The sequence below is a fragment of the Lynx canadensis genome, chromosome C1 (genome assembly GCF_007474595.2).
Source record: "Lynx canadensis isolate LIC74 chromosome C1, mLynCan4.pri.v2, whole genome shotgun sequence".
In the NCBI taxonomy this organism is placed as follows: domain Eukaryota; kingdom Metazoa; phylum Chordata; class Mammalia; order Carnivora; family Felidae; genus Lynx; species Lynx canadensis.
In genome coordinates this window covers 106159247-106231335 of record NC_044310.1, presented here as the reverse complement: position 1 = coordinate 106231335, position 72089 = coordinate 106159247, and the positions used below count along the sequence as shown (strand labels likewise).

Sequence of the window (72089 nt, the reverse complement as noted above, 5' to 3'; positions counted from 1 at the left end):
GACAGGTCCACTGACAGCATCCGGGAAGTCTACAAGCAGGGCCTGCTGAGCACCAGGATGAGGACGCTCAGGAGGTAATTGATACGGTAGGGAACGGGGGGGGGGGGGGAGTTAAGAGACCCATGCTCCAATCCTGCTGGTTACTGACAACTTCACCATACATTGATAACAACTACTGCCCATTATCCAATGCCCTGCATTCCTGCTGAGCTTTTAATAGGCTTTATCTCATTCAACCCTCACAAAGACTCTGAGTTGAGTATTGTCAGTGTCTCTATATTACAGATGAAGAAACTGAGCAGGTAGAGAAGAGAAGTAATTTGTCCAAGGTCATACCACGGTAAGTGATAGAGCTGAGATTCATACCCAGGTCTGACTCCAAAGTCTATGCCTCTAGTCAAATCACTAAACTGAGTGAACAGGGAAGAAGTCATAGAATCAGCTTTGAGAACCCAGTGTCGTCATTCTCCTGGTCAGAGAGCAACAGTGCCTCCCTGAGAGGCAACAGCCCAGACTCTGGGTTCTAATCCTAGCTTTGCTACTTACAGGCTATGTGACCTTGAGTAAGCTTGGGCCTCTTTGTGCCTCAGTATCTCCTACATAAAATGGAGACAATAATAGAGCCTACCTCATAGTTTGCTCTGGGATTAACTTACTACACCTACAGCACCTGGAACAATGCTCAGTATGTAGTTGGCACTATATAAATATTGACTAGTATCAGTCCTATAACACTTTCTCAGTTTAAGTTAAACAAGCTGAAAGGAGAAAGTCAAAATCCTGGTAGACAGGTTCTATGCCACGGCATATTACAAAGTCTTATAATTCATCCTCCAACTAGAAAGTCCCTCCCTACCTCTCAAACTACATGAAGCAATACGTTGTTGAAAGAGCAAGAGATTCAGAGTCAGAAAGACTGGGGTTCAAACTCTTGCTTTGCCACCTACTCTGTGGCCTCGGGCAAGCTACTTGACCTCTCTGAGCCTCAGTTTTCTCATCTATAACACAGATCCCATTGTACCCACATGGTGGCAATTCAACATTGGGAAGAATGAAGAAGATAAGCCATGTAAGATATGCATGTTGGTGTTGCTCAGCCACACAAAGAGGCAGAAGCAAGGTTGTTTATTCTAGCAGTCTCGCTCAGAAAGAAAAGTCAGACCTTTGATACGGAGTTGGTCAAACATTAATCAAACATAACCTCTTTAGATCTCTACCAAACGGAATTGCATGTTTGTTGCGGTAAAAGCTCTTTGCATCCTAGCTTATCAAATCGTAAAACAAGGACCCAACTAGATTTCACTCATTTTCAGGGCACTTCCTTATAGGGAACTTAAGCTTTTACACTATCACAGGTAAATGAGTGTTACAGTTCGGGTTCAAAGCAACCTTGGGGTCAGAAGACCTAGGTTCTCCTGTGAGACTCTGGGCAGATTACCTAACTTTTCCAGGCCTTTATTACATCATTTGAAAATTGGGGAAAACAACATCCAGCCCCAGAGAGTTCTGTAAAGATTAAAGGACATAATACATAACCTACAGCAATCTTATGCGCTTTCCTCCTGTTAAAATGGACTAGACATCCCTCTTCTCCTGAAGGGTTAATCCCTCCTCCTGTGTTCTCATTCTCACCACCTCCCTGCCTTCTTTGAGATTTCCTTCCATCCACCACCTACCCTCCTCTGTCTCTTCTTTCCATCACTCCCTCTTCCAGCTCACTGCACTCATTCCCATCAACATTTCTACTAGGAGGAAAAGCACTCCTTCAAATCCATACCTCACAAATTTCTTGAAAAAATTAATCTCACCTGCTCTCTCCATTGCCTCACCTTTTCCTTCTCAATTCTTTCTGATCTGTATTATACCCATACCATGTCGCTCAAAATGCTTTCATCCAAACCACCAGAAAGCTCCCTCCAAGAGACAGTTTTTAGCCCTTGATTTATTTGACCTTTCGGCAGCATTCACTCTCGTTGGCTATTCCCTCTTTTAAAACATTCTTCCCCTAGGTTCCATAAGCTCTCATTCTTCTGATTTTCTTCCTGCCTCTCAGGTTCATCCTTTTTTTAAAGATTTTATTTATTTATGGGAATGAAGGCTGGTGCAGCCACTCTGGAAAACAGTATGGAGTTTCCTCAAAAAACTAAAAATAGAACTACCCTACAACCCAGCAATTGCACTACTAGGTATTTATCCACGGGATACAGGTATGCTGTTTCGAAGGGACATATGCACCCCCATGTTTATAGCAGCACTATCAACAATAGCCAAAGTATGGAAAGAGCCCAAATGTCCATCGATGGATGAATGGATAAAGAAGATGTGGTATATATATACAATGGGGTATTACTCGGCAATCAAAAATAATGAAATCTTGCCACTTGCAATTACGTGGATGGAACTGGAGGGTATTATGCTAAGTGAAATTAGTCAGTCAGAGAAAGACAAAAAAATCATATGACTTCACTCATATGAAGACTTTAAGAAACAAAACAGATGAACATAAAGGAAGGGAAACAAAAATAATATAAAAACAGGGAGGGGGACAAAACATAAAAGACTCTTAAATATGGAGAACAGAGGGTTACTGGAGGGGTTGTGGGAGGGGAGTGGGCTAAATGGGTAAAGGACATTAAGGAACCTACTCCTGAAATCATTGTTTCACTATATGCTAACTAATTTGAGTGTAAATTTTAAAAAATAAAAAATAAAATAAAATAAAAAAGATTTTATTTATTTATTTTTAAGTAGGCTTCATGCCCAGTGTGAAGCCCAACACAGGGCTTGAACTCACAACTCTGAGATCAAGACTTGAGTTGAACACTAACTGACTGAGCCACCCAGGTGCCCCATCTCAGGTTCATTCTTATTCTGCCTTTTTAGCATCTCTTTTCTTTCCTTAAATGTTGGTCATTCTCAAGGACATGGCCTGGGTCCTCTTCTCTTCCCACATGAACCATATCCCTGGCTAATCTCATTTACCCCCTTCCCCATTCAGGCATCATTCATAGAGTAACAACTGCACTTGGATGTTCCACAAGCCTCTCGAACTAAGCGTAAAAACCACAGTCATGGGGTTTGGGTCCAGCAAGTAAGAAGCATGCAAGTCACTGCTTCACCCCAACAACAAGTAAAAAACCGAACAAACTAAAAACCAACAACCCTTCTTCTTTTTTTTTTTTTTAAAGTTGTTTGTTTGTTTTCAGAGCGAGAGAGAGTGAGAGCACAAGCAAGTAAAGCACAGAGCAGAGAGAGAGGGGAGAGAGAATCCCTAAGCTGGCTCCTCACCATCAGTGCAGAGCCCAATGCAGGGCTTGAACTCATGAACCATGAGATCATGACCTGAGCCAAAACCAACAATCAAACACTTAACCGAATGAGCCACCCAGGTGCCCCAACAACCCTTCTTAATGTCCATATCCACCAGCGAAGTGAGGCCACAAGTCAAACTGCTGCCTCCACAACTGGAGAAAATCACCAGGAGGATACAGAGAACCACAACTGGAGCAAAACCCTCATGAGTGCCACAGCAGGGCAACCTCAACTGTAACTGACCAAGTGTTGGAGGCTCAGGGTGGACAAGTCTGAGAGAAAAAGTCCAGGGAGATTCAGTTACTGGGAACCCTCACACTTCTGAGTTTTACCTCCTGAGCTCTTCCAGGTTCTCACAGTGAACACTGTGTTTCCAGCAGTGGGAAGAGAGAGGGAACCGTGTGGAAATACTCCAAGCATTCTGTTCTTAACAAAGTCTGCCCTCAGGAGAAGCTGTTAACCAGAGCCTGGGGTTCTGTCAGGGCCTTACTGACCTCTCTACCAAAGAGAGAAGGGAAATACCCAATTCTAGCCCACTATAGGCATCCCGTCCCACATAAAGGTGGGGGGGGGGGTTGACAGCCTGCAGCAAGTTCAGGAGCCTAGAGGCACAGGCTCACTGAAACTGATCACAGGCCTACAGAACACTCCTCCTCCCCTCTTACCTCACCACTGTTACTAAAAGGCCTACTCACAGTAGTGCCTTTCACCCGATACATCATGTCTGGCTGCCAAAAAGAAATTAAGACACATACTAAAAGGCAAAAAAACACAGTTTAAAGAAACAGAGCAAGCATCAGAACAAGATTCAGACATGGCAGGGACATCAGAATTACCAGACTGGGACTTTAAAACAACTGTGATTAGTATGCTAAGAGCTCTAATGGATAAAATAGACAGCATGCAAGAACAGATGGGCAAAGTAAGCAGAGAGACGGAAATTCTAAGAAAGAACCCAAGAGAAATTCTAGAGATCAAAAACACGGTAGTAACAGAAATGGAAAAACCTCTGACGTGCTTAGTAATAGACTAGACACAGCTGAGAAAGAATCTCTGAGCTTGAGGATAAGAATTACATTCAAATTCTCCTCAGAAACCAGGTAACCAAGAAGAGAGTAGAGCAAAATATTCAGTGTTCAGAGAAAAAAAAATCCCATCCTAAAATTCTGTACCCTGTGAAATTACTCTTCAAAAGTGTAGGAGAGGGACACCTGGGTGACTCAGTCAGTTAAACATCTGACTCTTGATTTTGGCTCAGGTCATGATCTCACAGTCATGAGACTGAGCCCCAGAGTAGAGCTCTTTGCTACCAGCACAGACAAGCCTGCTTGGGATTCTCTCTCTCTCTCCTCTTCATGCACACATGCTCTCTCTCTCAAAAGAAATAAATAAACATTAAAAAAAGTGCAGGAGAAAGAGTTCTCAAACAAAAACTGAGGAAATTTGTTGCCAGTAGACCTGTCTTGCAAGAAATGTTATAAGAAATTCTTCAGAGAGAAGGAAAACTATATAGGTCAGAAATGTGGATCTACATAAAGAAAGGAAGAGTTTCTGAAAAGGAATAAGTAAAGGTAAAATTAAAGCTTTTTTTAAAAAATGTGTATTTATTTTCGAAAGCACAAGCGGGGGAGGCGGGGGGGTGGGGGACAGAGGATCTGAAGCAGGCTCTATGCTGACGGCAGCAAGTCTGATGTGGCACTCAAATTCACCAACTGCAAGATCATGACCTGAGCTGAAGTCCAATGCTCAACCAACTGAGCCATCCAGGTGCCCCAAAATTTTTATTTTTCTTACTTTTGGTTGATCTAACAGATAATAAGTTGCTCAGAATAATAACAGTAATATTGTATTGAATTATGCAACAGAAAGAAAATCAGTAAGGACATAGTTGAACTCAACAGCACCAACAATCAACTGGATATAATTGATATCTACAGACCATTTCATCCCACAACAGCAGAGTACATATTATACTCAAGATCACAGGAAGCATTCACCAAGACAGACCATATAAAAAAACACCTTAACAAATTTAAAAGAATAGGAATCATACAATGTCTGCTCTCAGACCACAGTGGAATTAAACTAGAAACCAAAAACAGAAAGATAACTGGAAAATCTCCAAATACATGGAGATTAAACAACATACTTTTAACTAACACATGGATCAAAGAAGAAATCTGAAGCAAAATCTTGAAGCATTTTCAACTAAATGAAAATAAAACCCCAGTTTATTAAAATTTGTGGGATGCAACAAAAGTAGTGCTTTGAGGGAAATTCATAGCATTAAATGCATATATTTAAAAAGAAAGAAGATCTAAAATCAACCATCTAAGCTTTCCAAACTGAGCCTGGCAGAATGGCTCCCACAAAGAAGGGTGGCCAAATGAAGGGCTATTCTGCCATCAGCGAGGTAGTGACCAGAGAATACACCACCATCAACAGTCACAAGCACATCCATGGCATGGGTTCCAAGAAGCGTGCCCCTCGGGCACTCAGAGATCTGAAAATTTGCCATGAGAGAAAGGGGAACTCCAGATGTGCAGACTAACACCAAGCTCAACAAAGCTGTCTGGGCCAAAGGAATAGGGAATGCTCCATACCATATCTGTGTGCGGTTGTCCAGAAAAACTTAAGAAGGTTGAAGATTCACTAAACAAGCTCTATACACTGGTTACCTATGTACATGTCACCACTTTCAAACATTTATAGTTAATGTGGATGAGAACCAACTGCTCATTGTCAAATAAAGGTATAAAACAGAAAATAAATAAATAGATATAATCAAATCAAATCAATTATCTAAGCTTCCACTTTAGGAAACTAGAAAAAAGAGAAGCAAATTAAATCCAAGGTAAGCAGGAGAAAAGAAATAATAAGAATTAGAGTAGAAAGCAATAAAACTGAAAACAGTATATCAACAGAAAAAGTCAATGAAACCAAAAGTTGGTTCTTTGAAAATATCAATAAAATAAAAAGGAAAATACAAATTACTAATATCAGAAATGAAATGGGAGACATCACTATAGATCCTAAACATCAAAAGGATAATGTAAGAATACTACAAAGAACTCTATGCCCACAAATTTTATAACTTAGATGAAATGGACCAATTCCTTGAAAGATACAATCTGCCAAAACTCACCTAGGCAAAGAGACAGACGATCTGAGTAGGCCTATATCTATGAATGAAACTGAATCAATAACTAATAGGCTTTCAAAACAGAAAGCACTAGGCCAAGATGGGTTCACTGGTAAATTCTACCAAATTAATTTAAGGAGAAATTATACCAAGCTCTATATAATCTCCTTCAGAAGATAGAAGCAGAAGAAATACTTCTCAACTCATTCTATGATCAGTATTACCCTAATACCAAAACCAGACAAAGGCATTACAAGAAAAAGAAAAAACTACAGTTCAATATCTCTTATGAACATAGATGCAAAAATCCTCAACAATACGTTAGCAAATCAAATCCAACAATGTATGAAAAGAATTGTATACCATGACCAAGTGATTTTATCCCACATATGCAAGGCTGATTCAACATTCCAAAATCAATTAATATCATCCATCAAATCATCAGGCTAATGAAGAAAAATCGCATGACCATATCAATAAATGCATAAAAAACATTTGACAAAGTCCAACATTCATTCATGATAAAAATTCTCAGTGAACTAGCAATAGAGGGGAACTTCCTCAACTTGATAAAGAATATCTACCAAAAATCTATAGCTAATATCATAGTTAATTGTAAGAAACTAAAAGCTTTTCCCACTAAGATCAGGAAAAAGGGAAGGATGTCCCCTCTCACCACTGCTTTTCAACATCATACTGGAATAGCTAATGCAATAAGACAAGATAAGGAAATAAACAGGGGCACTTGGGTGGCTCAGTCAGTTAAGCGTCCAACTCTTAATTTCAGCTCAGGTCATGATCTCATGGTTGGTGAATTTGAGCCCCACATGGGCTCTGAGCAGGCAATGCAGAGCCTGCTTGGGATTCTCTCTCTGTCTCTCCCCAACTCGTGCATGTGTGCACGCTCTCTTTCTCTCTCAAAAAATAAATAAACTTTTAAAAAATAAAAAAATAGGGACGCCTGGGTAGCTCAGTCAGTTAAGCGCCAGACGTTAGCTCAAGTCATGATCTCATGGTTCATGGGTTCACGTGGGGCTCTGTGCTGACAGCTCAGAGCCTGGAGCCTGCTTCGGATTCTGTGTCTCCCTCTCTCTCTGCCCCACCCCCACTCGTGCTCTGTCTCTCTCTCTCAAAAATAAATATTAAAAAAAATTTTAATAAAAAATAAAATAAAAAGGAAATAAACAGTATATAGATTGGAAAGGGAAATAAAATTGTATTCACAGATGACATGATCATAAATGTAGAAAATTCTAAAGAATTGACAAAAACTACCTAGAACTAATAAGTGATTATAGTAAGGTTGTCAGATACACTGTTTTATTTGTTTCTATTTTGAGAGAGAGAGAGAGAGAAAGAGAGAGAGAGAGGGAGGGAGAAGCGCATGTGCAAGCAGGGGAGAGGTAAAGAGAAAGGGAGAGAGAGAATTCCAAACAGGCTCTGTGCTGACATGGGGCTCCATCTCATGAACTGTGAGATCATGACCTGGGCTGAAATCAAGAGTCTGATGCTTAACTGACTGAGCCACCCAAGCAACTGTCAGGTACAAGTTTGATATACAAAAGTCAACTGCTTTCATATACCAGCAATAAACAAGAGAAATTTGAAATTAAAAATATAATACCTAGGGGAGCCTGGGTGGCTCAGTCAGTTAAGCGTTCGCCTTCAGCTCAGGTCATGATCTCACACTCCGTGGGTTTGAGCTCCACGTCAGGCTCTGTGCTGACAGTTCAGAGCCTGGAGCCTGCTTCGGATTCTTGTCTCTCTCTATCTCTGCCCCTCCCCTGCTCATGCTCTCTCTCTCTCTGTCTCAAAAATAAATAAAAACATTAAAAAAATTTTAATAAAAAAATAAAAATAAAAAATACATATATAATACCACAATAGCATCCCCCCAAAATGAAATACTTAATTATAAATCTACCAAATATGTATAAGCTGTATACAAGTAAAACTACAAAGCTCTGCTGAAAAATCAAAGAACTAAATAAATAGAGAGATGTTCCATGTTTGTGAATAAGAAGACTGGCTATTGTCAAGATGGCAGTTCCTCCCAACTTGATCTATAGATTCAATGCAATCCCAGTCAAAACCCCAACAAGTTGTTTTGTGGATAGCAACAAACTGATTCTGACGTTTATATGGAGAGACAGACTCAGAATAACAAACATAATATTGAAGGAAAAGAATAAAGTTGGGGGACTGACACTACCCAACTTCAAGACTTTTCTATAAAGCTACAGTAATCAAAAGTAATCAAAATTTCAGGGCACCTGGGTGACTCAGTTGGTTGAGTGTCCAACTTTGGCTCAGGTCACGATCTCATGGTTTGCGAGCTCAAGCCCCACATCAGGCTCTGTGCTGACAGAAATAGACCCATGTAAATAATATAGTCAACTGATCTTGACAAAGGAGCAAAGGCAACAAATGAAGACTGTCTTTTTAACAAACACAGCTGCAACAACTATACATGTATAATGCACAAAATAATCTACACACAGACCCTATGCCCTTTGCAAAAATCAACTCAAGATGGATCGCAGACCTAAATATAAAATGCAAAACTATAAAACTCCTAGAAGATAACATAGAAGAAAATCTAGGTAAACCTTAAGTCTAGCAGTGACTTTTCACAACCCAGAGTACTAACCACTATACGATCACGGCCAGCAGAGACTTTTCAGATACAACACCAAAGTCATGATCCATGAAGGAAAGAATTGATAGGCAACACTTTATTAAAATTAAAATCTTCTGCCTGGCATGGAAACACTGTCAAGGAAAGGAAAAGACAGGGGAGCCTGGCTGGCTCAGTCAGTAGAGCATGTGACTCTTTTTTTTTTTTTTTAAATGCTTATTTATTTTTGAGCAGGGGAAGGGCAGAGAGAGAGAAGAAGAAGACACAGAATCTGAAGCAGGCTCCAGGCTCCAAGCTGTCAGCACAGAGCCTGACACGGGGCTCGAATTCATGAACCATGAGATCATGACCTGAGCTGAAGCTGGACACTCAACTGACTGAGCCAGCCAGGTGCCCTGAGCGTGTGACTCTTAATCTGGAGGTTGTGAGTTCAAGTCCCATGTTGAGTTAGAGATTACTTAAAAATAAAACTCTGGAAAAAAAAAGAAAGAAAGAAAAGGGGGGGACCTGGCTGGCTCAGGCAGTTAAACGTCTGACTTCAGCTCAGGTCATGATCTCACGTTCATGGGTTCGAGCCCCGTGTCCGGCTCCATAATGACAGCTCTAGAGCCTGGAGTCTGCTTTGGATTCTTCGTCTCCCTCTCTCTCTGCCCCTCCCCTGCTCATGCTCTGTCTCTCAAAAATAAATAAACATTTAAAAAAAAAAAAAAAGGGAAAAGACAAGACACACATTGGGGAAAAAATAACTCCAAAAGACATATTTGATAAAGGACTATTATCCAAAATATCTAAAGAACTTTTAAAACTCAACAGTAAGAAAACAAACAACTCATTGAAAAGTGAGCTAATGATATTAACAAGTATCTCACTAAAGAAGATACAGAGACGGTGGGGCACCTGGGTGACTCAGTCAGTTGAACATCTGACTCTTGATTTTGGCTCAGGTCATGATTCCAGGGTCATGGTATCAAGTCCCACATCGGGCTCTGCACTGAGCACAGGGCCTGCTTGAGGTTCTCTCTCTCTCCCCCACCTCTGTCCCTTTCCCCTGCTTGTGCTCTGTCAAAAATAAATAAATAAATAAATAAATAAATAAATAAATAAATAAATAAAATTTAAAAATTAAAAATAAAATAGGTCTTAATTCCTCTGCCTACTTCAGTTTCCCCCCAATCTAATCCACCCTCTCCATTCAGCCAAGATGAGCTTTTCTAAAATGCATTCTTGAAGGGGCACCTGGGTGGCTCAGTTGGTTAAGTGTCCAACTCTTGATTTTGGCCTGGGTCGTGATCTCACTGTTCTTGAGTTCAAGCCCCACACTGGGCTCTGTGCTAACGGTATGGAGCCTGCTTGGGATTCTCTCTCTCAAAATAAATAAATTAAACATCAAAAAGATTATAAAATGCATTCTTGAAAACCCTACAACAGATCCCATGTGTTCTTAGGACGAAGTCTAGACTTCTGGGAGATGCTGTAGGAGCCGTGCCCACATCCCCATGACCCACCCTAGATATCACCTACAGACTGTCCCATACACACAATGGCCTCCAGCAGCTCTGTCTCTCAGCCTGCCGCAGGTCATTCTCTGAGGAACCTGGGACTGGCCAGAAGTGGAAGGCGTTAAGGTTCCCAGGTGCAACCTCCAACCAATGAGGGACGAGAGCGCTGGATAAATGCCTGCCTTCCTGGACCAATGTGACAATTCAGAGGCATGTCCAACAGGCTCTCAGGTGTCTCTGGTGGTGCTGGACTTCAGTTGCCCAGAGCAGTACCCTGCTGGTTAATACAGCCTTTGCGGACTTCCTTCCCTTCCGCTTACTTTCCCATTCCTTCATCATGCTTCCTGGAACCAACCTGCAAATAAACTACTTCTACTTGCCTGTTTTTGCTTTTGGGGTACTCCAACAGAAGACAGTCCCCTTACATGGCTCATCACCCCTTCATCATCAGGTCCCTGCTTCCTTTTTCAACATTAGTCTTTGCCACTTCCCAATTTGTACTCTGTCGTCAACAGGCAAACAACTTCTTTTAGCTCCTCTAGGTCTTGGCACATACTATCTTTCCCCTCTTAGAACACTCTTCATCTAACTCCCATTCAACCCTGCTTTATCTGCTTAAATGTCACTTCCTCCAGGAAGGCTTCCAGAATTTCCAAGTTCAGGTTTTGTATTACTTCCATCTGTTTTCAAGACATCCCATTCTCCCCCTAAACATAGCACTTATCATATCATTTGGAAAAGTTTCCTTAATTCTCTCCTGCCACACGTACTCTATGTTTCAGGAGAGCAGAGACCATGTCTTCCTTGTTCATTGTTGCACCAAAAAAATCTAGCACAGTCCCAGGCACAGAGTAAAACTTTCTGAATAGGTCTGGCACATGACAGGTGCCAAAAAATATTTGTGGAAATGAAAAGGAAAGAAGAACCAAAATAGTGCTCAAAACAAGGTGCAGTGTAACTTGTCTAAACTGACAGGACACAGTCCAGAGAGAGAACGAGTGACCAGGTTTGACATTCTTCAGCTTCCCGCCCGAGCCACCCTGTGGAACACAGAATGGACCCACCTCCAAACTCCAGAAATCATGGAGACAGCTTTCAATAAAAAGAACACAAACTACTATATGGGTAGTGTCACTGTGAAAATAATTCATAACCCACGAACTGACTTAGAGTTATCCTGAATAATTTAGCAGCAAGCCCACCAAGTCTAGTAACAAATTTCTACGATTTGGCTACAGTACAGACAGGCTGTATCAGGACAGGTTAACTGCGGAGTCAAACAGCACAATAAAGTCCAGTCAGGTCTGGCAGCTCTCCTTCAAGTGGTGACTCAGGGACTTCTAGTCATCAGGGGGAGAAGGTATGCAGGGAGGACAGAGAGAATACGGGAGCTCACACCCGATATTTAACCACCTCAGCCCTGAAGTGAACACATCCCTCCCTCTGCTGATAACTCGTCTTGTCACACGAGGCCCACAGGGCTCCAGGGCAGGGGGCTTGCTAATGGAGCTCCCGGCTGGGTATCTGTTTCCCAACCCTGCTCTACACCATGGAAGGGGCCCACGGGTCTTTGGGGGTCAGCTAGCAGCCTCTGCCACACTGCCATAAGGGTTATTTTGTTTTAGGAAACTGAAGTGATCTGACAAGCGTTGGGGATCCTATCAGTACAGCTACAGTACCTTCATCATGTCAAATGGAGATAGAGTCAAAGATGGACATTGCTATCCCTTCTCACAGGCACCTCTACAATATTCTCTGCCCTCGCTGGTTTGCCTTTCTCCAAATTCACCCTGCTCCACCCTTAGCCTTCACTTCCAATTGATCATACTGAGTAACTGCTCTAAATTCAAGCCTGCCCCCTTTAAGGCACCTTAGTGGCCTCTAGCGCCTTTAGGATGAAGTGTAGACTCCTCAGCAGGGCATAAAAGGCCCACCAGGTTCTGGCTTCCGCCTCCCCCCAGCCTCATCTCCCTACATTCCCTTCTCCTTCTCTATGCTCCACACTACCTGCAGCCCCACAAGGCACCAGGCCCCTTCATGCCTATGCTTGGGCCATGACCCTTTCTGGAACACCCTCTCCCCTTCTCCCGGGGAGCACCTGTTCTGTCCTTCCAGATCCAGCTCAAGTGTCTCTTCCTCTGTGAAGACTTCTTTGAATCCACCTCCCCCACAACCACAGTTAGACATTTTGTCCTTTGAGCCACCACCTGTCTTTATATATAGAGTATCACACTTGTCACATGACACTACACTAACTTGCTTCTATGTCTGTCTTACCTATTCTATGAGACCACGAACTCCTTCAGTTCAGGGACCAACTCTTTTCATCACCATTTTCAGAGGCTGACGTGATACCCAACATGTACTAGGAACTCAATATATGTTTGATGAATGAATTACCAGATACATGCAAAGGAATCACAAGTCATGTAGAGTGAATCTTGAGAGGCAACATTCTTTTGTTGCTTATGGAAGCCAACAGATAAAGATAATATTTCCAAGCTAAGAAATATGCCTCTGGGGCCTCTAATTTCAATGCAGCTTGTGACTGGAAAAATTCATGACCAAGTTCATTCGGATTTCAGATTGGGCTTAGGAATCAAAACAGTACTTTCTCATTTATGCTGATCCCTTTTTACATGTTCATAAACTTAAAACCAAGCATGTGGAACTGACTCAGACACCCAAATGGGACAGCAAGCAGGAGCAAGCTCCTGTCCAATGAGAAATCATCCCAGTAGGGCACAGATGCCAAGCTGAACAACTTTTTATGGATGAAGATGAATTCAAATTAAAAAAAAATTTTTAATGTTTACTTATTTTTAAGAGAGACAGAGCATGAACGGGGGAGGGTCAGAGAGAGAGGGGGGGACACAGAATCCGAAGCAGTCTCCAGGCTCTGAGCTGTCAGCACAGAGCCCAACGTGGGGCTCAAACCCAGAAACCATGAGATTATAACCTGAGCCAAAGTCAGACGCTTAACTGACTGAGCCACACAGACACCCCCAATTTTTTTAATTTCCTCTTTATAATAAGAACCAGATAAAAACAGTAAGCTGGTTTTATTAAAGAACTTTTTAGAAAATAAGTTGAATAGTAACACTTTTTCTCAATTAAAAGGTTAATACTTATACCAAAAATAAAAATTTTCTAAGTATCAGAAGATAATGAATTAATATAACTTTTCCTAGCCTGCCTATTAAATCTTTTATCTAAATCCTATGTCAAATTTCAATGCTTGCGTTTAACTATGTATTTGCAGTCTCATCCTTTCATGGCTCAGACCTGGCAATTTTATTAACCAGGAAGATGTAGGAAATACCATTGATTGGGATGTAATAATATGTAGCAGGTACTATATGAGATGCTTTACATACATATCATCTTTTTATTTTATTTTTTTTTTCAACGTTTATTTATTTTGGGACAGAGAGAGACAGAGCATGAACGGGGAGGGGCAGAGAGAGAGGGAGACACAGAATCGGAAACAGGCTCCAGGCTCCGAGCCATCAGCCCAGAGCCCGACGCGGGGCTCGAACTCACGGACCGCGAGATCGTGACCTGGCTGAAGTCGGACGCTTAACCGACTGCGCCACCCAGGCGCCCCTACATACATATCATCTTTTTAAATGTCCCTAACAACCAGATCCCTGAGTGGCTCAGTTGGTTAACCATCTGACTCTGGCTCAGGTCATGGTCTCACGGTTCGTGAGTTTGAGTCCCGTGTTGGGTTCTGTGCTGACAGCTCTGAGCCTGGAGCCTGCTTTGGATTCTGTGTCTCCCTCTCTGTCTGCCCTCCCCTGCTCATGCTCTGTCTCTCTCTCTCTCTCAAAAATAAATCAATGTTAAAAAAAATTTTTTTTAAATAAATAAAAAATGTCCCTAACAGCCTCCTAAGGAAGTGCACTGGACCCTCGATGGGTTTTACCCTGCCCAACATCTGGCCTCCTGTACACATTTGAGGAATTCCCTGTCCAGTGAGTCTCACTGTAGGCACTCTGTCTCCCTCTACAAAGACTGGAAAGCCAGGTACTCACTTTCCAAGACCCCCTTACAACTGGAAGTTAGCAAGAGGCCCTGGGCCAGACTATCAGACAGACTGACCCAGACTTGAGTCAGAAGCTAGTGACCCAGAGAGGCAGGGACTTATAAAGAATCGCTAATTAAATTCTTACCTATGGTCACATGGAATCAGGAACCCCCTGAAGGGAAGATCTGAGGGACAAAGAGCCACAGACCAATAGGAACAGTATACGGAATTCAAGACTGTGGAATGCAGAGGTTTCTTCTAATGTCCCTGCACAGAACAAAGACAAATTCTTACCTTTTACCCCTACAACATGCACTGAAATCCAAGACTTTATATAACTTAAAAAAATAAAGCTCTCTTATGTATATTTTCTCTCTCTCTCTCTCTCTCTCTCTCACACACACACACACACACACACACAAACCCTCAAAAGTTTGATTCTGTGGGTCACCAAATTAACTGTTAAATCCACACCCTCGCAGGATCTTTTGTGTGAAATTTAGGGTACTGAGCAGAAAGAATTTAACCCCGAGTACTGGAACTGGGAAACACGCCAGCATTTGGCTGACTCAGAACACTCAAAACCTCACTGAGTCTTATCAGCCACTCCCTCCTTGTCCCTTGAAATGTTTCAGCATCCCTGACGACCTGCACCTGGAGGGAGGCACAGCAAGGGAAGCCAGTTCATCACCCACTCCACCCACAAACAACACTCCTTGTCTCTGAGACTCTAATGAGGGCAGATCTCAGATGCCCTTAAAGAGCCCATTCTAAGGCCAGTCTCCTGCGCTGCCAGGGAAACTGGCTTTGTCCTTGGTCCAGTGTTGTTTGTGATGATCGGTCCCAAATATCGACAGGAAAGAGGGATGCGGCCACGTAATGAGGCTGGGAACAGGCCGGCTAGATCCCGGAGATCTTGGGGTAACTTCCAGTCCTCCCTGGGGTAGGAGTGAGATCATTTAAAATTATAGAAAGTATGGTTGCATTAGGTTGTGTGGGAGGAATTTATTCCTTCAAAAGGGTAAATACAGGAAAAAGGACTTAGGTGGAAGTTGGACCACCGAAGGCATGGACTCAAGCGGCTGCTTTTGTTTGGCCACCTGGCATCTGAGCCCCCTTCTCATGTTTCGAAATTTCCCATTTCCCAGTCTTAAAAAGAGTTTTGGTGGATGGAAGAACCCACCTCTCACTATAGCAGCTGAAGTACTACACAGACTTTCCCCGACTCCTTCACCCCTAGGGAACAGCAGATGACCTAAGTTCTGTAAGCAGACACACCTTACCCCACTGAATGAGAAACCAGAAACAGACTGTAGAGAATCCACTGTATCAGCAGGCAGGAGGAGCGCTGAGTTCCAGCAGCTAGTGGCGCCAACTAGCGGCCAGCACCCAACCGCCGGACACTGTTACGCCCAGTCCATGGGACCAGCTGTGTGACTCTGGCTGTGCTTCCACTTTGGTCCCAGCAGCTGCCTGACCTGCCTTGTTCATATGTATTTTCCTTTCTTGAGATGAGGTTAGCTCTCCAATACCTTTCTAGCAAATTCTTTTTCTGCTTAAGTGTACAAGTAAATGTGTAGTTGGTTTGTTGTTAGACACTAAGAACTCTGGCTGAGACAAGTGGATGTTATCGCATTATAGAAATCAAAACTTAGAGAGGTTCAGTGACCCACAAAACAAGACATCCAAATAGTGGCAGGATTCTGTCTCTCATCTGTTTTCCATTCTGGCACACAGCAGTACCCAGAACTGGAATGTTTCCCTCTGCAGAGGAACACCATTCCAATCAGAGATGCTGTTATACTAATGTGGAGAAAAGTCATTCACAACATTTTAATGGGACATTAGGAAAAATCATTTTTTTCCAGAAACGTTTCCCAAATTCTGCTTATAAGAATCCACCACAAGAGTGGAACGCATTGAAATGCAACACTTCCACCTTCTTCAAAACAAAATCTGTTTCCTTTCTCTGCCACAGCATGCCAGAAAAGTCCCCAAGAAAGCTAAAAGAAAGTCAAGGGAAAGCATCTTTTTCCTCCTGCTATACAGTGGAAACAATCTTTTGAATAATTAATTGACTAAAGGGACAGAGTTCTGAGAGGCTCAGGTTCCTGTCTATCATTAAACAATTGTGGGCGGGGCACCAGCTCCAAATCAACAGGCCCAGCCCTTTCACAAGAACTTGGAGTTGGCCTGATGATGGTTTTTGAATAAACAGCAGCCTGCCTCTTCCTCCCAGAGATCTCTGGGCAGCTGGTGCCTGGCACAGAGTGGGCACCCAATAAACACCTACTAAATGAATTCATCTTGTCATTCCTATACTAAGAGTTCAAAGCCATCTAACTTGGAGTTCAGACCCTAAGGACATAGAGGATCTGAAAAACAAATTCTTTTTTTGTTTTGTTTTCTGTCTTCCTTCATTTCTTTGCCCAAATTCCATTCCCTGATGTTCGTTAGTGCTGAAGACAAGCTGGGAGCAAATTAAACATGACCAACAGAGCCAGACTTTCTAAAGTATCCCTAGAAAAGCAGAGAATTCCATGGGACAGGGATGAAAAGTTCTGGCCCAGAAGGGAGGGTGTTGTCACCGCTGCTGAGGGCTCTCAGAGAACAGATACTAATAGAATTAAACATGCTCTTTTCTCATCCCTGAAATAAAAGAGAGGCAAGATCCTACATCCTCAGTTCCAGGACTCCCCTCTACCTACTGTGGGGGGTGGTGGTGGTGGTGGTGGTAATAGTTTATATTAGATAAATATTCTCATCCTGTCCAGGATCAATATTTAGTGACTCTGAAGAGAAACCAAAGCACCACTTTGCACCACAAGCTCCCACTTTGGCTTCTTATCTTTTTTTTTTTAAGCTTTTTTTTTTGAGACAGAGAAAGAGACAGAAAAAGACAGAGTGAGAGAGTGGGGGAGAGCAGAGAGAGAGGGAGAGAGAATCCCAAGCAGGCTCCATGCTATGAGCACAGAGCCCAATGTGGGGCTCGAACCCACAAACCATGAGATAATGACCTGAGCCAAGATCAACCGACCAGAGCCACCCAGATGACCCAGTTCAGCTTCTTACCTTTAAAAAACAACAACAACAACAAAAAAAAAAAAAAACTACCTGGAGGCACAGGGTAGGCAGAGTAATCCCTTTCTCTCCTGTGCCCCCAGGTTCTCACCCTAATCCTTGGAACCTGTGAATCCTATGTGGCAAGAGACTTTGCAGATGGGATTAAGGGCCTCAAATTGGGGAGATTATCCTGGATTGTCTGGGTGGGCCCAATCTTATCACGTTAGTCCTTAAAAGCAGAGAAATTGCCCTGGCATTGGAGAAGACTTGTGAGACTACATCCGACTTCTGACCTCCAGAACGGTAAGATCTACAACACCCAAGCCTCCACTTGAGAGTTGTCACTCTCTGCCTGTTCACGTTCATTTTAGGAACAAGTACACAGACAACCCAAGGGAAGTGAGCCTGCTTTTGTTGTTGCTATTTGTTTTCTCATTTGTTTCCCTGACCAACTATAAAAGTCCCTGCCTGACTCTCTGGAGTGACTGCTAGCATCTTCTTTCCTGTGTGAAACTCCTCCGGACTGAGTGGGCCACTGAACTGCGGCGGTGGGCAGGTCAGTATCTGAACTAATAATGAATGGCCCGGCAGTTTCTCCTCCACAAATCACAGAATGTTGGAGCTAGTTGGAGCCTTGAGATCATCTATTCCAGTCTTATTTTACAGTAGGAAACAGATGCCCAGAGAATTAAAAAGACTTCCCGAGAAAACAAAAAAACACTGATGCCCGGCCCCTGCCCCCAGAGATGCTGATTCGATTGTTCTGTGGTAGGGCCTAAGTGTCCATTATTTTTCAAAGCCCTCCTTTCTCATGGGACTTTGAAATTTGGCCTACTCTCAACACATACTGAATTCTACTTAAAGGTCCAAACTAACGATAATTAATTTCCAGTATCACAGAGACCAATACCTGTTTTATTCCTGGTCACTATAAGCTTTCATTCAATGCAAAGCAAAAACATTTCTGCATGTTCTTCCCTGAAAGTTCTCATTTTCCCTGTCCTTGTTTAGCTTCTGAGAGAGAACCTTATGTGACTCCATTTCCTTCCCTGGATCCTACGCTGTCAGTGTTTCTTTTTCCTCTCCATGCCTTGGGAACCGAAGTCTCCCCCCAGACCTCAATCCCAACAATCGACAGACCTCTCCATGGTGCTCCCCACATGCCTTCATGAACCACCTTGGGCCTGGCGTGTGGACAGCCCCCTTGCCTCCATGCTGTGCTCAGGCCAACAGGAAGTTGCTGGTTCCTCCAAATCAGCAGTCGTGCACGGAAAAAATGCTATTTGCAGATGCTTTGATTTTTAAGATTAATACTTCTTTTATTAAAGTTCAATTTAAGGGCTACCTGGGTGGCTCAGTCAGTTAGGTGTCTGACTTTGGTTCAGGTCATGATCTCACAGTTCATGGGTTCAAGCCCCACATCGGGCTCTGTGCTGACAGCTCGGAGCCTGGAGCCTGCTTCAGATTCTGTGTCTCCCTCTCTATGCCCCTCCCTGGCTCACACTCTCTCCACCTCTCTCTCAAAAATAAATGAACATTAAAAAAAATTTTTTTACGTTAAATTTAAAAATCCAGTATTTCCACTGTAAATCTAGTTATTAACCAAGTGCAATTCAACAATCACTTTTCGAAGTGCCTTCACAAATTAATTTAATGCTATTAAATATTTAAACACTGACTTTGAAGATTTAGTATATTATAATTCTCTTTTTAATTCTTTTTCTGATTAAGACCTTCCATTTGGGTCTCAAGTCACATTCTTGATGGTATCATGATGCCAATTCATCAGATCCTGCTCACAATATGGAATCACACTGTAAACTTTTATACTATTGCATGATTTGGGTTGACCGAATTCTGTATCTCTCTCATCGTTTCCTTCCTTGGCAGGGCCGTAACTCACATTTTTAAATAGCACCCTTTGTATTTTACATGGTTCTCCTGTTTTTTTGTTTTTTGTTTTTTTGGCTCCACAGTTTTCAGGCCCTGTGCTAATAACCCCCCACCATATACTAATAGCACCCCACACCAATGCCTTATCTCTTCCCCAGTTTCTGACCTCCTTGGCCTGTCCTTACATCCCTACATGGACCAAATTCCAGTGCTGAGACCCGACCTCTGCACTGTTGCTCTTGTCTTCTCCCCTTCCTGAATGTTCTCTCCCCTTCTCCACCCATCCTTCAAGGCTCAAATCAAATCCCATCTTCCTTCACCACAGCTCCTCAGGATTTCTCTCTTCTCCACACATGTACTGCCCATTGCTGCTGCCTCATGTTATTGCCTGTTAGTTTTTCCTGCTTTTTGTTTTCCCTCATCTATATCAGAAACTCTTAGAAGACAAGATATGTGTTTTAGAGGGTTTGTATCCCTGTTTATAGCCTAGCATAGGCATGATAGCATGGGCATGACAGCAACTCAGTAAATGATTGCAAGGGTAGGTGACTTTCATTAGCATGTGATTTCCAGGTGTCAATTGTGCTCCTGCCCAGTGTGCTATGGGTAGTCAGTGATGACTGAGCAGTAGTAATCCAGGCTAACCACTTGAGGCTATGGCACATTCTATCAGCATGTAATTGTGCTTCTCAGCTTGCTTGATGCAGAATTACTGACTTCAACCAGCTAGTAAAGTCCAGAGAAGTCATATCTGGTTCAGATTTTCCATCCTGAAATTATGATGCCTATAGTTATCCGAACACTTCTATCTGAAAAATATACCCCTGTGTGTTTAACTCTTGCTAAAAAGAAAATGCTGCATAATATGCTTCAGCAAACCTTACTTATGGACAATGAGTATGTGGAAACAGGGAACAGGAGAAGCAGCTCATAAAAACCCTTTTGCTAGCTTTAGTTGTATCAAAACATACAGGAAGACAGACCTTATTTTTACAAGAACTAAGTTTGCGGTTTCTTGATATATAGAGATAGATAGATAGATATGCAAAGGGGTATCCATAGCTCCTTGTATCCAGAGGAAGGAAATCAGAAAAAATGTCCACATGACAAATGAACCAAGTACAACCAAACCGCAGACCCGAGATGTCTCTGATTTATTGCAGGAACCAGGGGAGTCTCCCAACCCAACTATTGGTCTGACAGTTTCAATTGAAAGCAGTTGCCCTCTCCCCACCCAGCCAAGAGTATGACTCATCCCGGGTTCCCTGGGCCAAGTGTTTGACAAAATACTCTACATCGCCATGGGAACAGCCCAGTATCTGCTTTCACGTGGGTGTGGTTAGACTAAGTACCGCTGCCCTCCCCCTCTTTTTTGTATCTCTTTGACCAGTTATAAATTTGAAACATTAATCACAGGAAAAGGCCATTTGACACATGCCAGAAGAGAGCTGTCACACAGCAGTGCAAAAAGCAAAGAGGAAAAGAGAGATCCAAAATGACACAATTAACTTTTTAACTGCCACTCTTCATCATATGTCTCTGATGTCACTTTAGTTACACACAATACTGAACTACCTGTGGATCATGATGGTAGGTACTGAGGTCTGACAATGAGGTACTCTTAATGCTCACACATCACTTATTATTATTCCTATTTTACAGATGAAGTAAAGACTGCACAACTGGTAAGTAGCAGAGCCAGGATTCACTCAGGCAATCTGACTCCAGGGACCCACACTCAACTGCTGTATCTGATTGCATCAGGTTAAAGATAGAAAGATCCTCCTACATTGTTTGCGTGGGGGTTTTGTTTGTTTTTGCCAACTGAAGTTAGACCATATCAAGGCTTTAAAAACTAAAATAGGAGGGATTTCTAATTTGACAGCTAACTGCTAAGTAAGCAAAAAACTGACGAAGTGCCATAGGAGAGACCCAGCTACTAGGATAGAGATGCCCTGCTCACAGATACATGGAGAAAGTTCCGTGTTTGGTGCCAATCAGCCCCAATTCCTCCTTACAGCTGACTGCTTTACTCTCCTTCACAGCCACACATTCTGCCCACTTAGGTCAGGGGACTCACAGATCCTACCCACCCCCGGGCCGGTGGGGGTAGGGAGGGTTCTGCCAGGGATGGGTCAACACAAGTGTACCGCCATTGCTGGAAACACAATTCACAGACCCTATCCCCCTGACAGAGGGCCATCAGGGACACCCAGGACAGCCTCATGCCCTGGAGAAGCGTCCCCATTTTCCAGGACACCCTCTCAGTTGTCTGAACTCAAAGAGGGCTATCAGCTCTGGGTCCAGAGCCATTATTTGAGAGGAAGATGAAAATGGAGGCAATGACTACAGTCATTTAATGCAAAGCTGAGAGTGGAGGTTTGGATGCACATAAATTCAAAAGCAAACTGAGAATTACAAGTAACCACTTTTTTGGGCACTGACGTGAGTTAAGTATCATGCTGGCTAGCAGTTTTCTTAGGTCTAATTCAGGTCATTAAAGGTAATATGAAATTCCTCTGGGCTTATAGCATTATGCTGTCGTGATACTGTAGGGGCCAAGGCAGGCTGCCCCAAAATGAGCCACTTTGGCACAAAGGTTATTTGGAGTTAAAAAGCAATCAAAACCCAGCAGGCTCAGGAAAAGCTCTTCACCTCCCCCACAACTGTCTGAAAAGAATTTGGATGGAGGACCTGCTCCAGGAAGAGAGCTGTCACCATAGATAACTACACCGTACCACGAACTAGGTACAGGGAGGAACCTGGCAAGGCCTGTCTGATCCAAGTCTTCTGTGTCCCATTGTTTCTGAGTGGCCCAGCAAACATCTACTCTTTTCTTTCTTTTTTTTTTTTTTAATGTTTATTTATTTTTGAGAGAGAGAGAGACAGAGTGCAAGCAGGGGAGGGACAGACAGAGAGGGAGACACAGAATCCAAAGCAAGCTCCAGGCTCTGAACTGTCAGTAAAGAGCCCGACACGGGCCTCGAACTCACAAACCGTGAGATCATGACCTGAGCCGAAGTCAGACGCTCAACCAACTGAGCCACCCAGGCGCCCCAATGTTTACTCTTTTTTACCTTCCTGGGAATTGCATTCCTTCCCTTTGAAGTTCAAGACCCTACCTCCAGCTCCTTAACTCTAGACAATATATGTATCTCCTTTTGCCTGTTTTTAGAATTTCCATGTCTGTGTGGATTTCCTGTACCTACAAGATTAAATTTGATTTTTTTTTTCTGTTAATCTGTATTATGTCAATTTGATTCTTAGTCCATCGAGAAGGACCTAGAAGGGGACAGGAATTTCTTGCTCCCAACACTACAAAAATTTCATGCCACAATAAGCCAGTGTTGCAAGTATGGCCAACATGTTAGGCCTGCCTTGGAGAGGTCAGCAAAATGTGATTGTCAGAAACCCATCTCATCCTCAGAGGAGTGTGGAGCATGCAGGAAGGCTGCCTGGGACTATCCCTCACCTCTGCGGTTGACTAGCTGTGGAACTGGGCAAGTTACTTTCCTTCTCTGTCCCTCAGTAGGCCCACTCATAAAAAGGGGACAGTAATAGCTCCTACCTCTTAGGGTTGTTACGAAGATCAAAGAAACTAATTCATGCCAAATGCCTGTAACAGTTCCTGGGACATCCTGCCACATTTTTCAGCCTTGGCCATTCCTGTGGTGCCTGGCTGGCTCAGTCATAAGAGCGGCAGTTCTTGATCTCAGGGTAGTGAGTTCAAGCCCCACACTGGTGTAGAGATTATGTAAATACATAAACTTAAAAAAAAATCTGTCATTCAGTTGAGCTCACTGTATTTCCACATGAGCTCAGCCTGCCTGCTGAAATATGGTATGCAGGGAAGTCAGTTTGCTTGCTAATTGGGAGGCTACTATGTAAAAAAGCCTTATTTACCTAACTGAAGAGTTTCGAGTAACTTATCCAAGGTCAAAGATCAAGTACATGGCGGGGAATTGTCCTGGGGCAGCCAGGCACTCCAGCTGAGGGGTGGGACTCCACTGACCCCTCAGACCTAATACACTAGGATCCTACCGAGTCCACGTCTCAGACTACGGGTTCTAACACATACAATTCAGAGTGGTCACACTGTATGTTGACCGTTTAGTGAAGGACAGCAGTGATAGAATTTTGCCAATAAATATCTAAAAGGAGCAATGTCTGGGGCACCTGGATGGCTCAGTTAGTTGATCGTCCAGCTTCAGCTCAGGTCATGGTCTCATGGTTCATGAGTTTGAGCCCCGCGTCGGGCTCTCATTTGCAGAGTCTGCTTTGGATCCTCAGTCTCCCTCTCTCTGTGTCCTTCCCTCACTCTCTCTCTCTCTCAAAAATAAGATATAAACACACATACATACATACATATATACATACATGGAGCGAGTTCAAAGCTACTGTGAAGCAATTTCATGCCATGGATTCAAATGATTGCAAATTTTGCAAAATTTGGCAAAAAGAATGTTATGAGTGGATGCCAAACATAAGGGAAGAGTGAGAGAAAGGTAAAGCACAGAGGACTATTGGATTTTTGTTTATCTGTGATAGTAGTGAGAACTACAGACTGTATAAGAGGTGAAAAAATCTGTATGGACTTTTACCAAAGCCAGTTTTAATTTTTAAAAAGTGCTTACAACAGTGCATAGTTACCAGGCAACTGTAACCAAGTTACAACATCAGTGGTGAAAATATGACACACACACATACTCATGATCTTTCCAACAAAGGGCCCCTGACTCATTTTCACCAGTCCTCAATATCATTGCTCACAGATCTGCAGCAGCCATGATATCATCATTTCTTCCAGTGAGCCAGAGGGAAAGAAGCAGTGTGTGTGTATGTGTGCGTGTGTGCGTGTGTGTGTGTGTGTGTGTGTGTGTGTGCGCATGAGAGAGACAGACAGACAGACAGACAGAGAGACAGAGAGAGAGAGAGAAATGGGGCGGGGCAGGGCAGCAAGAAAGGGAGTCAAATGATCTTCATCACTTTCCCCAGCAGCAGGCTTAGTTTAGGACACTGATAAATTTTAGGAGAACCATGGTGTACTTTGAGGGAACTGATTGAAGACTACCTTCAACCATAAGGCAGTGTGGGTGCAGTGTTTACTCACACGGACTCTGGCACCAGACTGCCTAAGTTTGAATTCCAATTTCTTTACTTCCTTGCTATGTTTTCATGGATGAGTTGTCTAACCTTGATAAGTTTCAATTCCTCCATCTGTAAATGGGGGATAATAATAGACCCTACACTGTAAAGTTGTTGTAAGGATTAAATCAGTTAAAACAGATTGAATGTTTAGAACAGGGGGTGGCACATAATTAGTACTCAACAAATGTCAACTTTATTATCTCTCCCAATGAAAATCAGAGGTAACTCAAAAATGCTAACCCTTTTGACCAGTGATTCTCAACAAGGATGAGTCACCTCTAAAAAGTGGGGGAATTTACAAGTGTGTTTTGGTTGTCACAAGGGTTGGCAGGCACAGGGAGCACTCCATGGGTGGGGTCAGGGTTAAGGTTAGATGTTCTACAACCCATAGGTCGGTGCAATGGTGAGCTGCCTCAGGTCCTACACAACATTATGTATCCTCCCAGCCTTCATGTAGGTCAAAATTTTGTCTATGACTATCTGAACCTAGAGCCCAATTCCATTTTATGTATAAATGCAAAGCATTTTTCCCACACCTTGAACATTACTGAATTTTACAGGAATGCAACTGGCATGTAAATCAAGTAAACTTCAGTTGTTTAGAACCTTTCCAAGAATTGTTCACATTTTGTAAAATGAGGTTAACTAACAACAAATTTGAGTCACCAACATAACATACCTGTATCAGCCAGTAACTGTACTATTGCCATCATGGTGATTTCTACGTGTACTTGCGAGATTCTTATTCCATCATATGTCTTCCAAGGTAGCTATGCCTGAGCAATCAGATGCTGGAATCGGTATATTTTATTATAAATTACTACCCTGTCATTTCCCCTTTATATGACTGTTTGGGTATTAGATTGGTTTTTTAAATTATACAACTAGACCATAATCAAGGGTCAGGAGACCCCTCACTCCACAAAAGACTTGCTGTACGAAGTTATAAGAATCAGTAATCTTTCTGGGCCTCCAGTGTCCTCATTCAGATAACAAATATTTACGGAACACCTGCTACTAACCAGAGTGTGGGCTGAGCTTTATCAGGTCAAAGAATGGAACATTGTCCTTGGTCTCAAGGAGATTCTCGGTCACTCTGAAAGAGAAGAGAGGTGACTAGATGCTCTCTGAGGTCTCATTCAGCTTTAACAGTCTACGAATCTATGAATCTAAATAGAATTTAATGTTTACTACCTTTTAGGTACATGAGTGAGGTTCCCTGAGCTCACAAAGTTTGTTATATCGCAGGAAACAGTTATTTGAAAAGTTTCTCCAAAACAGTAAATCACAATCTTTATTTATCTCAATTCAAAGCATGTCTGTGAAACTTTCCTTTTTTCCCCCCAAACTAAGGTACAAGTATTGTTATCACTTTCAATTCCATTTAATTTTAATTCAGTGTCCCCTCCCTCTAAAAAGTCAGTGAGCACCTACTGGCCCTCTCTTCTCTCAGCAGTAATTACTTATTTTATCATACTGATGCTGCTGTTATCTTTACATGTACAGAGGCAATTTTAAATGAGTATATTTTAAGACAAATTTAAGGTTTTTAAAAATAAGAGAAATAATCTTAAGGGAGGGATAGAAGCATAGGGAAGAGAGAAAGTCGCAAAGAATACGGAAGCTTAGGTAAGAAGCACAATGTAATTATGGTGGACAGGATCAGGAAGAAAGTTAAAAGACAACACAAAAACAAAACAATTTTTAAAGAAAAGGAAGAGCAACGTGGTAGGAAAACAGCAGGGAGGAGAGCGAGACACATCCTCTTTGTTTTATTCTTGCCCCCAACAGCTGATACAGTGCCCCTTGGCTTCTCTCTGAGCTGTGCCAAAGGCAAAGGAGCACCAGGGTCAATGGGCCTCTGATGCCCCCTGCAGGTCCTCAAAGCAACTTGCTTTCCCTTTTTTAAAATAGGACTGATCAGCCCGTTATTTAACCTATATAGAGAAACCTGGGTCCGACAAGGAGACAGAGCAAAGCCAAGTTTCCACAGTGTATATTTCTGCGGATGACATCAAGATCATTCTGTGGCATTCCTCATATTAATGAAATGAGAGATTTCACCTGGATTTATCCAAGACCGGTAGTGTAGTTAGTTGTGATTTAGTTAAAATGCATGAAATTTGTCAGAAAGACTGGGTTTGAATTCCTGCTCTATAAACTTATTAATTTTGTAATCCTGGGAAAGCTAATTGATCTCTTAGAGCTGCCTCCTCACCTTTAGAATGGACATATCAAGGCAGACCTCATAGGGTTGCTGTGAAGAATTAAATGTGGCATTATGGGTATAAAGTGCCTCATTCAGTGTCTAGTACCTGGTAGCTCTCATCACCTCATTCCAAAGAGAAAAAATACATTAAGAGCTCTAGATCTCTGGTGATACCAGAAGCCACGGAAACATAAATAACTGTCATGTTCTTCATATTCTCTCTCTCTCCCTCTTTCTCTCTCTCCCTTTCTCCCCTATTCCTCCACGCTGAAGCTCATTGCAGCTCCTGTGGTTTCTGATCCGGAGTGAGAAATCCCACAGGTGGAGCCCATGTTTCCTGAGCTGCCGCTCCCCTGTGAGGACTATCCTCACTGTAACTCGAACGTCATTTCCCAGGAGGATCCTTAGAACTCCCAGTACTTCATTCTCGTAGCCCTAGAAACTTGGAGGAGCGTGCACCTACAGACTTTTCCCACAACAGATGTCTGTGCCTAGAAACCTGCTGTCTCCAACCTTAATCCCACTCAGGGGAGGACACAGACACTGTTCATTAGCTGCCGCTCTTACCGTGTCTGCTGTACAGTACTACTTGGCAGAGCACCAAACAGCAACAATCCAAAAGCCATCCGCTCTTCTACGCCGTACGATTTGATGGCGACAAGTTTTGCAGGCCAGGTTTCCAGGAGATCTAGGACGGGTATTCCTAGCGGTCAATTCTGAGCTAGTCTGCATCACTAAACATACTTCATTGCCCTCCAGGCACATTTAGTCCTGCTATGGATGTAAGAACTGGAGAATCTTATCCCTCTTTTCACAGAAGAAGAAACAGTCCCGAGATCTCATTTTATAGATCTATTGCCTCTTCTGTACCCAATTCGGAAACCAAAAAGGTTAAATAACAATTTATCACTGTGTAAGGCTCAGCAGACTAAGTTTTAAAGTTTTCCTAAGCCCTTAATAAGACAGTAGTCATCAGTTAAAGGGACAAACTATTAGGTACTGAGACAGACAATACTGATCAGCTAATTGAGGAAAATTAGTCACAAGTATATAGGGAAATAAAGATGTATAAAATCTTCCTAATGACTCAAAAGATGTTTATAAATAACCAAAAATTTTACCTACTGACCACAAATTGAGAAGATTTAGGATAAAAGTCAATGGAAGGTACAGATAATTGTCTAAAAACACTTGTAGGCAGAACAGAAGGCCCCCCAAAATGTCCACATTGTAGTCTCCAGAATCTATGAATGCTACCTCATGGGGCAAAAGGGATTTTTCCAGATGTGATTAAACTAAGGAACTTTAAATGAGATTATCCTCAATTGTCTGTGTCGGCCCAATGTACTCACAAGGGTCCTTAAATGTGAAGAGGGAGGCGGAAGAATCCAAGGCGGTAAGAGGACAGAAGAAGAGGCTGGAGTGATACCGTTGGAGGCTGCGGCCTAGAACCAAGAACTGAGGGTGCCCTCTAGAGGCTGGAAAAAGCAAGGAAACCGACTCTGTCCTAAATCCTCCAACCCTGCTGACACCTCAGATTTTAGCCCCGTGAGATCCATTTTGAGCTTCTGACCTCCAGAACTATGTTTGCACTATTTTAAGCCACTAAGTTTGTGGTGATTTGTCAGAAGCAATAGGAAACTAATACATGTTATTTTGGCTATTTCAGGTTAATGTGCAGTTTTGGTGAGAACATACTCAACAAAATTGTCAACAAATTCTATGATGTTCCTTTTGTGTGTACTCAGTGTATCACAAGGTATTTTCAGAAGACATGAAAGGAAAAAAAAATTAATACATAAATGGAAGGCAGAGTTACTACAGCCTAATTGGACGTATTAAAACCACAAACTTTATGGAACGTATACCTGCAAACAGTTCCACACAAAGGCACAAAAAGGGGTAATAAACTACAGAAACCTGGTGTTTATTCTTAATGCATTTCTTCACAAGCTGGTAAGATGTCAGTGGACTATTAACTATGCTTAAAGCCCGCCTCTCCTCATCCAGAACAGTAGCCTAAAAACTGAGATTTTTAATTTCTCAAACGAAAGAAAGTGGCATACATCTGACAAAGAATGTCTAAGAAGCAAACAGAGCCATAATGTTGGTGTTACTTCTCAGTATCTATAAAAAATTTTTTTAGTGTTTATTTATTTTTGAGGGACTGAGAGAGACAAAGCGCCAGCAGGGGAGGGGCAGAGACAGAGAAGGAGACACAGAATCTGAAGCAGGCTCCAGGCTCTGAGCTGTCAGCACAGAGCCCGATGCAGGGCTTGAACCCACAAGCTGTTGAGATCATGACCTGAGCTGAGGTCAGACGCTTAACCAACTGAGCCACCCAGGCACGCGTCTACCAAAAATTTTTTGGAGGATTATCTGAAGTATATGTAAGTTGCAGTACATTTTTCTCTGAAATAGGCCAGACTGTCAGAAAGCTATATACCTGTATTTTATTTTTTTGCCTCCCCTACTGGGTCTCTCTGTTACCCTTGAATTTCTTTCCTTGGACTAGGGTACCATCAGCTTATGTTGAGGGACATTACATGGTAGAGCCCTGTGAGGCTTTTTCCTATCTATACAGGCAGGATGTCATCGAGAGTGTTATTCACTGCATTATATAGAATTCCCTCTGAGAACCCCTGTATACATCCATGCCTTAACGTCTCAGTACCAGAAACAGGTGAACTGTTTCTAAGCAGAAAGTGGTTCTTTTGAACTTTTACAGAAATATAATATATATGACATTATACATTTGTCAAAAACCATGGAACTATACAACACAAAGAGCAAGCTCTAATGTAAATTATGGACTTTAGGTATGGCATTACCACTGGTTCATCAACTGTAACAAAGGCAAGGTATTAATAATAAGGGAAACTGTTTGGGGGAGAAGGGGTACATGGAACTCTCTGTACTTCCTGTTTAACTTTTCTGTGAACCTAAAATGCTCTAAAATGGAAAGTCTATCTAAAATATCTATACAGCAAAGGGCATGTATCTGCAGCATAGAGGATTCTGGAAGGATGGGGGCAGGGGTGACAGCAGCTATTTTTCAATCTCTGAATCTCACCTAAAACCAGACAAGCGAGTAGATAGCAAAACCAACACCTTATGGACATTCCCAGTGTTGGGAGCAAGAATTTCCTGTCCCCTTCAAGGTCCTTCTGGCTGGACTAAGAATCAAATTGACATGAGACAGATTAACAGGAAAAATTCAAATTTAATTTTGTAGGCACAGGGAATCCCCAAAACGGTCAGGCAACATGAGGTGTATATGTGGTCCTGAGCTAAGGAGCAAGAGGTAGGGTCTAGAACTTCAAAGGGAAGGAATGCAATTCCCAGGAAGATACAAAAGAGTAAATGTTTGCCAGGCCACTCAGAAACAATGGGACACAGAGGACTTGGATCAAACAGGCCTTGCCAGGTTCCTCCCTGTACCTAGTTCATGGTACCATGTAGTTATCTATGGTGACATCTCTCTTCCTGGAGCAGGTCCTCCATCCAAATTCTTTTTAGGCAATTGTCAGAGTGGTAAAGAGCTTTTCCTGAGTCTGCTGAATTGTCTTGCTGAATTTGATTGCTTTTTAACTCAAAATAACCAGACTGCTGTGTGAGGCACAGTCCATTCTTTATCAAGGCATTAAAGAAGCTGTATGAGTTTGCCACAACTTACCTGTTCTACTGCTGATGGCTTCCATCTCGGTACTGTTACCAAAGAAGCCACTATGGACATTCTTTCCCTCACTTCTGTTCGGTATAAGCCTAGGAGGGGAACCGCTGGGTCACAGAGAATGCGTATGTTCAGCGTTAGTAGATCCTGCCCAACAGTTTGCCAAAGTGATTTTTATCAATTTATACTCTTACTAGTGGAGAATGAGAATTCCAGTTGCTCCTCCAAAACTTGGTGCAAATACAAAACTTGGTATTGTCAGGGTTTTTTTAGTAGCCATTCTGATAGGCATATATTGGTTAATCTGCATTTCCCAGTGATGAATAAAGCTGGTACCCTTTCATTTGCTTATTGACCATTTGGATATCCTCTCTTCTGATGTGCTTGATCCAGGCAGGTGGGGGAGGGGCTGTGGGTGTGTTGTTAGACCTTTTCTTATTACATAAAGGTGTTCTTCGTATACACAAAGCCCTCTGTCAGATGCATTTTGCAAGTATCTTCTTCTCTGAGGCCTGTCTTTTTACTCTTATTGGTTATCTTTGGATTAATAAAAGTTCTTAACTATAATGAAGTTCAACTTATCAATATATTTCATTTATGGTTAGAGATTTTTGTATCTTAAGAAATATTATTTCTCCTCTAAGGTCATCTTTATGACCTCTACTTCCATGTTCTCTTTTAGAGGTTTTATTGTTCTACCTTTCCTGTGTACGCCTATAATCCATATGGAACTGATTTTTGTGCATGGTATGAAAGAGGGTCAAGGCTCATTTTTTCCCATGAGCTACCCAATGGATCCAGCACCATTTGTTAAAAAGAACATATCTAACCTGCTCTACTGCAATGACACCTTGGTTGTAAAGCAGGCGTCCATATATGTGGAGTCTGTGTCTGCATGCTCTTTCCTATTCTGTGGGAAATAGGTTTAAGAATCCTGTAGGCTTGCTCCAACGGGTTAACAAGGTTTAGGGTGGAAAGCCGCCACAGGGTGAAAGTGCCCAAGGCTAGTCATTAAGTAAGACAAAGCATAGAACCCCCCAACAGTTAGAGGCCATTAAGAGCCAAAATACCCAAGGTTAGCTAATGAAAAGGTGCCTTGTTAGCCTTAAGGCAGCATGCTCCAGCAATCTGACACTTTGGAGATAACAGCTACTTGATTGTATCCCCCACAGAGAAACACTTGTCTATCTGGCATCTGGCACCAATATATCATTGTGCTTTAATCTCAACTTCTACTGCCACTCACCCCCCAAACCCTTTGCTTCTTACATACACAAATTAACGGTCACTACCTTATTGGTTTCTTCTGCACGTTCATCACATGTGTAAAACCTTGAGAGCTCAATAAGTACAGAGACAAAACGCTTGTTTGGGTCTCTTGTCTCCTCCTGGACACTAGCCTCTCTCATATTCAATTCTGCATCCACTCTCTTGCTGGACAAGAGGGAGCTCCAGACTCAAAGTCTGTGACACTATTCTGTGGATCTGTTTGTCTATCTCAAACCTAATACATCCAAAATGGAATTCCTGATCTTTCCCCCTTAAAACCTGCTCTAAGTCTTACTGTCTGCCTCGTCTCAGTTGCTGGCGGTTCCATACTTCCAGTTGCCCAGGCCCAAACCCTTGGTATCATCCTGACGCAATTCATCAGTGAATCCTGTTACCTTTACCGTCAAACTATATCTGGAGTCACTACCTCTATCACTCCCACCCTGGTCCAAGAGACCATCCTCTCTCATCTAGATGACCACGTTAACTTTCTAACTGGTCTCCTTGACTGGTAGTAACTGGTTGGATATGAGGCATGGGAAAGAAGGATGAATCAGGATGCCATCTAGATCTTTTGCCATGAACTTTGGAAACTGCTTTTCAAAATGGGGTAGGGAAGAAACTGGTTTGGGAGCAGAGGGAAGAAAGGCCCCTGCTTCTGTTGACTATCTACCTAGTGGCCAGGGTAATACTTAAATTAGCTCACACGAGTTACATCATGCCCCTGCTACACAGAAAAGACTCCAGTGATGGTAGGAGTAAGAGTCAGAGTCTTAACAATGATCTACAAAGCTCTATGTAATTTGGCTTTCATTAATTAGCTCTTTCCTTTTTTTTTTTTAATGTTTATGAGAGAGAGAGAAAGAAAGAGAGAGAGAATGTGCAGGGGAGGTGCAGAGACAGAGGGAGACACAGAATCCAAAGCAGGCTCCAGGCTCTGAGCTGTCAGCACAGAGCCTTCCTTGGGGCTCGATCTCATGGACCACGAGCTCTTGACTTGAGTGAAGTCAGATGCTTAACTGAACCACCCAAGGCACCCCTAATAGCTCTATATTATTCTCTCCTTTATTCACCGTGATATGGCCATAGTGGTCTCTTTGCTATTCCTTTAAAAACCAGGCAAATTACGGGGTGCCTGGGTGGCGCAGTCGGTTAAGCGTCCGACTTCAGCCAGGTCACGATATCGCGGTCCGTGAGTTCGAGCCCCGCGTCGGGCTCTGGGCTGATGGCTCGGAGCCTGGAGCCTGTTTCCGATTCTGTGTCTCCCTCTCTCTCTGCCCCTCCCCTGTTCATGCTCTGTCTCTCTCTGTCCCAAAATAAATAAAAAGCGTTGAAAAAAAATTTTTTTTTAAAAAAACCAGGCAAATTCCCACCTCAGGGCCTTTGCACTTGTCATTTTCTCCAAAACCTCATTTTCACCAAGCCTTTGCTGAAGTATCATGTTTTCAGGGAGTCCTTTCCCTGATTACCCCCTTTCTAGTACTCCCTATCTGCTTTTCCTTTTTTTTCTCCTTAGTTCTGATCACCTTGTAACTCTAAAGTCAACAAAAGCAATGTTGAGAAAGACCAATGTTAAAGAAACACTCTTTAATGAAAACCATACACTACAGACTTCTGAGGAATGCATCAGAACATTCATAAAGGACTTCAAAAACTTTTTTTTGTATATTTTGTTTACTGCTATTTCTCCAGCACTTAGAAGAGAACTTAATATATAGATGTTTAATAAACATTTTATAGTTTAAGCTAATGAAATAACTCAAGGCAGAGCCCCTAGATATCTTCAGGACTGGAGAGCCTACCTTGTGATTGGAGGGCTAGAACTTTCTGTCACACCCCGTGAGCTCTGGAGAAGGGAAAGGGGCTGGAGACCGCTCAAACACCAGCGGCCAGTGATTTAATCAATTGTGCCTACATAATGAAATCTCAATTTTAAAAACTCAGACAGGGTCTAGGGGAGATTCCAGGTTGGTGAACCTGATGTGCTGGGCAGGTAGCACACTCAGAGAGGCAGGGAAGCTCTGAACCACCCCCTCCACCCACCCCCTGCCTTTATAATAAAATTGCCATGGTAACTATGGGCTGAGTTCTGCAAGTTGTTGAACTGGGTGGGGAGAGGGGTACAAGAACCTCAGGATTTATAGTCAGCTGGCAGAAGTGAAGGTAGCCTGAGTGCCCGGATCTGCAGGTGGTATCTGAAGTGGGGGCAGCCGTGTGGGATGGAGCCTTCATCCACCTGGTCTGAAAAAGAACAGTCACTCAGCCAGATTTGAACCCACGCTTTTTAGCAGAATATGGTTGAAGAGTAGCCAAGGTTGCCAGATTGCACTCTGTAAAAACAGAGAAAGCAGGATACATGTCCCAAGATGTAATGAGAAAGTTGATGACTCCACATAAAAGCAACTTTGCAGAGATCCAGGAGTTAAAACCTGGATGAGATGAAGTTAAGAGAACCAGAGACAAGGCACTTTAAAGAAAAGAGATCAATACTTTTAACTGCTGAGAAGACACCGAGTAGGATGAGGCCTGACAAATCCCCACTGAATCCAGCAGTGAATGACAATTCAGTATTACCTGGGGATAGAATACACAGGCTGAGAAATGTGGGGTTTCAGAATTGTGGCTGTGGTGGAAGAGAGGAGGCAGCACTGGGAGTGAAGGCATCTGCCAGCATTATGGCATTTCATTTTGGGTGAACGAGCAGGTGGGGTGTGGGGTGTGTGTGCGTGTGTGTGTATGTGTGTGTGTGTGTGTGTGTGTAGAGACAGAGAGAAAACGAGTTGGGGAGGGGCAGAGAGAAAGTGAGAGAGAAGATCCCAAGCAGGCTCCGAAGAGCCTGAGGTGGGGCTGGATCTCACGACCATGAGATTGTGACCTGAGCTGAAACCAAGAGTGGGCACTTAACTGACTGAGCCACCCAGGCGCCCCAAAAGAGCAGGTTTAAACCAAAAGGGGCCAGACGTAGAAAGTGCCAAAGGGTAGGTGCCAGGCCCCCAGCTCAGAAATCTGGTCACAAAGCAGGCTGACAAGTTGTTAGTTTTACTTTTATAACTTGTGTTGTTTGAATGTTCTTAGCTTGTAGAGTTGGTATTTTCTCTGCATTTAAAAAAAAAAAAAAGAAGAAAGAAAAAAAATGAATCTCATTTTTGAGAACAAACAATCCTTTCTTGTGCTACAGCTGCTGCCCCCCCTTCTCCTCACAGGGAGGCTTCCAAGGGGCAGTCAGCCCATTCCTACAGCGTCCTGTCTACTCGCTCCCACCCCTGCCACCCACCCCTGCCACCTACCCCTCCAGTCCAGCCGCTGGCCCCACTTCACCCCAGCAGCTCTAGTAGGGGCCTCCCATGTGTTCTATGCGAATAATTCAAAAGACACTTTCAGGGGCGCCTGGGTGGCGCAGTCGGTTGGGCGCCCGACTTCAGCCAGGTCACGATCTCGCGCTCCGTGAGTTCGAGCCCCGCGTCGGGCTCTGGGCTGATGGCTCAGAGCCTGGAGCCTGTTTCCGATTCTGTGTCTCCCTCTCTCTCTGCCCCTCCCCCGTTCATGCTCTGTCTCTCTCTGTCCCAAAAATAAATAAATGTTGAAAAAAAAAAAATCAAAAGACACTTTCAGGTCTTCTCTCAAGCTTTTTCTATTTGCCAGTTGGACATCTCCATGGGTATCCCCAACTCAACAGATATTCCTTCTTCCCTTTGCCCCCAAACACACTGCTCTTTTTCCCACTCTGATGAGTACCTCCTACCATACCCCATCCAAGCCAGAAACATGGCATCCTGACTTCTCCTTTTCTTCAGGCCCTGGGTCGCATCCATCACTAACCCCCCTCACTGACACCCAGCCCCCAGACAGCTCTCAAGCATATCCCTGATTCAAATGCAATTTCCACAGAGCCTCCGTGGTGATCATTTTCTTTTTTAAATCTAGGCCAGATAATGTCAGTCCTCTGCTAACAGGCCTCTTGTGGCTCCCCACTGCCTAGGGTAAGCACCACCACATTAGTGTGGGTGGTGATGGTTCTTTAGGATCCTGAAGGCCCCACCTGCTGCCCCACCCTCATCTCTTCCTACATCCCCTTCTTAACCGATGCCCAACCCCCACAGAAACCACTGATGGTTCCCTGGACTTGCCAAGTGACTCCATGCTGTCCTCTGGCATTGGGAACTGCTCCTGGACACCCTGCACCTGCACCTGCCCTCTCCTGCTTCACCTACTGGGCCAACTCCCATTGGCCCCACAAGACTTACCTCAGACTTCACCTGCTCAGGGACTTAGTGACTTACACAGGGACAGTTTCATTATTAACCTATTGCAGCTTCCCTTTTCAAGACTCTTAAGGCATTTGGGCTAGTGTCTAATCCTAAATGGTTTCATACTGTAGCAAAGCAAGTATGGCCTACAGTAATCCCACAACTATGGAAGTAGATTTGTTTCTTTAGTCACATGCTGGTGCCTCAAAATCAATCCGTTTTGAGTATTTATAAGTATTTATAAATGGTGCTTTTAATTAGTCATGGCATACCAAGCAAAAATAAGCTTTCTTAAAATACAATTCTGTAAAGAACACTGTTTATCCAGAGTAGTCGACCCCACTCACTACCAGAATCTTCATCTAAAAGCTTGGGTGGATCCATCAATCCAGGTGTCTTTACCATAACAAATCTTATGGTAAAGAAAGTGCCAAAAAGGCTTATGGAAGCCTTTAATTCTGAAATTGACAAAAGCAATGTTGAAAAAGACTGACCCAGCACTCTGTGAAAAGAACGACATGGCAGAACCTTTTTAGGAGTGCATCCTAACATCTAAGAAACCCTCTCTTTGATGATAGCACCAGGACATATAATTTTCTCCGTGTTTCATCTGTAAAATAGGGGTAATAATGGTTATCCCACACAATTGTCCTAATGACTAAGTGAAGAGAGCTTTGAATCAGAGATAAAAAGTTGGGAGCATCAGCATATATATAGACAGTGTTTAAATCCATGGGAATTGATGAGATAATCTAGAGAGGTGGGTTGAGAGAGAAAAAGAGTCCCCAGCCTCTTTCCAAATGTTTCCTGTTTATTTGTTCATCCAACAACTATTTTCTGAGTGCCATGATCTACCAGTAACTGCCAGGCGCTGGAGATGCAGGGCTGAGCTTGGAGACGGAGAGAAAGCACGGCCTCCTGAGGGAGGCAGAGGGCACACGAATATCTACTTAATTACAAACTATACTAAGTGCTTGAAAGGAAAAGTCAGAGCTACTGTGGGAGAACGTCATGAGGACCTAATTCAGATTAAATACTGACTGTAAAGCACCTAGCGTTGCCTCTGACACACTTGGTCAAGGAAGGTGTCACTAAGTGACAATTATGCTGACACCAGAGGATTAGCTGGAGTTAGCAAGGTGAAGAGTTGGGGGTAAGAGCACTGCCAGCAGAGGAACAACATACAAGAAGGCCTGAGGCAGGAAAGAACCTAGGGTAGTCCCCGAAAGGGGACCCAATATGACCAGAGCATATGACAGTTAGAAAATGGCAATGAAAAAAAAAAAAAAAATACAATACAAAGACAGAGGCCTGGCCACTGAGGACAGAACTCTCTCCCTTGCCACTTGGTTAAAATGACTATGAAAACCACCCAACACCTCTAGATACCACATCAACATAGTAATAACGCAACGTGAATTGCATCTGCCTGAAGTGGTCCTCTTTCTAACCACCCCTTTCTTCACCCCTGTCTCCCCCCCACCCCCCGACAAAGTGCACCCTTTGCCATCCAGAATCTCACTTTGGTGCACTGCCCTGGGGAAAACAATTCAAGAATGCATCCTTCCTAGGCAGGATATATTCAAAGTGCTGAAAGGGAAAAAGGTTCAGCAAAGAATACTCATCCAGCAACACTGTCACTCAGAATAGGAGAGGTAAAGAGTTTCTCAGACAAACAAAAACTTAAGGAATTCATGACTACTAAACCAGACCCACAAGAAATATTAAGGGGATCCCCAAGTGGAAAGGAAGACCATAAGTGAGAGGATGAAAAATAGGAAGCACAAAAGCAGTAAAAATAAATACATTTGTAAAAATCAGTCAAGGGATTCACAAAATAAAAGGATGTAAATGACACCATATACCTAAGGAGTAAAGGTAAAGGAAAGGAGTAAAGAATGGGTTTAAACTTAAGCAATCATCAACTTCATATAGCAAGCTATATGCAGAAGATGGTTAACCAAATGGTTAACCAAAAATCAAAAACCTAATGGTTAACCAAAAATCAAAAATCAGTGATATGCAAAGAATAAGGAGAAAAGAATCCAAGTATATGACTAAAAAAAGCCAGCAAACCATGAGAGCAAGAAAATTATCAGAGAAAACCTATAAAAACAACCACAAAAGAAGTAACAAAATGGCAATAAATACATATTATCAGTAATTACTTTGAATATAAAAGGATTAAATGCCCCAATCAAAAGGCATGTGGTGACAGAGTGGATAAAAAAACAAGACCCATCTATATGTTGCCAGAAGAGACTCATTTCAGACCCAAAGACACCTGCAGCTGGAAAGTGAGGGGATAGAAAAACATTTCTCACGCAAATATGTGTCGAAAGAAAGCCAGGATAGCGATATTTACATTGGACAAAATAGAGTTAAAACAAAACTGTAACAAGAGACAAAGGATACTATATAATAATAAAGGGGACCATCCAACAAACTATACATACATACAACAACTGTAAATATTTATGCCCCCAACATGAAACCACCCAAATACATAAAACAGTTAATAACAAACATAAAGGAACTAATCAATAGTAATATAATAATAGCAGGGGATTTTAACATGCTACTTACATCAGTGGACAGATCATGCAAACAGAAAATCAACAAGGAAAGAGTGGTTTTGAATGACCCATTAGACCAGATGGATCTAACAGATATATTCAGAACATTCCATCCTAAAACAGCAGAAAACACATTCTTTTTGAGTGTGCACATGGAACATTCTCCAGACTAGATCACAGGTCACAGATATCAGGCCACAAAACAAGTTTCAACATATTCAAAAATATTGAAGTCATACCATACCATCTTTTCTGACCACATTATGAAACTAGAAATGAACCACAGGAAAAAAAAACCTGGAAAGAGCACAAATACATGGAGGTAAAATAACATGCTAAGCAAACAATGAATGGGTCAACCAAGAAATCAAAGAAGAAATAAAAAATGACATGGTTAAAAAATAAATTAAAAAAAATGTTTTTAACTAAAGAAATAAAAAATTACATGGAAACAAATGTAAACAAAAAAATGGTCCCAAATCTTTGGGATGCAGCAAAAGGAATTCTAAAAGGAAGTTTAGAGGCTCCTGGGTGGCTCAGTCAGTTGAGCATCCAACTTCAGTTCAGGTCATGATCTCATGGTTCATGAGTTTGAGCCCTGAATCAGGCTTGTGGCTGTCAGTGCAGAGCCTGCTTCAGATCCTCTGTCCCCCTCTCACACTCATGCTCTCTCTCTCAAAACTAAATGAACATTTTTTCAAAAGTGAAGTTTATAGCAATACAGGCCTACTTCAGAAAGCAAGAAAAATCTCAAATAAACAACACAATCATACCTAAAGGAGCTAGAAAAACAAGAAACAAAACTCAAAACCAGCAGAAGGAAGGAAATAATAAAATTAGAGCAAAAATAAATGATATAGAAACTGAAAAAAAAATAGATCTGTTCAATGAAACCACAAGCTGGTTCTTTGAAAAATCAACAAAATTGATAAACCTCTAGCCAGACTCATCAATTAAAAAAAAAAAAAGGAAGAGAGAAGTCAAACAAAATCACTAATTGTGGGGAATAAGCTTAGGAATCCCCTGGGCTTACACCAATGGGTTAACAAGGCATAAAGAAGTACAAAGCCATAGGATGCTCACACCTGAGTTTGGGTAAACACGCTCAAGACCCCAAGAGAGAGCAGGGGGTTGCAAAGGCACCCAGGATATAGAGGGGCACCCAGAAGAGAGAGGGGGGCAAGGGCCCCCAATACAAAGCTATATGAAGTAAGCAAGATCAGCCCTTCCAGGTGAAAATGACCCCCAATTTAGTACAATAGCAGAAAGCTGCTTTCACAGGAGGGAAGAACCAAGTTAGGTAAACAGTTAAATAGGGCTATAGACCACTGCACTGCACTGCGGGTGATGCTGCCCAGAGTAGGGATGATTAACAAAAGAAAGGTGTCTTGGGGCGCCTGGGTGGCTCAGTCGGTTGAGCGACCGACTTCGGCTCAGGTCATGATCTCGCAGTCTGTGAGTTCGAGCCCCACATCGGGCTCTGTGCTGACAACTCAGAGCCTGGAGCCTGCTTCTGATTCTGTGTCTCCCTCTCCCTCTGCCCCTCCCCTGCTCATGCTCTGTCTCTCTCGGTCTCAGAAATAAATAAACATTAAAAAAATTAAAAAAAAAAAAAAAAAGAAACGTGTCTTGTTAACTCTGACGTCATGTGTCCTATCTGTCTCATCCCCTAGGCTAGCTAAGATAAACTGAGGTGGTGCCTCATGTCCACTCCACTGTAAACAACCCTATGCCTGGCTGCCTGGTGCCAAGATTTTGTTTTGTATTAACCCACACCCCTAATCCTGAATATCTTCAAAACCCCCTTTTCCCTCATGCCCATGAGTTAATTTTCACTGATTCATTGTCTCTTTGTGCATGTCCATCACCATGTTTGTAAGCCTTCCAATCCTAATAAAAATGGGGCAAGGACACATATTCCAGGCTGTTGTCTTTTCCCAGACAAGATTCTCACTTTTCATCCTGCGTCCTGCTCTCTTACTAGACCACAGAGAAATTTAGACCCAGAGACTATGACAACTAATGAAAGAAGAGAAATAACCAACACCACAGAAAGACAAACTATTTTAAGAGAATATTATGAAAAATTATACGCCAACAAATTGGACAACCTAAAAGAAATGGATAAATTCCTAGAATTACACAACCTACCACAATTGAATCAAGAAGAAACAAAACTTGAACTGACCAATAGCTAGTAAAGAAATTAAATCAGAAATCAAAAAAAACTTCCAAGAAACAAAAGTCCAGGACCAGATGGCTTCACAGGAGAAGTCTAGCAAACCTTTAAAGAAGAGTTAAAGTGTGCTTGGGTGGCTCAGTCAGTTGAGTGTCTGACTCTTGATTTTGGCTCAGGTCATGATCTCATAGTACATGGGATCAAGCCCAGAACCAGGCTCCATGCTATCAGCCCAGGGATGCTCTCTCCTCTCTCTCTGCCCCTCCCCTGGGTCGTGTGTGCACACATGTTCTCTCTCAAAATAAATAAATAGTAAAAAAATTAAAGAAAATAGAGTTAATATCTATTCTTATCAAACTATTCCAAAAAATAGATGAGGAAGGAAACATTCCAAATTTGTTCTATGAGCCCAGCATTATCCTGATACCAAAACTAGAGAAAGACATCACCAAAAAAGAGAAGTACAGGCCAAATATCTCTGATGCAAAAATCCTCAACAAAATACTAGCAAATCAAATCCAACAATACGCTAAAAAAAATCATTCACAACAATCAAGTAGGATTTATTCCCAGGATGCAAGTGTGGTTCAATATCTGTAAATCAATCAATGTGATTCATCAACAAGAGAAAGGATAAAAACCATATGATCATTTCAGTAGATGCAAAAAAAGCATTTGACTAAGTACAACATAGTCAACCATCCATGATACCCATTCATGATAAACCCTCAACAGAGCAGGTCTAGATGGAATATACTTCAACATAATAAAGACCTTATATAAAAAAATCACAGTGAACATCATACACAATGGGGAAAAACTGAAAGCCTTTCTTTCCCCTAAGGTCAGGAACAAGTCAAGGATGTCCACTCTTACCACTGTTAGTTAACATAATACTGGAAGTCCTAGCCACAGCAATCAGACAACACAAAGAAATAAAAGATAAAGATAACTGGATTACAAGGTAAACTCAAGAGTATACGCTATATATACTCAAGAGTATATGCTAACTGGATGGGGAGAGGGGTTGTGGAACAAGGAGAGGTGAAAGGTGACTCCTAAATTTCTAACCAGGAAATGGTGCCTCATGTAGGGGCACCTGGGTGGCTCAGTCGGGTAAGTGACAGACTTTGGCTCGGGTCAAGATCTCGAGATTCGTGAGTTCCAGCCCCGCATCAGGCTCTGTGCTGACAGCTCGGAGCCTGGAGCCTGCTTCAGATTCTGTGTCTCCCTCCCTCTCTGCCCCTCCCCTGTGCATGCTCTCTCACTCTCTCTCAGAAATAAATAAAATTAAAACATTTTAACAGATTAAATATTTCAGAAGGAAAAAGATTAGTGAACTTGAAGGCATAGCAATAAAAACTATAGAAAACAAAACAAAGAAAAGGGATTTTTAATAATGAGATTTGGAAAGAAAAAGAGAGCATCAATGAGCTGAGAGACAATGTAAAGTGGCCTAATATACAAGTATCTGGAGTCCTTAAAAGAAGGGAAGAGGGGGGAGAACTGAAAATATACTTGAAGAAGTAACAGCTTACGATTCTCCAAACTTGATGAAAATTATAAATCCACAGATCCAAGAATCTCAATGAACCCCAAACACAAGAAATATGAAAACATTACATCAAGGCAAATCATAACCAATTTGCTAAAACAAACAAACAAACAAAAAACAGTGATAAAGAGAAAATCTTAAAAGCACCAATAGGCTTGCTCGATGTAGGATGGCCACAAAACTTCAATCTGTAAAAACACATCTGCAAAGTCCAATAAAGAGAATCACAAAAAAACAAGGTATGCCTGTATGGCAAAAGATGTACAAGACCCACATTACAAAACATTACTGAGAGAAATTACATGAGTTAAACAAATGGGAAGATATAACTTTGTTCATAAGAAGACCTGCTGATGAAATACAACTTATTCATAAGAAGACTTCATTTGCTGAGACATCAAGTCAAAATCACAGCAGGTTTTTTTTTGTAGATATTGACAAGCTGATTCTAAAATTCATATGGAAATGCAAAATATCTCTAGAATAGCCAAAACAACTTTGAAAAAGAACAAAGTTCAAAATAATTTTGAGACTAATTATGAAGCCACAGAAATAAACACAGTATGGTATTAGCATCGAGAAAGAACTGGCTTGGGGCACCTGGGTGGCTCAGTTCGTTAATGGTCCAACGCTTGGTTTCAGTTCCGGTCATGATCTCAACGGTTCCTGGGATGGAGCCCGCGTTGGGCTCTGCGCTGACAACATGGAAACTGCTTGGGAATCTCTCTCTTCCTCTCTCTCAAAATAAATAAATAAACTTAAAACACACACACACACACACACACACACACACACACACAGAAAGTTAACTAGCTCAATGGCACAGAATACAGAGTCCAGCAATAGACCCAAAGGTATATGATAATCAATTTTTTATCCAAGTGCAAAGACAATTAAATGAGGAGAGCTTTTCAACAAAGGGTACTGAAATAATGGGAAATTAGTGTCATAGATACCAATCGCTCACCAAAAAAATGTAGAATGGGGGAGGAGTCTCTCAACTTAGCGCCAAGCTCAAAGCCAAGTTTATTTATCTCTGATAAATCTTTCCCCGTAATGGTCCCTCGAGTTCTACCTTTACTATGTGAGTAGTGACAGAAGTGTGTTGGTGGGAAAACACTATGTAATGAGCATGTGCTGGCTGGTAAGCAATTTTAATAACTATTATGCCAGTAACTTTTAGAGTCTTAAGACTTCAGGATGTACGAGGACTGTCGTATATTGGTAAATGTTTAATAAAAGGGAGAGAAGAGGCCCTCATGTGCAGTGAGTGAATACTCCCAGGCAGTGGATTTCAAGCCGCCAGGTGATGTGACTGAAAGTGGATGTTAAGAGATTTGTGCCTACTATTCCCCCCACACAAATAGGATAGAGGTGAACAACCCCAAGAGCAGATAGTAGTAAAATAATTAGGAAGTTACAGTTTTCAGTACCGAACACCTTCGTTTAAAAAATAATTTATTTAGTGGAGTGCTTGGGTGGCTCAGTTGGTTGAGCATCTGACTTCAGCTCAGGTTATGATCTCGCAGTTCCTGAGTTTGAGTCCTGAATCAGGCTCTGTGCCGACAGCTTAGAGCCCGGAGCCTGCTTTGGATTCTGGGTCTCCCTCTCTCTTGGCCCCTCCCCTGCCTGCACTCTGTGTCTCTCCCTCTCAAAAATAAATATACATTTAAAAAAAATTGTTTTAATTATTTAATTGTAAGGCGACATAACTTAAGTTTTGATAATGGCAGTATTTAAGGATCGTCTAGCCAAACTCTGAATTTTTAAGTCTGGTCCCATGAGCCAGCGCCAGCACACCACTGGTCCGGGGCAGTTTCCTAAGGAAAGTACAAGGTAACTCCAGGTAACTTCTAACTTCGTGACTCCCAATGAAAGAGAAAGTTCTTCGGTGCACTTTTTTTCAGTACGCGCAACAAACAGATGACGAAACAGAGGCCAGGTGCAACTGAAGAGTCCATACATGGTGTCAGGTGGGAAAGGGTTTGAGCTCAGGTCTGTTCCCAAAGCTAGCGACGAACACATCCTACGAGTTCCTCCATTTGAAAACAGCCTGACTTCAACTTTTAGTTCTGCCCCGGGATTTAAGGGGGCGCGGAACGAGGGGCAGCGGAAGAGGCAGAAAAGGAGCATTTTAAACGTATAAATGCCCTTTTAGCAGCCGGAGGAAGGCTCTCTACAAATCAGTACCAACCCGATCCCAGGTACGTGTCTGTGGCCTACGAGCCCTTATTCCTACAACTTCTCGTGTGCGCTCCTACCTGCCAAGAGTCTTAAGTCTTAAGAGGAGGAGGCTGCTTGGGAACACGATTGCGCAAAGTGCCAAAGCGCGAAGCCGCAGGGCGCGGAAGCTGCAGCGGAATGGGCGGCAACCGCGGTGGAGGAGGGGCGGGGTGGGGCGGGGCCGCCCGTTCTCCCCGCCTCCCGGGCCTAGCGCGGGAGGCCGGCCTAGCTCGTCTGCGCCCCAGCGCTCTGGCGGGCGGGGAAGTGGTTAAGGCTGGTGGCCCCCGTAGGGGCGCCGAGTCTAACGAGATCAAAGGCTGCTGCCCAGCCCGCCTCAAGGCGCGCGCCGGGGTCACGTGCCCCTTCGGTGAATGGGGAGGAGCTGGCGTGCAGGGGGCCCAGCACTAATCCGGACCGGAGCCTTGGTCGCTGTCGGAGCCATGCTGCGGAGCTGCGTCTCACGACTGCGCATGCTTGCGGTTCTGGGCGGCCCGCCCGGAGTCGCGCCTCTGCCGGCGAAGGACCCGTGGTCGCCGCGGGTGAATCCCGGAGCCGGGCGGCGGGAGCGGGCGGCCAAGCCAGGCTGCGTCAGCGGTGACCCGGTGAGGACGACTGTGCCGGACTGTTGATCAGCCCGCTGACCGTAGAGTAAACGCTAACGTTAGCCCCAGAGGCGTCGGTTTTATTTTTAGCAGGGGTCGCTTACTTAAAGTCCTGAGGTTCAAAGACGGAGAGGGACAGGGAGGGGACTCCGGTATGAAGCAGCGTGCTGTATGCTGGATTCTGGTCATTAGGTCGGGAAATCCCGCTGCTACTGATGACCAATAAAAAAGGGGTCATGGTTCGGGCAAGGTCACAGCAGGTGCCTGGTGGAGCTGGAGTCTGACTTAGCACTCCGGCTTTTGACCGTCACATTGTAGGGTCGCAAGAAGAGCAGTGTCTCTCCCTAGAGGTTCATCCTAATCGTCTCTGCTTGACGGAAAATTGTATCCTCAAACCAGTTTGTCACTTTTGGTGAGGTTGTTGTAAGATTAAAATGAGGTAATATTGCTTGTTCTGGTGTTCCTATGTTTTGCTTCACTGACATAGTCAATTAATATTAATTAAGCCCCAACAATATGCAAGGCATTAGTCTCTGATGATGTCTTTATGACAAGTAAAAACTCTCTCAGTTGAGTTTGGGAGAAAAAGATGAGATTGTAAAATTAAAAAAAAAAATGTACTGGCGCAACTGGGTGGCTCAGTAGGTTGAGCCTCTGTTCAGCTCAGGTCATGATCTAACGGTTTGTGAGTTCAAGCCCCAAGTGGGGCTCACTGCTGTCATCGGGGAGCCCGCTTGGGGTCCTCTGTCTCCCTCTCTCTGCCCCGCCGCTGCTCGCAGCTCTCTTTGTGAGCTCTCTCCCAAAAATAAATAAAACATTTTTTTAAAATGTACTGTATGCTAAAATGAAGTACTAAAGGAACATAGAGGAGGGAACAGGTCTGTATTGAGCTCTTTCTTGTACCTTTTAAAGAATAACGTGGGCGAAGGTGCCTGGGTGGCTCAGTGGTTGAGTGTGGGACTCTTGATTTTTGCTCAGGTAATGATCCCAGGGTGTGGTATCAAGCTCTGCATAGGGCTCCATGCTGGGCATGAAGCCTGCTTAGGATTCTCTGTCTCTCCCTCTGCCTGTCTCCCCTGTTCATGTGCACTCTCTCACTCTCTCTCAAATTAACGAACAAACAAAAAAAAGGAATAATGTGCAGATTGGTTATTAACCCAATACCATCTTTCACTTGGGAAAAGATAATGTCCAGTGCCCCTCTCACAACAACAAAGATAAATTCCTTTCTTTAATTAGTCGGTGCCTTGTAATCTGTGTTGAGAATATTTAATAGTAGTATTTATAGGCTTTGTGAGTCTTTTCTTTCTGTTCAGTAACTGAATCTTAAAAGGAGACATATTAAAAAGAAGTCATAACTTGGGGCACCAGGCTGGCTCAATCAGTAGAGCATGCAACTCTTGATCTTGGGTGGTGAACTCTAGCTCTATGTTGGGTGTAGAGATTACTTTAAAAAAAAAAGTCATAACTTCAGGTAACAAGCCCCACCTGAAAAATATATTACCAAAGATCAAGTAAGACTTTTCCTCTTCCAAGGGCTACAAAAGGTAATGTTTGTCCCTAACATTTATCCCTCATGTATACAGTCTGTGCTGAAAATTTACAAGTGACTTTACATCAGGTATCTCTTAGTTTTCACCCCCTTGAACTGAAGCTTTCATTGTTTTTATTTCTCACATCACACTGTTCATCTGAGGACCTAAACTCAACATGCCTGTAACTAAAATTAATAGATCCACTTCTACACTTCCCCCTCCTAACACACACACAAACACTAACAAAAACCTCCTTTCTTCTTCCCACCCTAATCTGCAAAGCAGATTGCATCATCCAAGGCTCTCCTACTTCTCTTTCCCCATGATCAGTCTCTCTCCACGTTCCTTGTTCCCAGTATCTTTTAAGTCTTTTTTTTTTTTTTTTTTTTTTTTTTTTTTTTTCATTTCTCTCCACCTAGTTCAACTTCTAATCATATCTCACCTGGATCTTGGCGTCAGTCTTTTAACTGCTTTCCGGGCCGTTCTTCTCACCTTGGAATTCATCCTTTACAACAGAGAGAGGTTTTTGAAACCTAAATTCATGTTACTGCTTTGCTTAAAACTTTGTAAGGCTCCCCATAGTGGAAAAAAGTGTTTTATCATTCAGATGCCACCTTCATGATTTTTTAAAGACTACCTTTCTTTTCTTTTTCTTATTTATTTTTTATTTTACATCCAAATTAGCATGTGGTGCAACAATGATTTCAGGAGTAGGTTCCTTAGTGCCCTTACCCATTTAGCCCATCCCCCCTCCCACAACCCCTCCAGTGCCCCTCAGTTTGTTCTCCATATTTATGAGTCTCTTATGTTTTGTCCCCCTCCCTGTTTTTATATTATTTTTGTTTCCCTTCCCTCATGTTCATCTGTTTTGTCTCTTAAAGTCCTCATACGAGTGAAGTCATATGATTTTTGTCTTTCTCTGATTAATTTCACCTAGCACAATATCCTCCAATTCCATCCACGTAGTTGCAAATGGCAAGATTTCATTCTTTTTGATTGCCAGGTAATACTCCATTGTACATGTATACCACATCTTCTTTATGCATTCATCTATCGATGGACATTTGGGCTCTTTGCATGCTTTGGCTATTGTTGATAGTGCTGCTATAAACATGGGGGTGCATGTGTCCCTTCAAAACAGCACACCTGTATCCTATGGGTAAACGCCTAGTAGTGCAATTGCTGGGTCGTAGGGTAGTTCTATTTTTAGTTTTTTGAGGAACCTCCGTACTGTTTTTCAGAGTGGCTGCACCAGCTTGCATTCCCATAAAGACTACCTTTCTTTAATGAGCTTTATCCTGAGAAATAACTTATGAAGTCACAAGTGTGATGTGTTATTTATGTCCTTTGATAATATGCATTTAAAAATACATAAGTCGTTGTCCTTGTGCCACCTAAAATCATCTTTCATTTTGGCCTTTGGAAACATTGACCTAGAAGGTGAAATCTAAGCCCTGTGTTAAGGCCAAAGAGCCTCTGTGATGTGTTTCATCTTCCACCTTGCAGTCCACATCTGGTTGCTATTCTCTTTGCACCTTACATCCATGAAGACTGAAATCCTGGCAGTGCCCCCAAGGTGTCACACGGTTGTGTCATCTCTCTACACCTTTGCTTGGTGCAACATTCCCCTTCTCTCCTTAGTGAACTTTGTATCCTTTAGAAATCACTCCATCAGTCCTCATCTTTTTGAAGTTTTCCCTGAGTGTCCCTCCTATGTCTGTATGTACCTCTGTTAGGGTATTTTTCACATCCGAGGCTGCAAGCACTTGAGGGCAGAGCCTAAGTCTTCTCTCTTTGTCTTAACCAGTTGCTGGCATAGAGCCAAGTGTATAACAGATTTTAAAAAGTCACTGCATTTAGTTGAATCCCACACTTTCAAAGTTGAAATCAGGTAGGAGAGCCCACAGCCAACGGAGTCATTCTTGAGTTATCTCTATCACCCTGGTCCTTAAAAGGATGCTGGGACTGATCCATCCTACAGTTGCCTGTTTAAGATGAGACCTAGGGATGGGCCAAATCCTACACGTTCTATTCTACCTTTCAACTGATATATGTTGGTCAGTACATATTTTATCTGTGATTACTTGTATCTGTTAGTTATTTCCAGAATTCATGTGCTTTAATTTTTTTGAGAGAGAGAGAGAGAGAGAGAGAGAGAGAGTGTGTGTGTGTGTGTGTGTGTGTGTGTGTGCCCTTGCAAGCAGGGGAGGGACAGAAAAAGGAGAAAGAGAATCTCAAGCAGGCCCTGTCCTGTCAGCACAGAGCCCAACATGGGGCAAGAACTAATGAACCTTGAGATCATGTCCTGAGTCAAAATCAAGAGTTGGTTGCTTGGGGCGCCTGGGTGGCGCAGTCGGTTAAGCGTCCAACTTCAGCCAGGTCACGATCTCGCGGTCCGGGAGTTCGAGCCCCGCGTCGGGCTCTGGGCTGATGGCTCAGAGCCTGGAGCCTGTTTCCGATTCTGTGTCTCCCTCTCTCTCTGCCCCTCCCCCGTTCATGCTCTGTCTCTCTCTGTCCCAAAAATAAATAAACGTTGAAAAAAAAAAATTTAAAAATAAAAAAATAAATAAATAAAAATAAAAATAAAAAAAAAGAGTTGGTTGCTTAACCAACCAATTGAGCCACCCAGATGCCCCCAGAATTCATGTACTTTAAAAGCCATGTGATTGAGACTGGATTCTAAGGAAATAATCCAAAATAGAGAAAAAGCTATTTTCATAATGTTCTAATGAACATTTTCATTTAAAGCAGCAAAAAATTGGAAACAGTTTTATTTTTGTTTGTTTTTAAATGTTTTTAATGTTTGTTTATTTTTGAGAAAGAGAGAGTGTGAGCAGGGAAGGGTCAGAGAGAGACACACACACAGAATCTGAAGCAGGCTCCAAGCTGTCAGCACAGAGTCCAACGAGATCATGACCTGAGCCGAACCAAAATCAGATGCTTAACCAAGTGAGCCACCCAGGTGCCCCTGGTAACACTTTTAATGGCTAAGTTAATTAGTTTAAAGGACTATTTTCTGCTGTTGAAAATGGTGATAGTTGAGATTAAGGACATGAGAAAGTGGGCACTAAATACTTTTAAGTGGTGAGGCAGAAAAAAAAATCTCTTACTGAAATTACAAGTTTATTAAGAAAGATTAGGGGCGCCTGGGTGGCGCAGTCGGTTAAGCGTCCGACTTCAGCCAGGTCACGATCTCGCGGTCCGTGAGTTCGAGCCCCGCGTCGGGCTCCGTGCTGACTGCTCAGAGCCTGGAGTCTGTTTCCGATTCTGTGTCTCCCTCTCTCTCTGCCCCTCCCCCGTTCATGCTCTGTCTCTCTCTGTCCTAAAAATAAATAAACGTTGAAAAAAAAAAAATTAAAAAAAAAAAAAAAAGATTACATTTAACAAAAGTTGGTAGAGAGACATCAAAATTTTAACATTGTTTTTCTTAAGATAGATAATAGGTAATGGGTGGATTTTTTAAAATTGTTTTTTCTTTCCCAAATTTTCTGAGCTAGGTTCTAAAGATGAGTGAATTCAAAGCCATAAGGAAAAAATAAAGGTACAAATCTTGGGCCAGGGAGTGGAGCAGTCTGATCCTGCTCACATTTCCTCTGTGAAGTTGATGCTTTTTCTGTTCAGCCAAGACGTTTTTAATTCTGTAGAGTTTTTGAGACAGGCCACCTATAGTGTCCCCATCCGGCCAGGATGAGAGCCAGCGAGGTGTCAGCAGAAGTCTGGTCGGCTGCTTCTCTTGTCATTAGCACAGCCTTGCTGTTTTGGTTTCAGGGTGTTGTCCTAGTGTTGTAGATCCATTCAATCTGAATTGACATAGGTGGCTGGAAGTCTAATGCCACAGAGCTGATAGCTTCTGTGAGCTTAAATGTTCCAAGATTTCTGCCAAAGTCAAAAGAACCAATTTTCCTTTCTGGTGCCTTTGCTTTGTCCTGCTCCTCTTAGTTAAGTCACACTTTGTCCCCTTCCAGGGCCTCTGCACCATTCCACTTGCTTCCTGGGCACAGGAGTGTTAGTGTTGCTTAGTGCTGCAGAGAAATAGCATGGGTGGAAGCTGTGGTTACTATGAACCCAAGCACCTGTCCCCCCAACCTCCTCCTCCTCTTTATATCTCTTTCTTGGTAATTGGTTCTGTCACTCACTGTGTTGCACAATTCAGAAACCGGGGGTGGATGCTTGTGTTTTTCCTCTTCCCTTTCTCCTTATCAAAATGACCACCAAGTTCTGCTTCATGCAGTCATAATTTTTCACTTGGGTTACCTCTAAAATCCTCCACGCAGGGTCCTCAGATCCAGTCTTGGTCCTTCCCACTATCTTTCATATGATGACCAGATCACATCTTGTCATTTTGGAGTACTGCAGATACAGATCCGTTCAGGCCAACTAGCTTAGTGTGGAAGTTTCTCACAGCCAAGCCTGTTTCTGTCGTAGACTCTAAGGCTAAAGTTCTCTCTTGTCTAGCAAGTGAGTGGGACACAGGATTAAAATGCGAGAGATGGCTAATGTCCAGGAAAAGACAAGAGCCCCGAATAAGGGTCCTCGCCCCATTTTTATTAGGATCAGAAGGCTTACAAACATGGTGATGGACGTGCACAAAGAAACAATGAAACTGAACATTAACTGGAGGACGTGAGGGAAAGGGGGTCTTGAAGGTATTTGGGTTAGGGGTTTGGGTTAATACAAAACAAAATCCTGACGCCAGGCAGAAGGTTGTTTACAGTGGACATGAGGCACCACCTCTGTTTATCTTAGCTTGCCAGAGTCCAGCTCCAGCAGGTCCAGGGATTCCCGAAGGATGAACGGCATCGGCGAAAAAGTGAAAATAAAACTAAAATAAAAAAACAAAAATAATGGACACAAACAACAGCAGTGTGTTGAACTGGCTGATTTATTGTGGCAAACATAGCATTATATTTGCTAGTGATTTCCTTGTAGCATACATCATCTAGTTTTTCTAACATTACCTAATTCTAAAAATGTTCCTATGTCTAATCAACCTTTAAGAAATAACATGGTTATTTTCTCATAATGTTCCCTCCTGCCCTTTGCTTATTGATTAATTTCTTACATTATTTTCATTATGTATCTACATTTATCTATAATCTGTAAAGCATTTGCTTTGCTGTTTTCACGAAAGGTCATCTATCTCTCAACACCTCAAGTGGAAGAGTTACAGGGACATGACCTCTTAGTTGTTTCCCTGAATCTTTTGTGGTTTGAGGAACAAAAGTGTTCACCTTGGTCCAAGGTGCCAGGAGGGGGCCAAAAGGGCCTTAGGAACCCACACCTTATACATTCTCAGAGGGACAATGTACCTAGGAACTAATGAACCATTCTGTACTTTAACCGACTAGGTTCAATCATCATCTGAAATGCCTCCTGGGGGCCAAGTGGGCCTAGGGGTTAGAGTAACTTGTGCCTGTAGATACACTCCTTAGTTGCTGGAGTGGGGCTTTTAAATTCATATGTCCCTATGCTGGCAAATGTATGAGGCTATTCTTCCTTTAGGTAGAGGAGTCTTCACAAGGAGTAGCAAGGGCTGAATGTGGGGCCGCACAATTTCCTTGAGGAACCTATTTTTCTTTTCTAATGGTTCTTTTCCCAGGGGGCCTGTCGAGGGCAATTCCCCCACAGACAATACCCCAGGTACTTTTATTAAGGCCAAATTACCTAAGAGCGGGAGTACAAGAAGCTTCACTGTCAGTGGGCTGCCTTACAGTCCCAATCCATCCACAGCAAGGGCTTTGCCATCAGGCTAGGATAGCTGGGCTTCCAGCATTAGCTAGCCTAGGGGATGAGACAGGTAGGACAAGTGACCTCAGAGTTAACAAGGCACCTTTCTTTTGTTAATCATCTCCGCTCTGGGCAGCTTCACCTACAGCATAGCGGTCTATAGCCCAATTTACCTGTTTACCTAGCTTGGTCCTTTCTCCTGTGAAAGCAGCTTTCTGCTATAGTACTAAATTGGGGGACATTTTTGCCCTGAATGCCTAATCTTGCTTACCTCATATACCTTTGTATTGGGGGCCTAGTCTGGGTGCCTTTGCACTCCCCTGTCTCTCTTGGGGTCCTAGTCTTATTTACCCAAGCATCCTTTGGCTTTGTACTTCTTTATGCCTTGTTAATGCATTGGTATAAGTCCAGGGAATTTCTAAGCTTATTCCCCACACATTTCTGTAGCCATGCTCCTCCCCTTGCACTGAAACAAAGCCAGGCTTCTTCTAGGCCTTAGTTTCATCATCTGTAAAATGGGGATAATAATTAGTACCTACTTCATATGGTTGTCCTAAGGCCCCTCAAAACTATGTCATGCCTCCTTGATTTTGCATACAGTTTTCCCTTGCCTACAATACCCTTTCTAGTTTGCTAATTTCTGCTTGTCTAATCAAGATTCAAGTCCCTGAACCATGCACCCCCCCCCCCATCTGAGATAAACGCTTTTCCTGTGCTCTGGCTCCCCGCATACCCTACTGATGACACTTTTTACATGGAGGATGTGTGTCCTTCATCACTTTATCTCCAGTTCCTGGCTCACTTGTGCTTAAGGTTTTTTTAAAAAAGGAATCCACAGACCTGGGAATAATGCTGCTCTGCTAGTAGGTAGTTGGGTGATATTGAGCACATCATTCACCCTCAGTCACCTCCTCTCAAGGAGGTTGGACCAGGTGATACTTGAAATATGGGGCGCCTGGGTGGCGCAGTCGGTTAGGCCTCCGACTTCAGCCAGGTCACGATCTCGGGGTCCGTGAGTTCGAGCCCCGCGTCAGGCTCTGGGCTGATGGCTCAGAGCCTGGAGCCTGTTTCCGATTCTGTGTCTCCCTCTCTCTCTGCCCCTCCGCCGTTCATGTTCTGTCTCTCTCTGTCCCAAAAATAAATAAACGTTGAAAAAAAAAAGTTTAAAAAAAAAAAAAAAAAAGAAATATGATTTCACTCTAAAATGACAGTTTTCTGGGAAGAGGAGAAGCAGCAAGTTACAGTCTCAGAAAATACAATATGTTATGAAATAGAGTGCACCTCCCATTATTCTTCATTTTCTCCTCTCTCTTTTTTAGAGGTCATTTTCTTCTGAGGTCATTCATATGGACCTTTCTCTCCCCAACCCCAGTTGGAGCGAGGACATGAGACTTCTCTTTGACCAGTTCATGAAAAAAAGTGAAGACGGCTCTTGGAAACATTTGCCTTCATATAAAAGTAAATTTACTCAAAGGACTGAAGACATCAAAATCTATTTTCCTGGTAGGAACAGCCACTCTCTCATAAAGAATATTTAAGTGTCAGTATAAAACAGAACAGAAGGCACTGGTTACTGATGTGAAAATGTTGGGGTTCAGGAGTGAACAGTCAAGAAACAATTCTTAAGGCATCTTTGGTGCAAAAAGGGTGATTTTATTTTATTTTTTAATTTTTTAAAAAAAGTTTATTTTTGAGAGAGAGAGAGCACAAGCTGGGGAGGGGCAGAGAGACAGAGGGAGATACAGAATCCAAAGCAGGCTCCAGTGAGATCATAACCTGAGCCAAAGTTCAGGAGCCAACTTAACTCATTGAGCCACACAGGTGCCCCCAAAAAGGGTGGTTTTATTAAAGCACGGGGCCAGACCCATGGGCAGAAAGAGCTTCACTGGGGTTTCAAGGAATGGCTGATTGTATACTTTCAAGTTGGGAAGGGGTTAGGGATAGCAGTAAATCTCTAAGGAATTTGGAAGCAAGGTTTCCAAGACCTTGAGGGGCTAGCTGCTGTTAGGAGAAGGTCATTTATTACTGTCTAATAAAAACTCTGTCATGAGACCCTTCAGATGTATATCAGGGGGTCATATGCTTGGAGGATGATTGCTAACATATATCTTGGGGGACAGGGGGGAAGTGGAGAGAAAGGAAATTTCCTAAGGAACTTTTACAGGACCCTGGAGGTCAGACTAATGTCAAGCTAAGGTTGCCTTTTGCCTCTAGCAAAGTATTAATTAGCATCAAGGCAGCTAAGCTTCTTGAGGAAGGTCACTGTGCCTGTCTCAAGTACTTGTCAATGGGCTATAACTTTTTTTATGACCTGCTAACTTTTAAGAGTCAACCTAAAACCCAAAATGGCTTTATGTTGGTCAACTTCTCTTCTGAACCTTCAGGTACATGCCTATGGGCAGTAAAGGTCAGATGTCATTATCTTGGGGTCAATCACAGATTGGGGGGTGGGGGGTTGTTCTGGCTGCCTCAGGGCAGTCCTTATTGCTTGAGGGGGTAGTTTTGGTTCCCATCATGGGATACTTTGCCCAGAGGGCTTTTTGCCTGAGTTCAAAGATAAGCTGGAAAGAAGAACTTAATCAATTAGGAAGGTTGAGGTGGTTGAAAGTCCTCCAGCAGTCTCATTTTCCTGGTTTGCAGTTTGACTGTCTCTGGTGATGTCATCAGGTGTGAACCCTCTGAGCAGCCAAACTGCAACAGGCAAAGCACTATCCACAGGTGAGCCATTGTGATTTCTGTGCAGTTTCTATCAAAGCAGTTCAGCTTCAGTTTGCAGGGCTTCAGGAAAAGTAGTTTTGTTCTTAGTGATTCCAAGTCAGAAGGGTGGGAGAAAATTAGAAACATTAGTTTGGAGGGTCGGAATTGGATATTTGAGGAAACTAGAAGAATTTAGAATCCAAGTAAATTTGCAGATAGATAACAGAACCGCAAAGACAGTTAATAGCACTGGGACCTGATATCCACAAAAGTGTGGTATGGAAATATACTTTTTCTCTCTACAATCACCCATTTGGTTTTTGTTTGTTTGTTTTTTTTTTTGTTTTTTTTTTTAATTTTTTTTTTTCAACGTTTATTTATTTTTGGGACAGAGAGAGACAGAGCATGAACGGGGGAGGGGCAGAGAGAGAGGGAGACACAGAATCGGAAGCAGGCTCCAGGCTCCGAGCCATCAGCCCAGAGCCTGACGCGGGGCTCGAACTCACGGACCGCGAGATCGTGACCTGGCTGAAGTCGGACGCTTAACCGACTGCGCCACCCAGGCGCCCCTGTTTGTTTGTTTTAAAGTTTATTTATTTTTGAAAGAGACAGAGTGCAAGTTGGGGAGGGGCAGAGAGAGAGGGAGACACAGAATCCGAAGCAGGCTCCAGGCTCTGAGCTGTCAGCACAGAGCCCGACGGGGGGTGGGGGCAGAACCCATGAACCACGAGACCATGACCTGAGCTGAAGTCGGACACTTAATGCCCCTACAGTCACCCATTTGTATCAGAAATAATCACAGTAAGACTAGTTTGATTGCAAAATAAATCTAGTCTCATTAAATATGACCTGATTATTTACACAGGTGCTGTAAGAATTGTGATTGGCCACATAGGTTTTTTTAGAGTGTTTACTTTTAATAAGGAATCCCAGATTGGACTTTCAAAAGCCACTCACTGTCTTTGCCTATAATACGTATGAATTTGAGTGGATTCTTCTTCTTTCAGGGTCCCCCAAATATTCTGCAGTTCCTCAGGCTGCCAGGAAGCGACCATCTTTACCCACCTGTAATGCTAGGAACCCAGTAAGCAAAATACCAGGCAGTTTTCTGAAGGAGGTTTTATTGACTCCGTAAAGTCAGCCTTAATCCTTGAAGCTGTTTGGTCTTATCTGTGTCTATTATAAGGAACAGATTATCTCCAAATAAATAGATTACTATGAAAATAAGAACACTCAATAAGAGTTTCCAAATTCTGGTGGGATCAGATAGGAGAAAGATAAATATTTCAATTCTATATATCTTCATCAACTCATTCAGTCCCATGTAATTAATTCTTGTTTTGCTTGATCTTGACAGCTTTATGAATTGAATTTTCCACTAGAGTTCTGGAAATTCTTACCCAGTTCAGTGGTGTGATCTTAAAGTTACCAGAAACCTGTACTTGTCAGAGTCTTTTTCTTGAATCTCTTAGAAGACAAAGCACTTTTACAAAATCATCAGAATAAAACAACTGTCTGTAAATGACGAAAAGACTAAAAAATAGCCATGGTTAAAGATCTAATGAGAGTTCGTTCTAATGCAAATGACAAGGAAATGTGGTTATTTCTGTGACATAGATTTTAAGATAACTAGAATTATGACTGATAACATTATGCCAGGACATACCAGATTATTAGAAATTTCATACACTTGAAATAGTTCAACATCTCTTCTTTAGAAGGTGTTCTGGGGACCTGCTGGGAAATCCCAGAGTTCGTCTGAGTTCAAAGACTTGATTTAAACTTTGGTTTGGTTTGGTCAAATATCAAAAGTTTTAGAGTATCTTATCAACTAGATCAGTGTGGAACAATACTTATTCATTTAGCCAGAGTGATGATTAAAAGTTGTCAAAGGCAAACCAGAAAAGTACATAGTTGTAAAAACAAAACAAAAACTTAGATCTTTTAATAGAGAAGAAGACTCCATATCTTAAGTGATCAAAGACCTGAAAAAGACAACACAAAACACAGGAAATTATTTCGGTAAGATAAAAAATTTTTACTTTCTGGGCAGATTACTTCAAAGGTAAAGAAAAACTTTTCACAATGTCTTATCAAGAGTGGAATGGGGCACCTGAGTGGCTCAGTCAGTTGAGCATCTGGCTTCGGCTCAGGACATGAACTTACTGCTTGGCTCGTGGGTTTGGGCCGCAGTCAGGCTCTGCTGACAGCTCAGAGCCTGGAGCCTGCTTCAGATTCTGTCTCCCTCTGTCTCTGACCCTCCCCCGCTCATGCTCTGTCTCTCTTTCTCTCAAAAATAAATAAACCTTCAAAAAAATTTTAAAAACGTCCTTTTAACAGATGAAAGATTGTTAAATTTTAATTTTGTACTGATATTCTATTAAAACTTATATTAGGGGCGCCCGGGTAGCTCAGTCGGTTAAGCATCTGCCTTCAGCTCAGGTCATGACCTCACGGTTCGGTTCGTGAGTTCAAGCCTCACATCAGGCTCTCTGCTACCCATTGCTGTCCATGCAGAGCCCACTTCAGTCCCTCCCCTCCCTGACCCCTCCCCTGCTCCTCTCCCACCTGTGCACACACGCGCTCTGTCTCTCTCTCTCTCAAAAATAAATAAACAGGTAAGTAAGTAAAACTTATTTAAAAAAACTTTTATAAAAATTCATTCAGTGTTAGCCACCTTGATCACACAAGGTAAGATTCTCCCTCTCTCCTCTCCAACTTTATCTACTTAGTTTGCCCTTTATTCTCCTCTTATCATTCTGAAAGAACTAGTTATTCTGCTTGCAGACAAAATTATTCTTTTGTTTCCTTAACAAAAACCCATCTCCACACATCATAACCTTTTCTTACCAAAAATACATCCTACTTTCTTTGCATACAGTTATTTCCCTTATTATTTCTAGTATTTTTAAGGACATTAAAATTTAAAAAAAAATTTTTTTAATGTTTATTTATTTTGAGAGAGACAGAGACAGAGTGTGAGAGGGGGAAGGACAGAGAGAGAAGGAAACAGAATCCAAAGCAGGCTCCAGGCTCTGAGCTGTCAGCACAGAGCCCAACATGGGGCTTGAATTCACGAACCATGAGATCATGACCTGAGCCAAAGTCAGACACTTAACTGACTGAGTCACCGTAGGCGCCCCTATGTTAGAATTCTCAACCTATTAAAACCTTAATTTCTAGTGAAAATGAAAAAGTAAGCAATTGTGAACTGTGTGATGCCATCATGGTGTAGATTGGCAAATTTATGAATACATTTTATGATTTCTATAAGCATATGCTTCCTCATAGTGCAGTTTTTCAGTGTGGCACAGGACATGTTTACTAACAGACTCCAATATGTTTGGCTAACTCTGTAATAAGAGGCCACAAGTAGGTAAACTTGGACTTATTAGCAATTAATGTTTTGGTATTTTTTTCTTTTTTTTGTTTTTTTGTTTTTTTTTTTTTATGAATGTTTATTCATTTTTTAGAGCATTAGTGGAGGAACGGCAGAGAGAGGAAGACAGAGGATCTAAAGCAGCCTCTGTGCTGACAGCTGAGATCCGGATGCCACTCCTCTGCTATCATCATTGTTGTCCGATGTTGTAAACAGCCAGTGCCTCAGATTTGAACATGAATGTGAGTCTTGTTAAAATGCAGACTGCATCAGTAGTTCAGGAGTAGAGTCTAAGAGTCTGCATTTCTAACAAACTTATTTCACCACCTTTATTTTTCTCATTTTTTATGAGATAACCTCAAGGTTTAGTAATCTAGATCAGGAATTTTGAATGCCTGTGTAAAAAATTAGAAGGTTTTGGTGCTTATCTGGAAGTTCCAGAATGTCAGAGCTGGAAGGATCTCGGAGATCATTGAGGTTTATCTCCTCACTGTATGGTTAAAGTGTGGAGGAAGGAACAAGTTCAAGGTCAAAACTAAATTCTCCCATCTCCTATGATACTGGTCCTCATTTGTAACTCTTTCTCCCTTAATTTTCTCAGAAATCCCTAGAGTGTATATAGTGTGCGCATATGCAGTGTATGCCTCTTATTGAGTGTACAGAGTCTAGAAGACCAGGCACCTTCCCCGCCCCTGGGATGTTCATGGCCTAAATAAAAGCCATTCTCCTCACTTCTCCTAAATCTTCACACCTCCTATCTTTTTCCAAGTTGGTAAATGTAAATTCAGTAACAATAAAAGAAACTTAGTGTTATGTGTGGCAAATCATGATGAACCAAGAAAGAAAGCTAAGAGTTGGGGGAATTAAATCTTAACATAGATGTGTAAGGATAAACACACCCTACCTTTAGAACAGCTTTCAGGGGCACCTGGGTGGCTCAGTCTGTTAAGTGTCTGGCTCTTGATTTCAGCTCAGGTCATGATCTCACAGTTCGTGGGTTCAAGCCCCATGTCAGAGCCTGCTTGGGATTCTATCTGCCCCTCCCCTGCTCTTTTTCTCAAAGTCTGATTACAACTCACAAATTTGATTTCATGAACTTTAAAGGTTCTAACCCTGAATTTTGGGGCTTAGAGTCCTAGTCACACAGAATATTGGGCTGAACTGGATCTGAGTTTGATTCAGTATGGTAACTTTCCTTTACTGAAGCTGAACTCCCATCTGCAAGGAAAACCTCCCTACTGTTACACTATTCATTTTCTTTAAATCCCATTTAAGCCATACTTATTCTACGAAGACTTTTTGTCTATATCTTATTTACTCTTTCATTTAGTATACCCTCAGCATTTTATACTGTTTTTCCTGATTGCCATGTGTAAGTGTTTGGTTTTGATTTCATTTATGTTTACTGTGTCCCCAGTTAGACTGTTGATTCCACATGGGCAAAGATCCTATATTCTGTTTCTATGGGACACTCCCATTCCCTTATAATTTTGTACCCGGTTGACATTGTAATCAGTCCTCCATTAACCTGTGATTCTTGCAAGGTACAGGTGCTTAGCTCTGCCATGGCATCTTCCTTATACCTGTTTCTCATACGCCCATCCACTTCGTTTCCCTACAGACGCAAAGCTAATGAAAGAAAAACTGTCACAGGCCCAGCTCTTTCCCAGAAGCTTTGAGGAAGGCCTGGGCTTTGAATATGCAATGTTCCATAATTGTGTTGAAGACAGGACAGTTTGCATATTTCAAGGAGGTCCCTACCTGCAAGGAGTACCTGGGTAAGAATGACAGATAACATCCCATAGATCAGTAGAAGTCTCTATCTGAAAGATTATTAACTTATAGTATCCACATATATCCATAGACTACACTAAAGACATTACAGTGGCAATGTAGATACATATTTATTGACATGGAAAGGTGTTTATAATTATTAAATCACAAACTCATGGGACAGAACAATAGAGTATAATTTGAGAGTATCATTAACATGTTAACAGCAGTTTGTCACTAGATGGTGGGATTATAGGCCTTCAATTTTTTATTTTTCTTTGTTTCTGTTTATCTACTTTTCTTACATTGTTAAACAGTGATGTGTGCAGTTAAATAAAAACATAAATTTCTTACATTATAATTTAGCTTTCTGCTTGATTGTGCTCTGATTACCATTAAGTTCTGGTGTATTACCAATACTATGCTATTATGTTATGACCAAAAATGCTGGGGACATGGATATTATTTGACATTCAGTTCATTGAACATGGACGAAGTGGACCTTTCATAAGTAAATTATATGGAGATGTTCTTGGATAATTTCTCCTGAGAGGCTCTGTTTTTAGACCTTTTGAGAACTTTCTCTTTCTCTGTTGTAACTAGATTCCTTCACGGAGGTGCCATTGCAACCATGATTGATGCTACTCTTGGTATGTGTGCTATAGTAGCCATAGGATTTGCCATGACTGCCAGCCTCAACATCAGTTTTAAAAGGTAAATTCCTGCATATTCTCTGCTTTTTAGATGTCATGGGTCAGGCTCCCCAGTGGCAGACCCTGAGACAAAGATTTGTGTGCAGTGATAAAAGTGGTCCCAGGGGAGACTAGCACAGGAGTGGGAGGAACAGAACAAACAGGGTAAAGGAAGAAGCCAACCAGGCTGGGCTGTCGTCAAAGTCCTGCAAAGGGCAGCTTCAGCCTGATCATCCAAGGGGCTCTGGAGTGAACTGTGTGCCTCTGAATTGTTCCTACCTCGAGGGAACTCTGTCACACATCAGTCCTACGATGAGGGCTGTCCTGGGGACCAAAATTCCAAGCACTTCGGGCTTTCTGTGTTTGAGCAAAGCAGTTTCTAGGCAAAAATAACCAAACAACAAAAACAAAGGTGAGAAAAGGATTGAAGGGGATCTGAGTGGAGCACCAGGATCCACTGCCTAACAGAACATCCAAGCTGTATAACTTCACACAGAAATAAAAGAGCAGGCAACAGGATGAGTTTGGTATCCATCAGAAATAAAGCCCAGCATGGTCTTCCTTAATTCTTTGTTCCTACAGCGACACACCTACAGTTAACAAAAACAGTGTGGAAACTTGCATAAGAAGAGCGAAAGAGCAACAAGGCAAAACAGAGTTTAAGAACAATTCAGTAGATGAGGTCTCCAAATGAGGTTTTATGGGTTATTGCTTTGCACAGTGGGGGGCATTTAAGATACAGAACACCTCCGTTTTCTACCCCAGAGAGTTGTCTGGTTTGTGTGGCCATCATCAGGAAACCATGCCTTGTAGACTATGGGTTTATTTAATGTAAGTAATCCTTAGTGAGGCATTCTACAGAAAAGAGCACTTCCTCCTAGGTGCTTTTTTCACTTAATTTCTGGGGCAGCAAAAGTTTTTCTGTAAATATTTTGTTTTGCAGTCCGTACTGTCTCTAACATAACTTCTCAACTGTGCCATTGCAAAACAAAAACAGCCATAGACAATACATAAATATATAAATGAATATAGCTGTGTTCCAGTAAAACTATTTACAGGGGCGCCTGGGTGGCTCAGTCGGTTAGGCGTCTGATTCTTGATCTCAGTTCAGGTCATGATCTCACAGTTTGTAAGATTGAGCCCTGCATCAGTCTCTGTGCTGACAGCAGGAGCCTATTTGGGATTCTCTCTGTCTCTCTGTCTCTCTCTCTCTCTCTCAATAAGCATGCTCTCTCAAAATAAATAAACATCTAAAAAAATAAAATGTGTGTGACCTCTCTCTCTCTCTCTCCCTCTCTCTAAAACATTTTTTTAAAAATTAAAAAAAAAAAAAACCCTTTATTTACAAAAACAGGCAGCTGGCTAGTGGGGCTATAGTTTGCCAGTTTCCTGGAGGCCCAGTTGAAAAAACTAGACAATGTCATTTATCGCCTTTTCCCTGGAGGGTTTCTGTCTGCTCCCCACCTCACACATACACATACACAGGCCTGCATGTGCACACACATACACAGATGTGAAAGAATTGGAGGCCAGCTGCTTTAATTTCTCCCTCCTCAGCTGCCATAATAGTAACTTCAAAATAAAAATGACTTAAACAAGGTAGAAATGTATCACATAAAGGAGTCCAGAGGAAGGCTTTCTGGGCTGGTATGGCAATTTCCCTGGTTCCCAGAGACGCAGTCTCCTTCCAGCTCACCTTTTCACATTACAAAGTGGCACCAAGAGTCATCACATGTCCTGACAGCAGGATTGAGGGAGGGCAGAAGAGCCATCTCCTTTTTTTTTTTTTTTTTTTTCAATGTTTATTTATTTTTTTGGGGACAGAGAGAGACAGAGCATGAACGGGGGAGGGTGAGAGAGAGAGGGAGACACAGAATCGGAAACAGGCTCCAGGTTCTGAGCCATCAGCCCAGAGCCCGACGCGGGGCTCGAACTCACGGACCGCGAGATCGTGACCTGGCTGAAGTCGGACGCTTAACCGACTGCGCCACCCAGGCGCCCCGAGCCATCTCCTTTTTTAGGAGACAACACTTCCATTTAAAGTCAGTAGTGGGGCGGCTGGGTGGCTCAGTGGGTTGAATGTCCATGCTGACAGCTCAGAGCCTGCTTGGGATTCTTTTTCCCTCTCTGCCCCTTCCTCCCCTGCTTGCTCACTCTCTCTCTCTCTCTCTCTCTCTCTCTCTCAAAATAAATAAATAAACAAAATTTGGGGGGGCACCTGGGTGGCTCAGTCGGTTAAGTGTCCAACTTTGGCTGAGGTCATGATCTTGCGGCTCTTTGAGTTTGAGCCCCACATTGGGCTCTCTGCTGTCATCATGGAGACCGCTTTGGATCCTGTCTCCCTCTCTCTCTCTCTGCCCTTCCCCCGCTCGCACATACACACTATCTCTCAAAAATAAATGAACATTAAAAAAATAATAAGGGGCGCCTGGGTGGCGCAGTCGGTTAAGCGTCCGACTTCAGCCAGGTCACGATCTTGCGGTCCGTGAGTTCGAGCCCCGCGTCAGGCTCTGGGCTGATGGCTCGGAGCCTGGAGCCTGTTTCCGATTCTGTGTCTCCCTCTCTCTCTGCCCCTCCCCTGTTCATGCTCTGTCTCTCTCTGTCCCAAAAATAAAAAATAAATAAATAAATAAAAATAATAATAATAATAATAAAATAATCAGGGGGACCTGGGTGGCTCAGTTGGTTAAGTGTCTGACTCTTGATCTCAGCTCAGTCATGATCTCACGATTTGTGAGTTCGAGCTCCACGTCGGGCTCTGCTGACAGCACGGAGCCTGCTTGGGATTCTCTCTCTCTCCCTCTCTTCTCCTCTCCCACCCTCGAAAGAAAGAAAGAAAGAAAGAAAGAAAGAAAGAAAGAAAGAAAGAAAGAAAGAAAGAGAGAGAGAGAGAAAGAAAGAAAGAAAGAAAAGAAAGAGCAATCAAATTGTACTAAATACTTCAGTAAATAAAATAACAAGCCCAATATTGGGGTTTTCCCTTAATGTGGGTTTTTTGCCATGAACACAATTATCTCAGTGATCATAAAACTTATTATTTCACCTATACTTATTAAAAATTTTTCATTGTGAGCTTAATTAATTTCTTTAGGATGTCAACATTTCTATTTCCCTCAGGTTAGTATACTTATTAAGCTCATTAGGCATCCAGTAATGGTGTCAGACCCTGGCAGAACCATTTCAGTTAACTGAACTTGTAGGTTCTGGGCAGTCATCCTGGACATTCTTGGTTGGTCAGGATTTTTCCTTTGAAGGCAATTGGTGTACATGCCTGAGTTCATGAAGCCAAGCCCCTGTTGGCATCAAGATTCCCTTACCATGTCAGAGGACTTTGCAGACCTACACTTTTTCTTGTAACCTACTACTTCTCCTTTTTGGTATCCAAGTCCATTGTATCTTCATTGTATTTTTTTCTGCTTTGGTTTATGGCTTACCTACAATTAAGTGCATCTCATTTAATTGGCAGGCTCCATCTCCCAGGAGACAAGGACATGAGTTTTCTTCCAGCTGGGCAAGACATTTGCCTTCCTTCTAGCTGGTTATTTTCTGTCATCAGTCCTTTCTGTTAAGGGTACAATTCCTGCATTTTCTTGAATTGTTTGGCTTCCTGACAGTTCTCTGACTGTAGGGGAAAGGGTTAGTGAGGGTTCTTACGGAGATTGTCTCAAATGGCATTTGTCCCTGAATGTAAATCTACCAAACGTATATAGATGTTTTCGCATGTCAGCTCACCTGCATGTCACACACTTTGAGGGAGCATAAGACGTAGTAGCTCTGATGGGCATGATGAAGGCTGTCCAAGTCTTCGCCTGCCCTCAGTTCATGCAGATTCGTAAGTACCTTCAACTAAGGCACTTGTTGAATGTAGGAATCCTTTATAGATCTTCCCGTACAGCTCAGAAAAACTGTACGGGATTTTATGATAAACAATTTTTTAAGATTGTTTATGCCGTGAGTGTGTAAACATAATTCTTTGAATGCAGCCTCTCCAAACCTGACCTATATACACCCCTTACTCTGTGTCTGCAATGTCCTTTCATAGAGTAAAATACATGTGAGACAGACATATACCGTGTAAAATAAACACTTACTTGTCAGCACTGTTCTCTGTATGCTTAAAAAGTTAAACTTATCCTCTCATAACCATCCTTATTTTTGAATTATAGCTATAGTTTTATAATTCTTTTGTTAACTTTTCCCTCTTTTGAGAATCATTAGGGACTCCTGGCTTTCCATAACATAGTTAGTTATAATTATCACCCTCTTTTCTGTGCTTAAATTGCAGTTGGCCTGTTAGGAGTCTCTTTAGACGGACTCCTGTCCTTTCATTTCTATCCAGATATATTTTTAAGTACTTTTGTCTCCAGAGAGACCATATAATGTACTGGTTAAGAGGACAGACTTTGGAGCAGGTTCAAATGCCCATTTTGCCACTTACTAGCTGTGTGACCTTGGACAGGTGACTTAGAGGTTGATAATATACTATATAGGGTCATTATGAGCCATAAACTAATTCATGTAAAGCACCTAGGACAGTATCTGGTGACATAACAAATAGTAAATGTTGGCTGCTTCTTATTTTTAACGTTGTTACTATTATTACTTTTGCAACAACAAGGCATGTCTGTGTCAAGACATGGAATAGCTGCTCTACAAAGATTCCTGATTTCTTTTTAATGGAGAATAGTGCTAAAGACTAGGAAAATATTAGATGTGTTCTCATGGTGGGCAGGATAACCTTGCTGCCGGGCCATTTCTGTATCACAGCTGGAAAGTATTTAATGTTTAATAAAGGATAGGAGGTCATAGTGGTATTTTAGATTGAACAGGTTTTGTGCCTTACATTTTTCAAATATTTTTTTGAGGGGTGCCTGGGTGGCTCAGTCAGTTAAGCGTCCGACTTCGGCTCAGGTCATGATCTCGTGGTTTGTGGGTTCGAGCCCCACGTCAGGCTCTGTGCTGACAAATCAGCCTGGAGCCTGCTTAGGATTCTGTGTCTCCCTCTCTTTCTGCTGCTCTCCAGCTCATGCTCTGTTTCTCTCTCTCTCTTTCTCCCTCTCTCTCTCTTTCTCCCTCTCTCTCTCTTTCTCCCTCTCTCTCTCTCTCAAAAATAAAACATTTTAAAAAAATAAAATTTAAAAATAAAATTAAAAAAATACATTTTTGAGTAGTGTGATGTATATTCATATTGTTGTGAAACAAATCTTAAGAACTTTTCCATCTTACAAAACTGAGACTCTATACCTATTAAATAGTAACTCCCTATTTTCCCATCCTCACACCCCCTGGCAACCACCATTCTACTTTCTGTTTCTATAAATTTGACTACTTTAGTTACTTCATGTAAGTGGAATCATACAGTATTTCTCTTCTTATGACTGGCTTGTTTCACTTAGCAAAATGTCCTCAGGGTTCATCCATGATGTAGCATGTGACAGATTTTTTTCTTTCTTAAGGCTAAATATTCCATTGTATGTATATGCCACATTTTGTTTATCCATTCATCCACTAGTGGATATTTGGTTTTTTTCCACCACTTGGCTATTGCAAATGATGAACATGGTTCATCGCAGTAGCTGTGGCTGCTCTATTAACAGCTCAGAGGTGGAACACGTCTATCACCACAGAAAGTTCTCTTGTACAGCGCTGGCTTAGTACATTAAGCTGTTACCGGCAATTTTTTATTGGATGTCTTTCTAGTGATAGTCACTCTAAAGGGAATTGGGTGAAAATGTTTTATTATGACAGAAAATGAGAGAAGCTGATGGGACCATCCCATGGTCCCATTTTCACTTCTTTAAAGGATTTCAGCTCCCTTCAGACTTTGCTCTGGGTCTTCAGAAGTGACAGCCTGAATCCCTGGTGGCCTCTCTGAACCTAACCACGAGAACAGCTTAGGCCCAGGTGCCCAGTTGCCACCTGAAGTCAGTGACACTCAGGAGGGAGGGGCTGTGGACAGCCGCTGGGGTCATCCCAGGTAAAGGGGTGTTTTATCTGACGTGGTTGGTCGCACATGATACCAGTTATTACAGACTGCCACCCTTCACAAGCACTTGGTCATCTCAGTGTTACATAAATCTGATAAAAACTAATTTTGTCTCCCTTTTTTCTTCTGCAGGCCTATCCCCCTTGGTTCTGTTGTTGTGATAAATAGTCAAGTTGATAAAGTTGAAGGAAGGAAATTGTTTCTTTCTTGTAATATCCGAAGTGTGGATGAGAAGACCGTGTACTCAGAGGCAACAAGTAAGAAGCTATCATTATCTCTTTTTTGGGTTTGGTTCAGTTTGGTTTGGACTATTTTGGGTTTTGTGTTTGAGGTTTTGGAGGCTGTTTTTTATTTTTGCTTTGCTTTGGTTTTATAATCCACAAATGCTCAGAAATTCTCAAGTCCCTGTCATGCAAAACATAAGTTAAAGGTATTCTTATACACTACTGGTAGAAAGCTACTTATCAAAATGTATCCAGACTACAAAGTCATGTACTCTCTCACCCATTTCCAGGACTTTATGCCACTAAAGTGTGCAAAATGTAGAAGTTGCTGTGCTGTCACAGTAATTACATTACTCGTGTAAAGGTATTTGGAGTAGCAAGATTGGCCAAACAGATATCCATCAATATGAGACTGGTTAAACAACCATATTGAGTATGGCATAAAAAATTCTGTGGAATATCGTGATGCCATAAATAAGAATAAGGAAATTCCTTAATTATGGAGCTATCTCAACATGTTGAATGAAAACCACAAATGTAGGACAGTGAATGTTGTATGTTATCATTAGTATGAAAAATGTAGAGAGACCCTTTCATTCTCTTCCCCTTTTCTTCCTCTTTCCCTTTTGCCCTTTCCTTTCTTCCTTTCTGAATAATTTACCTCAAAACCAATTAGGTAGAGTAGGCATGGTAGGCTTGGGATTGACCTGGAGGCCGCAGCGACTCATGGCTATGATGGCCCAAGTACCATGTCAGAGCCTGAGTGGAGTGAGGAGGGTGTCCACATAGGCAAGTGTCTGGTGGAGGATGTCAGAGCCCAAGTAGGGTAAGGCACAGCTCCACATGGGGTGTCAGAGCCCACGGGGGACGGTGGCATCTATATAGGCTGGCAGCTGAGATGGGAGCTAGGTTCCTCACTGTCAGAGAAGGCATTTCCAGATATGGAAGGAGAGAAAACTAGAATGAGCTCTGTGGGTTGGAATTGGAAATCTTGGACATGAATGTTTTCCCAGTCTTTTGCTCTTAGATATAATATGAATAACTTCATATATCATCATTTTACCCACATTTTGACAAGTTAGTCTCCAGTGGTTCCGGAGGAGACCATTCTTTGTACTAGTCTCACAGTTTTTCTGTCAGCTTGCCATTTCAAAATAAAAAGTAATACATGGCAGTGAGGGGAAAAGATCTGTATATACCTGTGCTGCATAAATCTTCAGGAATGCCACACAGACAGTGGTTCCCTCTGGGAAGGAGGCCAAGTAGGTTGGAGGGAGAGACCACCTTAGGCCCTTGTACCTTGTGACGTGCTTATGTCAGTGGATTACCAGCACAGGAGCTAGGTTTTGTGGTACCTAAAGCTTGCACAATTTAAGAAGTTTAAGCAAAAGGATGTAAAATTGGGTACAAACCTGAGTTTTTATTTCAAATGGGGAAGGAAACCCCAACATGCTGCTGCTATCTGGGAAATGCACGTCCCTTCCCTCTGAGATCTCTACAGGCAGTTTACCAGAAGAGCTTCCAGATTGTGTCCTTGAGCACTCGCAGCCCCTGCTCTCACAGGGCCTTTGCAAGGGAAGAGCCGTTGAAGCCTTACATCTGTAGCTTCAGATTTAGACAAGTTCATGTAGATATCCATTAATTTTTCCTTGCTTCTATTCTGTTTTATCTTATTGGACCTCAAATGCCCAGGTTTGGGTTCATCAGAATTTTTGAGTTAGGACACACAGGCTCATTGGTACGTGAAACACTCATCTTTTATTTATTCATTCACTAATGTGTTTATTTTTTAATTTAATAATAAACACCCTGAAGCCTACCACCAACTAAGAACCAGAATCTTAATATTATATCCCTACCTAATTTCTTTCCCATCTCATCCTCCTGCTTTCCCCCCCGAGGTTTAGTAAAGTATAATTAACATACAATATTATATTTGTCCACACCTTATTATTTTTTTGTTAAGTTTCATCAACATTATATGTGTATACCTCAGGAATATACAGTTTAGTTGTTTGTTTTGAACTTTGTGAAAAAGAGATCATACTATTTGTACATTTCTGGGAGTTGATTTTCTTTTCATTTAGTTTCATGTTGCTGAAGTTCACCCTGTTGTTGGCCTGTAGTTTCCTCATTTTTCCTGCTGTATGATATTCCATTGTGTGACTAAACCACAGTGGATTTGTTTCCTCTCATCACGTTGGGCCCCGGATTCCTATGAATGGGCTGCTGTGAACATTCTGTGGTGCACACGGGCAAGAGGTTGGCAGATAGTTAGGAGTAGAGTAGGGGAGTGTTCAGCTCCACAGGGGAACACCAGCTTGTTTTCTAAAGCTATACCAAATTATACTCCCACCAGCAATACATGAGATCCCTATCTTCTCTGGCAATTGGTAAAGTTAGACTTCTGGATTTTTGCCAATCAAATGGTTATAAAATGTTATCTCTGTGTGATCATCTTTTTATTTTTCTGATCACCTATGAAGATGAGCATTTCTTCATATATTTGTTGACCATATTTGTTCCCATTCTGTGAAATTCCTGTTTGTTCAGGTTTTTTGTTTTTTTCCTTTTTTCCTTTGTTTTTTAACTGATTTATAGGAGTTCTTTCTATATTTTGTATTAAACTAATGTTTCCATTGGATATGTAAGCTGCACATTTCACTTTCCAGTATGTAAGTTGTCTTTTATTTGCTTTAATGTATCTTTTTCTATGAACAGAAGGTTTTCTTCATGGTAATATAGTTGCATCTATTAAGTTTTCTTCCTTATGGTTAATGCTTTTTGTGTCTTCTATTCCTCCACACCTACCCCACCCCCCAAGTATCAGCTATTTGCAGAAATGATGGATAAAAGAAGCAGGAGGAAGATCCTGAACACTTGGAATCCACAGTCAATTTAAAAACTCCATTCCAGGCTGTGGTTTAGGTGTCCTATCTCCCTAAACCTTTCAATATCAAAGGTTCCAAATAGCTTAGTTGTAATTTCACTTCCTTTCACTTTCCTGACTATCTCTAATGGAAGTGGTAATGAACTGTGAAATGACAAAGTGAGAGAGGACTGGGAGAGGAAGAGAGGCACTGTGGTATTGTGATAGTCAAAAGTTGACTCTTAACATGGCTAAGAAATGAGAGTAGGCCCAGAGACGGAAGGTACAAATATGAATCTAAATCCCTTTCCTTGTGTATACATTTCTACTCGGAGAAGTCCCATCCAATGGCAGTCACCTTCTGTTATTTTGTTTGTTTAGGTTTATTTGTAAAGCTGGATCCTAAAACAAGGTTGACATAAACGAGCTTCTGGTACATTCTACACCAGTCTGCGTTAGGGTCTCCTTCCCCCAGAAGAAGCTGTTGTGCCACTCCTGCTCTACTTACCTGCCATTGAGTCCCCCAGAGGGTGAAGCCTGCTAACACACCTTCCTGAACAGATCTTCAGAATACAACTCCAGGGACTCTGGTGCCATCTTCTAAACTCTTCAACACAGAAGTACTCCTTGTGAGAGTGGCAGCAATTACTTGTGTCTCCTTAGGATAAGTGTCTGGTTCACGTGACTTTGAATGGGTTCCTTAAGGCTGCACAAGCATGCCTTGTGCACAAGCACAAACACATGCACAAGCATGTCTGCCCCGTTGCTGCCTGGAGAGAAAACTCATACTGAAACTCTTACCACAAACTTGGATATGCCAGAAAACCAAAGGAAGTAATGAGGTATGTGTGCGTGTGTGTGTTATAAATTACAAAGCTAGCTTTATTGTATCCAAACGAATCTTTTTGGCTACAGTAGGAAGTGCAGCTAGTTCCTGTTGGAATGAATAACTCAACTCTGGATCCTAGAGAATAAACAGCTGTACGATTTTTTTTTATGTTTATTTATCTTTGAGAGACAGGGAATGAGCATGGGAGGGACAGAGAGAGAGGGAGACACAGAATCCGAAGCAGGCTCCAGGCTCTAAGCTGTCAGCACAGAGCCCGATGCGGGGCTCGAACCCACGAACCATGAGATCATGACCTAAGCAGAAGTCCGACGGTCAACCAACTGAGCCACCCAGGCGCCCAACAGCTGTACCATTTTTAATATAAACTGTCCCTTGTGTCTTACCAACAACATAGTTTATCATCACTGGAAGGAGCCCATATTTATTTCCTAGATATCTTAATCCATTCAGTCTGCTATAACAAAACACCACAGACCTGGTAACTTATATACAACAGAAATTTATTGCTCACAGGTTTGGAGCCTGGAAAGTCCAGGATCAAGTTACAGCACAATCACCATCTGGTGAGGGCTAGCTTATGGGCTCATAGCTGGCACTTCCTCACTGTGTCCTCACTTGGTGGAAGGGGCTAGAGATCTCTCTAGATCTTCTCTTATTAGGGCATTAATCCCATTTGTGAGGACTCCATTTCATTCTTCATAATTCTTTTTTTTTTTATTTAAAATATTTTTTTTTCAACGTTTATTTATTTTTGGGACAGAGAGAGACAGAGCATGAACGGGGGAGGGGCAGAGAGAGAGGGAGACACAGAATCGGAAACAGGCTCCAGGCTCTGAGCCATCAGCCCAGAGCCCGACGCGGGGCTCAAACTCACGGACCGCGAGATCGTGACCTGGCTGAAGTCAGACGCTTAACTGACTGCGCCACCCAGGCGCCCCTCATTCTTTATAATTCTTAAAGGACTACCTACTAATACCATCACATGAGCATTAGAATTTTAACATAAGAAAGGTTTGGGGGGGTGGGGCACAAACATGCAGACCGTAGTATTAGCACTGTCATATCCAAGTTAATACAGTGGGTGATTTGAAACAACAGG

The 72089-nt window shown here is 42.4% G+C and overlaps 1 protein-coding gene across 1 annotated transcript; it reads left to right on the top strand.

Annotated features, from left to right (window-relative positions):
* Positions 1-44887: 44887 nt before the first annotated feature.
* Positions 44888-71131, top strand: THEM4 (thioesterase superfamily member 4). The gene is made up of 6 exons (XM_030325055.1): positions 44888-45258; positions 53840-54023; positions 60218-60374; positions 60973-61083; positions 67180-67304; positions 70522-71131. The coding sequence occupies exons 1-6, from the start codon at positions 45028-45030 to the stop codon at positions 70560-70562; spliced, it is 849 nt and encodes a 282-aa protein (XP_030180915.1). The 5' UTR covers positions 44888-45027; the 3' UTR covers positions 70563-71131.
* Positions 71132-72089: the final 958 nt, after the last annotated feature.

Coding starts and splice junctions, on each gene's coding strand:
- THEM4 (XM_030325055.1), top strand. CDS start 45,028: ATGGGGAGGAGCTGGCGTGCAGGGGGCCCAGCACTAATCCGGACCGGA. Junction 61,084..67,179: donor CTCAACATCAGTTTTAAAAG/GTAAATTCCTGC, acceptor TTTCTTCTGCAG/GCCTATCCCCCTTGGTTCTG. Junction 67,305..70,521: donor CGTGTACTCAGAGGCAACAA/GTAAGAAGCTAT, acceptor TTGTTTGTTTAG/GTTTATTTGTAAAGCTGGAT.